We start from the raw sequence: 71,530 nt of genomic DNA, 5'->3' as shown, positions 1-71,530 counted from the left end.
GATGTTATTGTCGACCATCTTCCAATGCGCCACCTGGTGGCCCCCGGCATCTTAGTGTATTTTTGGTCTTGTTGGAAGCCGCCCAGAGTGGCTGGGGAAACCCAGCCAGATGGGCGGGGTATAAATAAAAAATTACAGCGGTGCCTCGGGTTACATACGCTTCAGGTTACATAGGCTTCAGGTTACAGACTCCGCTAACCCAGAAATAGTACCTCAGGTTAATAACTTTGCTTCAGGATGAGAACAGAAATCGTGCTCTGGCGGCGCAGCGGCAGCAGGAGGCCCCATTAGCTAAAGTGGTGCTTCAGGTTAAGAACTGTTTCAGGTTAAGACGGACCTCCAGAACGAATTAACTACTTAACCCGAGGTACTACTGTATTATTATTATTATTATTATTATTATTATTATTATTATTATTATACAGTTTTTGGTCCTCGCTCCATCTGCTGTCAAAGGCTAAGGTCAGAACCAGGAGGCTGCATGAATTTCAGTTGCAGCTACACTGGAAGCAAAGAAAGCAACTGAGGCTCCTCTCCAAGGTTACTCATCAATGTCATCATCACTCCTGCCGATAAATTTAGCCTTGACTTGCTTATAAATTAATATAAGCTGCAGCTGTAGGAGGGGCAGAGACAGTCTCGGAGGCTTGTTTCTCCAGAGTGTAAGAAGAGGAAGACGTGCCCTTTCCCTGCACATGCTGTCCTAGTGAAAACTGCTACTCCCAGCTGCTTCTAGACCATCGCCAAAAAGGCTGGGATTACAAGGAGATTTGATCAACATCATACAAACGAGGTTGATCCAATCACCTGCCTCAAAGAGCATCTTGCAGAAAGAGGTCTTTATGTGCCACGGCTTCATTCAGGTGGACTGGTTGCGTAGGTACCAACTGTCTCTGTTTACCAGGAACGGTGCCTGTTTCCTGGCCTTTGTCCCTTGAGGTACGTCTCTAGTTGCTGTATTTCTCCCTTTTCGGACTGCCTTGCTCAAAGGAATTTTCCTCACTCGCTACCATTCCCCATCACTGGGTACATGTTGTCACTAGTTCATGTGCATATATGTGCCTGCCAGTTGTGTTGTGGCACATTCAGGAGTGCGGGGGACCTTCAGCAGATTCTTCTACAGAGAGTCATTTAGTCGTGTCCGACTCTTCATGACCCCCTGGACCAGAGCACGCCAGGCACTCCTGTCTTCCACTGCCTCCCGCAGTTTGGTCAAACTCATGCTGGTAGCTTCGAGAACACTGTCCAACCCTCTCGTCCTCTGTCGTCCCCTTCTCCTTCTGCCCTCCATCTTTCCCAACATCAGGGTCTTTTCCAGGGAGTCTTCTCTTCTCATGAGGTGGCCAAAGTATTGGAGCCTCAGCTTCAGGATCTGTCCTTCCAGTGAGCACTCAGGGCTGATTTCCTTCAGAATGGATAAGTTTGATCTTCTTGCAGTCCATGGGACTCTCAAGAGTCTCCTCCAGCACCAGAATTCAAAAGCATCCATTCTTCGGTGATCAGCCTTCTTTATGGTCCAGCTCTCACTTCCATACATCACTACTGGGAAAACCAGAGCTTGAACTATACGGACCTTAGTTGGCAAGGTGATGTCTCTGCTTTTGAAGACACTGTCTAGGTTTGTCATTGCTTTCCTCCCAAGAAGCAGGCGTCTTTTGTTACTTCTCGTTATAACTGAAAACTTAATATCTACAATACATTTTCCAAGGTTGTTTGTTGGAATGTATTTGGATACCTTGTACCCAATTTTGCACAACCGTTTCAGAAATAAAGGAGTGGGCTTCCATCTACGCTTGGATACAATTGGAGGCTATTTTGAATGAGGATGGCAGACTGAACCTTTCAAAACTACCGGTTTTGTTTTGGTTTCATGGAATTCCACAGCAGTGCTGGGCACGAGGCTGCTGTTATCTAATAGAGTGTGTTGCTACATTTGGTGGCCGTTGAATATTTTAAATATCTAATGTGGTCTCTGCTTTCATTTTACAAAAGCTTTATTTCAGAGCGATCACATGCAAAAGTCAGTCCTGCCTTTGTAGCAAAACTAACAACATCTCTTATCTATTGTCTACATCTTTGCAATTTCCCATGTGAAAATATACCATTTTATTGCCATTTTAAAGCTTTTTAAAAGTGGGCTTTTAAAAAAAACTAATGTTCAAATGAATAAAAAATAGAGGCTCCCCCCCCCAATATACCATTTTCCTGGAAGAGTTGATGTCGCAGGTCTTTCTCCCATTTTTGATATAAACTTTAGTTTCTTTACAGTCAATATTTAATAAGACATGATGGATATACTCTCAGAGTTGATAGTCAAGTTTTTCAAATTCAGCTCTTGGATAAGATGTTAAGTTCCCTCCTCTGCAGATACAAAAGAAACCCTAATTTGAAAGTACTGTTAAAACAGGATAAATGTCCCCACCAGCCTATATAAGGAATGACGTTATGATTGAGGAAAAGATCTTCATAATGATATAAATAACAATTTCCCAACATAGTGTTGAGACTGCTTTTCCTCCTAGCTTGTCTTTCTGTTTTCCTACCCAGTGCAAGCAACTTAATAGCCAAGACAGAGTCTTAGGACATCAAAGAATCCATGTCACTTTTATGGTTCAAGCCTGTCAGGACTGGAGTGTTTTATCCCTGCGCTGTGCTTGCAAGGAATCTCCTACTCCAGGGGTCAGCAAAAATTTTCAGCAGGGGGCCGGTCCACTGTCCCTCAGACCTTGTTTGGGGGGGGGGGCTGGACTATACTTTGAAAAAAAGAGAGAGAATGAATTCCTATGCCCCACAAATAACCCAGAGATGCATTTTAAATAAAAGGACACATTCTACTCACGTAAAAACACCAGGGAAGCCCCACCAAAAACCCAGAGATGCATTTTAAATAAAAGGACACATTCTACTCATGGAAAAACACACTGATTCCCAGACCGTCCGCGGGCCGGATTTAGAAGGCGATTGAGCCGGATCCGGCCCCCGGGCCTTAGTTTGCCTACCCACGTCCTATTCCCACAATCCTGATGATTGCTGGCAACAGGTTTTCTTCCTTTCTTCCTGAGATTTTTCTTCTTCTGGATCTGCACGAAGTACCCCTGTTCTCCAAACATCTGGCTCCCACGAACCCATCCTGGAAGGATCTTGAAAGCCACGCACCACTCTATAAATATAATGAGATTTTCCATGGAACATCTTGACCTGGCAGATTTGCTGATGGGGGGATTGCAGGCGCTGTATTGCTTGCACCCGGGACCAGTTTATAATCAACTGCAGATGTCACGGAGTGAATATGAAGTGCCCAGAAGCAGAATGCTTAAGACTGGCAGTGGAGAACGTAATAGAAGATCCTAAATAAAGGGAAAGAGGAATAACTGTTAGGCTGTTGTAGCAAAAAGGAAAGAAAGAAATCAAAGAGACTTGCCTTGCACCATCCAAAAGTGGCCCACCAGTATAGTTGGACTCCTCCCATCAGCTTCAATCAGCATCACCAACGGTCAAGGATGATGGGAGTTGTAGTCCAACAACACCAGGAAGGAAGCAGGATCTCCACCCTTGCTTTATTATGAATTGTGCATTTGTCACAGACAATGTTTCATTGCATTTCATGGTCATTTTGCCCAATTTTCTTTCTGTGCACCTATAGATATAAACCTATAGATCAATATGCCTGCCAGCTGAGAATAACCAGAGTTATTGTTGTAAACTTCCTTTTTTAAAAAATGATATTTATTGGAAATTTAAAAATTACAGAAAAAAGAAAAAAGGAAAACGATAAAAAATTTAACAGAACATACATTACAATACATAAAAAGAAAAACATAAAAAACAATACAACAAAAAGAAACAGAAACACTAAAACACACATCCAATATTCCATATCTTTACCTTTCATTTACTTATTTCATCGACCTCCTCACACCTCCCTTTTTTGTATTCTAGTTCAATTAACTATTTCAGCAAATTCTTTCCATCTTTCTCAATTTTTGTTCTATAATTTATCTTAACGGTCTAACCTTAAATTTTTTCATTTTGGCCCATTATCAACCAGCTTTTACTTAATTCTTTATTACATTTCTGCTAAAACCATATAACTTCATTCCAGCAACCTTCTATAGAAGGATATTGTTGTAAACTTCCCAGGACGCTCTTTGGAATCTTTTAAGTTAAATGAAATATAAATAAGCAAAACACTTAATGTAGCTGATGGAGTGCCCTCTAGCTCTCAAAAGCAGGTGCCACAATAAATCTGTTAGTCTTTAAGGAGCCGCAAGACTTCTCATGCTCTTGTGTTTTTTTTGCAAGGGTTTTTTTTATTGCTAATGTAGAGTCAAAAGTACAAACACAATCGCAAAATGTGGGAGCTGTGCAAAAGTTGTAAATTCAAGATAATACAGAGCAGGTAATCTGTTAATAATAATAATAATAATAATAATAATAATAATAATAATAATAATAATAATAATAATAATAATAATAATAATTTATTATTTATACCCCGCCCATCTGGCTGAGTTTCCCCAGCCACTCTGGGCGGCTCCCAATCAAATGTTAAAAACAGTGCAGCATTAAATATTAAAAACTTCCCTGAACAGGGCTGCCTTCAGATGTCTTTTAAAGATAGGATAGCTGCTTATTTCCTTCACATCTGAAGGGAGGGCGTTCCACAGGGTGGGTGCCACTACCGAGAAGGCCCTCTGTCTGGTTCCCTGTAACCTCATTTCTCGCAATGAGGGAACCACCAGAAGGCCTTCGGCGTTGGATCTCAGTGTCCGGGCTGAACGATGGGGGTGGAGACGCTCCTTCAGGTATACAGGACCGAGGCCGTTTAGGGCTTTAAAGGTCAGCACCAACACTGAATTGTGCTCAGAAACGTACTGCAAAACACATCATGCAAAACGTACTGCAAAACACATTATGAGAGCCAAATTTTGCGATTTGGCATGGGAAGAGAGTTTTGCCTATCTGAACTTGACACATAAGAAAGAAAATTACACCAAACAACACAGAAATGTTCCAGGCCTTCCTTTTTTGAGCAATTTTCTCTGCAATAGCCAAAGTTTGTATATGGCTTTTAAATGTTTTTAATGACGGCTAAGATGTCTGGTGGGATGTGGGTGGCGCTGTGGGTTAAACCACAGAGCCTAGGACTTGCTGATCAGAAGGTTGGAGGTTTGAATCCCCGCGACGGGGTGAGCTCCCATTGCTCGGTCCCTGCTCCTGCCAACCTAGCAGTTCAAAAGCACGTCAAAGTGCAAGAAGATAAGTAGGTACCACTCCGGTGGGAAGGTAAACAGCATTTCCGTGCACTGCTCTGGCTCGCCAGAAGTGGCTTAGTTATGCTGGCCACATGACCCGGAAGCTGTACACCGACTCCCTCGGCCAATAAAGTGAGATGAGCGCCGCAACCCCAGAGTTGGTCATGACTGGGGTCACTACCTTTAAGATGTCTGGTAGATTAGTTTCCATTGTTTGCAGTCTATGACAAAACTGCACACAATTGCATTTGGATGTTGCTTTCATATTTTGCAGTTGCCTGTTTTAGATGTATGAATCACCTGTGGTTTTGTTGTTGTTTTAATGGTGCTTTCATTCAGGATACAGAAAAGTTGCTAAGGAATACTTTTTGGACAAGGCGTGTTGGACGTCAAGCTGAAGGTATTTCACACAATGCTAAGTCATTTGTGGCGGGGGAGCCTGCGCCTTGAATTTTCACATGGATTTTTCCCGAGCACAGATATGATGTGGAGGGCATGGAATCTTACTTAACAGCCTTTTTCGCCGCAGTGCGCACGCACGCGCGCACAGACGCACACTGCCACCCAACAAAGGGGCCCGTGTTCTGGTCCAGCCAGCCGGGGGTGGATTGTATAACAAGGCAAAAGCACAAAAGGAGACTGATGCGCCGGGAACTCTGACAGCGCCCTTGCAAGGAGGCCCTTGTCTTTGGAGTGACCAAGGATTTCCTAAACCCACACGGCCAAAAACGTGTGGCATCTAGGCCTGGAAAAAAAGAACAGCCTGGGATTCCATCCCTGCCTTTACGTCAGATTCCCTTTTACTATTGTACGGCTCTGGAAATTAGCGATCAATACGGAACAGAAAGGCCGTTGTTCCAGAGAGGGCGGGGAGCCAGCTGTTTATCTCGGGCCATGTCAATGCCCCTCTTGTTAGCATAGCTATTGCCAGCCCCCCCCCGGGGCCCCCACCCTTACTCTCAAGAACCACATGCAAGGCAGAAGACAAAGAACGGCCAAGTTTCTGCTGGTGGCAGGGAATATTTCCTCTAGAGATTATGGAACTAGAACCGACAAAGCTGGCCGAAGCCGGGTCGACTGATGGCAAGCGTAGCTGCAGCTAGAACAACAGACGGATAAGAGGGGCTCAGGAAATGGAGCGCTGGGTGGGCCAAGAGATGGGGTCTGACCCTTCCCCATCTGTGGGTAAGGAGGGAGAGCAAGCATACAGTGGTACCTTGGTTTACCTAAAGCCCTAAACGGCCTCGGCCCAGTATACCTGAAGGAGCGTCTCCACCCCCATTATTCTGCCCGGACGCTGAGGTCCAGTGCCGAGGGCCTTCTGGCAGTTCCCTCACTGTGAGAAGCCAAGTTACAGGGAAACAGGCAGAGGGCCTTCTCAGTAGTGGCACCCGCCTTGTGGAATGCCCTCCCATCAGATGTCAAAGGGATAAACAACTACCTGACATTTAGAAAACATCTGAAGGCAGCCCTGTTCAGGGAAGTTTCTAATGTGTGACATTTTGATGTACAGTGGTGCCTCGCAAGACAAAATTAATTCGTTCCGCGAGTTTTTTCGTCTGGCGAATTTTTCGTCTTGCGAAGCACGGTGTCGGAAAAGTTTTGGAAAAGCTTCAAAAATCACCAAAAACCTCAAAAAAGGCTACCACACCGCGTTCTATGAATTGCTCCTCGAAGTCAAGTCGCATCTGTATTAACGGTGTTAAGAAAAAGGAAACAAACTTGCAAGACGTTTTCGTCTTGCGAAGCAAGCCCATAGGGAAATTCGTCTTGCGAAGCAGCTCAAAAACCGCAAAACCCTTTCGTCTAGCGAGTTTTTCGTCTTGCGAGGCATTCGTCTTGCGGGGCACCACTGTATTTTTAATCCTTGTTGGAAGCCGCCTGGAGTGGCTGGGGAGACCCAGCCAGATGGGCGGGGTACAAATAATATGTTGTTGTTGTTGAACAGTCCTGTTAATGAACTATTCAGTTTATGAACTCCACAAAACCAGAAGCTGTGTTCCAGTTTGTGAACTTTACCTCGGTCTACAAACGGAAGCCAAACAGTGGAAGGGCACTGGAAGCGGGAGGCCTCATTTGGGAAAGCGCTCCTCGGTTTAAGAATGGATTTTGTTTAAGAACGGACTTCCGGAACAGATTAAGTTCGTAAACCGAGGTACCACTCTATTGAGTTGGGATCCAGATTACCTGATGCACAGAGAAAAGGGCCCTGTCTGCATCCTTCATTAAGGATCACCCTAGTGGTTGCAATAGTCAGAGGCTGAGTATGCCACAGGAGGCAACCAAATCTGAATGGATGTGAGAGAAAACTTATCAGCAAGATATGGTGTCACAGCAGGAGATGGAACAATCATTATTGTTCAGAGTGGGGGAAAACAAGGACCAATTGGAACCCAAGAAGATCCATCACCCATAGAGGACAGGCCACCACCACCAGAGGTTTGGGCTGGATGACCCAATCTTACGGTAGTGTGGCTGGGCTACATGTTACACACTTTGATGTTAAAGTCATTCAATCCATTACCAGGCTATTGTTTTGGGGCAGGTACTGATCTCAGGCAAAGCAATGTCTGGCGCAGGTCCAGACAGGGCTCAGGCTATGCTATAGGAGAGCAGAACTCTGAGGCTGCTTCAGCAAGCATCACATTGAGACCGGACCTAATAGAGCAGAAGCAAGTAGAATCATAGAATCATAGAGTTGGAAGAGACCACAAGGGCCATCGAGTCCAACCCCCTGCCAAGCAGGAAACACCATCAGAGCACTCCTGACATATGGATGTCAAGCCTCTGCTTAAAGACCTCCAAAGAAAGAGACTCCACCACACTCCTTGGCAGCAAATTCCACTGTCAAACAGCTCTTACTGTCAGGAAGTTCTTCCTAATGTTTAGGTGGAATCTTCTTTCTTGTAGTTTGGATCCATTGCTCCGTGTCCGCTTCTCTGGAGCAGCAGAAAACAACCTTTCTCCCTCCTCTATGTGACATCCTTTTATATATTTGAACATGGCTATCATATCACCCCTTAACCTCCTCTTCTCCAGGCTAAACATGCCCAGCTCCCTTAGCCGTTCCTCATAAGGCATCGTTTCCAGGCCTTTGACCATTTTGATTGCCCTCCTCTGGACACGTTCCAGTTTGTCAGTGTCCTTCTTGAATTGTGGTGCCCAGAACTGGACACAGTACTCCAGGTGAGGTCTGACCAGAGCAGAATACAGTAGCACCATTACTTCCCTTGATCTAGATGCTATACTCCTATTGATGCAGCCCAGAATTGCATTGGCTTTTTTAGCTGCCGCGTCACACTGTTGGCTCATGTCAAGTTTGTGTTTGAGTGAAGTACATCTTCACTCTCTGCTGAACATCACTTTTCAGTTCCTACATCCTAGTCCACTCCAGTCAGCCTCTGTGATGGAGTCTGAGGATAGAAACACAGTATCCTCAGGCCAGAGGGGGCACTTGTACCACAAGCTCCACCAGTGGAAGCACTTCTGGGGTTGGTCCTGCATGTGTTCTTCCACTTCTGCTCCTCCTCCTCCTCCCCTGAAGACGAGGAATCTGGCTCCAGGCATCTATAGGTTTACTTTGGCGTCATGCAGACACAATACTTAGCATAATTCATAATGCTTAACGTAATACATAACCATGATTTGTTTTCCTCGACCATGGTTAAGCCTCCATTGAACTTTGAATACCTAAACCATGATTTAGACCAGGGGTTCAGAAACCTGGGTCTCCAGTTGTTTTTGGACTACAGCTCCCATCATCCCTGACCACTACTCCTGGTAGCTAGAGATGATTGGAGTTGTAGTCCAAAAACAGCTGGAGATCCAAGTTTGGGAACCCCTGACCATAAAACCAGGATGTGAAACCATGAGCTGGTTTGCAAACCATTACATCTCTATGAGCAAACAGATCTACACTGAGCAAACAAGTTTCCCCACCTCTCTAACTTCTGAGAGCCAGTGTGGTGTAGTGGTTAAGAGCGGTAGACTCGTAATCTGGTGAACTGTGTTCGCGTCCCCGCTCCTCCACATGCAGCTGCTGGGTGACCTTGGGCCAGTCACACTTCTCTGAAGTCTCTCAGCCTCACTCACCTCACAGAGTGTTTGTTGTGGGGGAGGAAGGGAAAGGAGAATGTTAGCCGCTTTGAGACTCCTTCAGGTAGTGATAAAGCGGGATATCAAATCCAAACTCCTCCTCCCCATAGGCAAGGACCCAAACCAATGGCTTCAAGTTACGAGAAAGGAGATTCCACCTAAATATCAGGAAGATCTTTCTGACAGCAAGAGCTGTTCAACAGTGGAACAGACTCCCATGAGAGGTGGTGGACTCTCCTTCCATGGAGGTTTTTAAGCAGAGGTTGGATGGTCTAGTTGAGATTCCTTCATTGCAGGGATTTGAACTAGTTGTCCCTCGGGGTGGGGTCCCTTCCAACTCTACAGTTCCATGATTCTATGAAATTCTGGGACCCGGGTGGCAGTGTGGGTTAAACCATAGAGCCTAGGACTTGCCGATCAGAAGGTCGGCGGTTCAAATCCCCGCGACGGGGTGAGCTCCCGTTGCTCGGTCCCTGCTCCTGCCAACCTAGCAGTTCGAAAGCACATCAAAGTGCAAGTAGATAAATAGGTACCGCTGCGACGGGAAGGTAAACGGCATTTCTGTGCGCTGCTCTGGTTTGCCAGAAGCGGCTTAGTCATGCTGGTCACATGACACGGAAGCTGTACGCCGGCTCCCTCGGCCAATAAAGCGAGATGAGCACCGCAACCCCAGAGTCGGCCACGACTGGACCTAATGGTCAGGGGTCCCTTTACCTTTATGAAATTCTGAGGCTGAATGGAGCTCCCATGGAGCTAACCTGACCTCCTCCTGCTGGAGGGGAGCCCCCTTTCAGAGGGTCAGGGGGAGGGAAGGGAAACAGTTGCCTGAGCATGCTCTGAGTGGGAATGGGATTTATTCTGCCACAGATGTTCTCATTAAGATCAGGTTTCCTCCAAGTACAGTATGTACAGTCTTTGCCGGTCACACCCTTCACAGAAAAGCGTTTTGGCACGACCCGGGCTCATCTTTCATTATCTCTCCCCCCCCCGCCCCGCTTGGAGAGGGCGCACGGTCTGGAGAGAGGCAGCCCATCTCACTGCCAGGGCCTCAAATTCGCGGAAATATGCAGGCATGCCCTCTCCAAGAATCTCCCCACTCTGCTTTAACTGGAAGGAAGACAATAAGATTGCCAAAAGCCTATAGAATTTGAATCCGCAGCACAGCGCTGGGGAGAGTAGAGAAAGGGGCGGGTGGGTTGGGGGGGGGAGAAAATCCTATTTTGGGATGTGTTAACTTAACAGGAGCATTGTGCCCAAGTCATGAGATGCAGCAGCAGTTCCGCTTGGCTCAGGATTCCTCATACTTTGGCTATGGAGCGGCATGCAGTCAATACCCCTGTATTGGGGTGGAAACAAAGGGGAGTGGTCCCGGGTCGTCCTCCCCACCAATGTTTCAAGGCTTCACACACACCATACATTCAAAGTATTTTTAAGTTACGTCCCACCCCCCAAAAAAGAATCATGCGAACAGCAGTTTACCCCATACAGAGCTGTAGTTCCTAGAACCTTTAAAAGACTTACAGTGGTACCTCGGGTTACATACGCTTCAGGTTACAGACTCCGCTAACCCAGAAATAGTGCTTCAGGTTAAGAACTTTGCTTCAGGATGAGAACAGAAATCGGGCTCCGGCGGCAGCAGGAGTCGCTATTAGCTAAAGTGGTGCTTCAGGTTAAGAACAGTTTCAGGTTAAGAACGGACCTCCGGAACGAATTAAGTACTTAACCCGAGGTACCACTGTACAGTTCCCAGGATTCTTTTGAGTGAGGAATGTGCTTTAAATGTACAGTGGTACCTCGGGTTACATACGCTTCAGGTTACAGACTCCGCTAACCCAGAAATAATGCTTCAGGTTAAGAACTTTGCTTCAGGATAAGAACAGAAATCGTGCGGCAGCGGCACAGCAGCAATGGGACGCACCATTAGCTAAAGTGGTGCTTCAGGTTAAGAACAGTTTCAGGTTAAGAACGGACCTCCGGAACAAATTAAGTACGTAACCAGAGGTACCACTGTACTTCAAGCATATGGTGTGTACACAGCCTCACCGTTCGCAAAGGACCCAGAACTTTGCTTTCTAGGGGCTTCCCTCTGTAGCCAGGCCAGGGATTGACAAATCTGTCAGTGCTGTTTCTCTCAGTTTCTCATTTTTCCAATCTTAAATTCAGCTGTCCACGTTTCCTCACAATATGGTTTTTAATCCTCATTCACCAGCAGCTTAGTGCAAAATTGTCTCCCGATAAACACACTTTTGGTTTCGACTAACGCACACATTTTTGGGAACTGCTTCCCTCTACACAATGCATTTCTGGATGTTATTTGCACTAAATATACATGTCTCTGCAGATATGCATCCTTTAAGTGCCTTGTTTTGATTGGAGAACGGCATTCGCAGTGCGAATTTCGAAGAGTCAAAGGGTACTTTCTGATTCAAAGGCGAACAAAATCGATTTCCTCCCCCATCCCTGAGCCAGGAGCAACTTTGTGCCTCCCAAGTCTGCCGTCAAAACAGAGGAGAGATGCCATTGTGTCTGGTTTTTGGCAAGAACTTGCCTTACCCATGTAGACCCAACCTTTCTGGCTGCATGAGCTCTGTGCGTGCATCTCAATTTATGGCCCTTCCCGCCCACGCATTGTTCCACCGAGCCCTCAATGCTGCCACTGTGCAGGGAGCAGATACCCACGACCGGCCAGCATGCAAAATGCTCCCCCCCCAAGTCCCCTTCCTGCCTCGCCCGCTGTGAATTGAGATGGAATGGAACATTCCACACCCACAAAGCTGAACACCCTATATTATTCAGGGTCCTGTCTCAGAACACACACACACACACGTCCTGAAAGGAACTGGTTCGATTTCTTGCCAGCAGGGGGACGAAGCCACTCCTGTCTTTTCCTGGTACTAATCTGCCTCCATCGTAATGCTTCTCATGCTCTTGATGTGGTTGAGATCCTAGGAAACATGCTCCATATACCATTGCGATGTGTCACCTCTGAACGCACCCCCTTGATTTACAGTAGGGCCTTTTAGGGCAGCTCTCAATGACAAACCTAGACAGCATCTTAAAAAGTAGAAACATCACCTTGCCAACAAAGGTTCGTATAGTAAAAGCTATGGTTTTCCCAGTAGTGATGTATGGAAGTGAGAGCTGGACCATAAAGAAGGCTGATCGCCGAAGAATTGATGCTTTTGAATTCTGGTGCTGGAGGAGACTCTTGAGAGTCCCATGGACTGCAAGAAGATCAAACCTCTCCATTCTGAAGGAAATCAGCCCTGAGTGCTCACTGGAAGGACAGATCCTGAAGCTGAGGCTCCAATACTTTGGCCACCTCATGAGAAGATAAGGATCCCTGGAAAAGACCCTGATGTTGGGGAAGATGGAGGGCACAAGGAGAAGGGGACGATAAAGGACGAGATGGTTGGACAGTGTTCCAGAAGCTACAAACATGAGTTTGACCAAACTGCGGGAGGCAGTGGAAGACAGAAGTGCCTGGCGTGCTCTGGTCCATGGGGTCACGAAGAGTCAGACACGACTAAACGACTAAACAACAACAACATTTGTTGTATTGAATTGTAGATTTCAACAGAAGGAGCTCATAAAGTTCAATGAAAAAAGTAGAAGACCCAGTGGATCAGTTCATTCTCTAATCAGTTTATGCATAAAGTCCATATATGTGAAAGTGTCTATTCCACCTGTCTGTTCATAGAGTCCAACAATCCACACGAAAGGTTGTTGCAGTTCCACAGAATCCACAGCTACTGCTATGCTATAAGATCCACTGTCCTGTGATATCATATATGAGTTTGCACTACTGATGAAGCCCAGGACGGCGAAACAAGGCTAATATTTTGGAAATCCTTGTCTTAGTCTCTGTGAAAGGATTCTGTGCAACTGCAACAACCTTTTGTGTGGATTGTTGGACTCTATATAAGAATGCAATACCACCTCTGTCAAAGGGGCTGCTTTCATGGAAGCATGAACCAACCCCCAGAGCTGTAAACCTCTTGTCTCCACGATTCAAAGTGTTGGTGCTGACCTTTAAAGCCCAAAACGGCCTTGGCCCTGTATACCTGAAGGAGCATCTCCACTCCCATCATTCAGCCCAGACACTGGTCTTCCAAAGGCCTTCTGGTGGTTCCCTCACTGCAAGAAGTGAGGTTACAGGGAACAAGGCAGAGGGCCTTCTTAGTAGTGGCACCAACCCTGTGGAATGCCCTCCCATCAGATGTCAAGGAGATAAATAACTATACAACCTTTAGAAGACATCTGAAGGCAGCCCTGTTATCGGGAAGTTTTTGTGTTTAATGTTCTGTTATGTTTTTGTATATGCTGGAAGCCTCCCAAAGTGGCTGGGGCAACCCAATCAGATGGGCGGGGTACAAATAATAACATTAGTATTACTATTAAAGATTGCCACTGGATTTTTACTTTTTGGGTAGGGTATCCCCAGCTGCACTCTACCAAGGTGTATGGTTTCATCATGGAGGCACCATGATTGGCAGTGCTACATCTGTTGAACATCTGCCTGTCACCCGAGTCTCATAATAATAATAATAATAATAATAATAATAATAATAATAATAATAATAATAATAATTTATTATTTATACCCCGCCCATCTGGCTGGGCCTCCCCAGCCACTCTGGGCGGCTTCCATAAAAACCAAAAATACAGTAAATATCACACGTTAAAAACTTCCCTGAACAGGGCTGCCTTAAGATGTCTTCTGAATGTCAGGTAGTTGTTTATCGCTTTGACATCTGCTGGAAGGGCGTTCCACAGGGCGGGCGCCACTACCGAGAAGGCCCTCTGCCTGGTTCCCTGTCGCTTTGCTTCTCGCAATGAGGGAACCGCCAGAAGGCCCTTGGCGCTGGACCTCAGCGTCCGGGCAGAATGATGGGGGTGGAGACGCTCCTTCAGGTATACTGGACTGAGGCCATTTAGGGCTTTGAGTTACTTTTGTAAAAAAAAGAAAGAAAACAACTAATAAGTTTAATAAATATATAAAAACTCTTGCTTTTTTAAACAGATGATCTAATGAGGCACAGTGACCACTGTATTACTAAGAATAATATCTGTGCTGGTTATGTGTAGGTGTGAGACAGGCACACACACATTCTTTCAGCGTGGGCATCATGCCAACAGGTCACCACACTGTACAAGTAGTTCCATGCCATGGCTTCAAGGCAGGGGACCCGCTGAGAAGCTTAAGGTATATCACTGCAGCAGGGTGTTTTGCTGTGGCTTCGTCTCATTGGCTACATCCGACCGCCAACCCATCACTCCTGATTTTCAAGATAACCGAGATGTTTCGCATAGGCAGGCCGCCTATTAACTGGCTCTGGCCAGAGGAGCTGCCGCCTCGCCTGGCATTGATCCTTGGAGGAAAGTTTTGTGTTGGCTCTTGGGTGACAGATTGAACTTCATGTTCTCCTGGCTCATCATAACTTTAAAGGGCAACTTGGGATTCGAAAGTAGCCTCAAAGATTTGGAGGCCCATGTTTTTCTCCAAGGAGGGCGGGCAGTGCCAACAGAGTTGAAAGAACATGGCCATGAGTTGGGCCTTCCCCAACTCAGACCGATAGCTATAATTGTTGGCCAGTGTGGCTCAGAGACCTGGGTTGAAATCCACATACTATGTCCCGCTTTTCCTTAGGACATCCTATTTTCATTGGAGAAATGTTGGAGGGTATGTCAGCAGGTTCTTCTTATGTTCTTATCTACAACACAAAATTATATTGGTTTCATATTTATGATAATAATAATAATAATAATAATAATAATAATAATAATAATAATAATAATAATAATAATTTATACCTCCCATCTGGCTGGGCTCCCCCAGCCACTCTGGGTGGCTTCAACAAAATATTAAAATACAGTAATGCATCAAACATTAAAAGCTTCCCTAAACAGGGCTGCCTTCAGATGCCTTCAGATGGTAGTTGTTTTTCTCTTTGACATTTGGTGGGAGGGCGTTCCACAGGGCGGGTGCCACTACCGAGAAGGCCCTCTGCCTGGTTCCCTGTAACTTGGCTTCTCGCAGTGAGGGAATAGTTATCACAGCAAAGAAACCTGCTATTTCTTCATTGGAGGTTTTAAAGCAAGTTGCCATAGATGCTTTAGTTGAAATTCTTGCATTGCAACGAGTTGGACTAGATCAGTGTTTCCCAACCTTTTTTGGGCAAAGGCACACTTGTTTGATGAAAAAAATCTCGAGGCACACCACCATTACAGCCCCGTGACGTCAGCGCGCAGCGTCACGCCGGGAGGGACGCACGAAAGTGTAAGTTTCAATTTTTTTCCCTCCCCCTTGCCGGGGAACCTCCAAGCTTTGGGGGTGGGGGGGGGAGGAGGCAGCAAAGCGAGGCAGGAAGGAGAGCGCGGCTTGGCTGGGTGAGCTTTGGCAGAGGCAGGGAATGAGAGCCGCGAGGCGGGCGCTGCGGACGGAGGCGCTGCCCGCCAAGCTCGCAGGCAGCCAGGCAGGCAGACGGCGAGAGCCCCGCGCTGGGCGGCCTCTCCTCGCCGTCGCCGCCCCGCCTCTCACCGCCCGACTCGCCCGCCTCCCTCCAGGCAACATCTCGCGGCACACCAGGCAACATCTCACGGCACACTAGTGTGCCACGGAACAGTGGTTGGGAAACACTGGACTAGATCACCCTTGGGGTCCCTTCCAACTCTACGATTCTACAATTTGTAGTTTGGTACAGTGGCGTAGTGTGGGTTGCCAGGGCTGCGTGGAGGGAGGGAAACGGACAGAGTTCACACGTGCATTTAACTGCCTAACAGTGTCCGCGTCACCCAGACGATCACAGCGACAATGATAAGAAAAGAAGAGTCATTTCATTGTCTGGAGAGATCACTTCCTGGTTTGCATGGTGAAGCCGTTTTCAATGGAGCCCAACGATGGAAGCGCACAGGTATATTGAAAGAGCACTGGGTGTTGAAATTTTGCGCCTGCCGGGGTGAGCTCCCGTTGCTCGGTCCCTGCTCCTGCCAACCTAGCAGTTTGAAAGCACGTCAAAGTGCAAGTACTGTAGATAAATAGGTACCACTCTGGCGGGAAGGTAAACGGTGTTTCCGTGCGCTGCTCTGGTTCGCCAGAAACGGCTTAGTCATGCTGGCCACATGACCTGGAAGCTGTATGCCGGCTTCCTCGGCCAGTAAAGCGAGATGAGCGCCGCAACCCTAGAGTCGGTCACAACTGGTCAGGGGTCCTTTAACAACTTGGCACCCGGGGCAACTGCCCCTGTGGCCTCCTGCACGCTGTGCCATTGGGGTTACAGTTTCTGCCCCTCTGAGCTCTGGACTGAAATATTCACATTGCTATTCTTCCAGCCCCCAGTGCTCTGTGCAAAGCAACCTTTCCCATAGTTGATTCAATCTCTCCCTCGTGGATTGCATAGGATATAGCTGGTGAGTCACATATTCCTCAGGAGGAGACGGGACTCTCTTTGCTTCCTCTCTGTATTTAAACACCATTCTTTCAGCGACCTGATGAAACCCTTACCCAAAGGAGAGTGCCACTACAGGCAGGGACACTGGGCAGCCTTTGATTTGGTGCCAGGTAGAGAATTATTCCAGCCAGTGGGGGAGAGCAGAGAGATCATGATTCCTGGCCTATTTTGGGGAGAACAAATCAACAGCGCAACAGGTGGTGAGCCTTACAGCTGCTGCCTGGGGGATATTACTTACTGTTCAAGGGCATCAGAGTTTCCACATGGGCTCACCGTCCTGTGATCCCACCCACCTCTTGGCAATGAGCTACTGTCCCATCATAAAGCCACTCCTCGCACCCAGCTCTCTGTGAGCCTCAATTCCCATGGAAAGAGCGTGCCTGGCAAAAGATCCGGCTAGGTAGCTGGTCAAGCTCTGCAAGAGATGCTTCTCTCTTTCATGTCCATCTTGAAGGAGGTATCCTGTGCTGAAATGTTATTCATGCCTCAGCAAGGATCCTTCCATTTGGAGAAAAGTGTGTGTGTATTGGCAACCTCCAGATGAACAGTTTATCAAGCATTCATTCTTATTTGCTCACACCATGATTAATACATCATTTGGATTATATCCAGGGAGCCTCCAGATTGTCGCTGTTTTCGGGTGGGTTATAATCACATTCTGGCAAACTCGGGGTGTACAATTCTAGCTGATAAGGAGGTCTTGCACAGCAAAACATTGCAAAACATTGGGGATTTTCCCACCCAACTAAGGAAAGTGATGGGAAGTGGGAGGTCACATTTGTTTTGATGCAGCAGCGTCTGACATCCTCTCAAACAAAGCAGAATGAAAGCTCATTAAATAGCCAATGGTCATCAAGGTAAAAGGTAAAGGGACCCCTGACCGTTGAGTCCAGTCGTGGCCGACTCTGGGGTTGCGGCGCTCATCTCGCTTTACTGGCCGAGGGAGCCGGCGTACAGCTTCCGGGTCATGTGGCCAGCATGACTAAGCCGCTTCTGGCAAAGCAGAGCAGTGCACGGAAACGCTGTTTACCTTCCCACCGGAGTGGTACCTATTTATCTACTTGCACTTTGACGTGCTTTTGAACTGCTAGGTTGGCAGGAGCAGGGACCAAGCAACGGGAGCTCACCCCGTCGCGGGGATTCAAACCGCTGACCTTCTGATCTGCAGGCCCTAGGCTCTGTGGTTTAAACCACAGCACCACCCACGTCCCAATGGTATCAAATCTCCCTTCAAATAGGGGCAATGCTCCATAATCAATGTGCCTGAGAAGACCCAAAGTCTTTGTTGAGCATTCATTCTGATTTGCTTATGGGGTGGTTATATGACAATAAGCACCCACTCCAGTTTGCTTGCAGGGTGTCTCCTTGTCTTCTGTCTCACTGTTTGTTCACCTCATCACTTTATAAATGGCAAGAAGTTGGTTTAAAGGACAAAGGTGAATTTGTTGTGCGGTGCTTAGCGTGACCGAGCCACTTTCATAGAATCATAGTGTTATGTACTAAGCTTGGATCCTAGAACAATAGGCAAGTAGGATCCTAGAATGCAACAGCTTGCAGGAAAAGACCAATCAGGCTCCAGGAGGAAGTTAACCAGCCTATTAGGCTGGTAGGATCGTAGAATGCAACAGCTGATTAGCCTGCAGGAGAAGACCAATCAGGCTGCAGGAGGGAAGCAGAATCAGCCAATCAGACGGGACTCATTGTGTAAATAATGTATATAAAAGCTTGAGGTTTGGGGGCAATTGAATTACTGTTTTACAAGCTGCAATAAAGAGCATGAAATCACTATAAGACTCCGAGTATATTTCACATAGAGTCAGAAGGGACCCCGAGAATCATCTAGTCCAACCCCTTCCAATTGCACAAACAATATTGACAGTGCAGCACAACCTGGGAGAGACTGAAGAGCATGGGTGCAAACTGATTCCTGAAATTAAGAGAAAATCCAGGGACTGTGGGCAAGAGGGTCAGGAGGTAAGCATAACTCTAATCTCCCGGCTGCCTGTTCAGATCCAAGCTCAGCTGCTTGCTCCTATCATTTACCTTACCTGAGACATGCCCATGAGGCTCCTCTAAGAGGAGCAGGGAATGTTACCGTGGCAACCAGATGCCTCCCCACCACAGTGGGGTTCTAGCATCTGAGAGGGGATTCCTTGCATTGGCACAACTCCCTGCGGTCTAATTATTTGCTTAGAGTCTTGATCGGGAACCGGCTCTATTGGAGGAGCAGAGGGGCAAGGCGGTAATTTAATAGCCTTTTTGGATGGTAGTGTGTATTACTTCACTGGCTTCAAAATGCAGCCCTGTTGTGTGGCTCGTTCTGCCAAGGGGGTCCCTTTGCCTTCTGACCACAGCTACTGCAGCTGCTTTTGAGAAGATACAAGGCAGGAGGGTGTTCAGGTCAAGGAGAGCAGTTCTCCTGACAAAACCGTCAACCCCTGAGGAAATTGCTAGGGCTGCCTCTCCTGCAACTTCCCTGGGGCTGTGTAAGGAAGGCCTATGTGCCTCAGTGACATCAGCTGATGGGCAGGTGGGCGTGGTTTGGGGGAAAGGGTCTCCTAGGGGCTAGAGAGGCTCCCCACTCCTGGCCCAGAGTCCCAACAACACACTTGTCAATTTCAGTTCTGACCTCACTCATTGGCTAAAAAAGCTGAAAGGTGGGAGGAGGCATCTTGCCATTTCTAGTGACTTGGCCCTCCAGTTGTTTTTGGCCTACAACTCCCATGATCCTTAGCTAGCAGGACCAGCGGTCAGGGATGGTGGGAATTGTAGTCTCAAAACATCTGGAGGGTTGAGGTTGAAGAAGCCTGTTTTAAGACATCTGTTGAAGACTTTACCTTTTCAGCATCTTTTAAGTGGATATTTTTATTCCAGTTTGTGGACACTTCCAAACTCTTTTTGGGTGGGATTCAGTCATGTACAGTGGTACCTCGGGTTACAGACACTTCAGGTTACAAACGCTTCAGGTTACAGACTAACCCAGAAATAGTACCTCAGGTTAAGAACTTTGCTTCAGGATGAGAACAGAAATTGTGTGGTGGCGGCGTGGCGTCAGCGGGAGGCCCCATTAGCTAAAGTGGTACCTCAGGTTAAGAACAGTTTCAGGTTAAGAACAGTCCTCCAGAACGAATTAAGTTCTTAACCCGAGGTACAACTGTACCAGCAAATTTAGGTTGTGCAATTATAAACTGATTTGGGAATCTTGCAAAGCAAACCCGCTTTCTGAATAGGTTGGACTTTTTGCAGCATGGAAAGTAAAAGGAAAATGCATGGGGAAAATAAATAAATAAATAAATAAAAATAATAATAATAATTTTGTTAGTCATCTTATCTTGCCCAAGGCAAGCTCAAGTGGCTTACAACCAGCCAAGCAAGCAAGCAAGCAAGCAAGCAAACAAACAAACAAACAGATGAACAAACACACTGGAAAGTGTGAGATAATATTTTCTTTGGTGCAATGTCACCTAAGCTTCCCACAAGCGAATCAGAATAGAATCATAGAATCATAGAGTTGGAAGAGACCACAAGGGCCATCGAGTCCAACCCCCTGCCAAGCAGGAAACACCATCAGAGCACTCCTGACATATGGTTGTCAAGCCTCTGCTTAAAGACCTCCAAAGTAGGAGACTCCACCACACTCCTTGGCAGCAAATTCCACTGTCGAACAACTCTTACTGTCAGGAAGTTCTTCCTAATGTTTAGGTGGAATCTTCTTTCTTGTAGTTTGGATCCATTGCTCCGTGTCCGCTTCTCTGGAGCAGCAGAAAACAACCTTTCTCCCTCCTCTATGTGACATCCTTTTATATATTTGAACATGGCTATCATATCACCCCTTAACCTCCTCTTCTCCAGGCTAAACATGCCCAGCTCCCTTAGCCGTTCCTCATAAGGCATCGTTTCCAGGCCTTTGACCATTTTGGTTGCCCTCCTCTGGACACGTTCCAGTTTGTCAGTGTCCTTCTTGAATAAATGCTCATTAAACAGCCAACATTGTCTAGTCTCCCTGCAAACAAATGATACTCAACAAACAGGTCATCCAGAAATGCCTGCTATCTGTATTGGATTTGAAATGGTTTATATATATGTTTTATTGTTGGGATGTTTCATGGGAAGTGATTCGTAAATGAAACGAAATATTATCAAGCTTTCCACCTGCGTTTGGCTAAAACCATTCTCACCTGTTCTCCATTTCAAAAAGCTGCATGGGCCAAGAATTATAAACTGGCAACAACAGCAGCAATAACTGTGTAATGCCAAGATGAAAGGATGTTGTTGAGGCATGAGAGGAACAACGGAGATATTGGGAAGCCCTTACAAGAAGATAAATTTGAGAAGTCGGAGAATAGTAGTGGTAGCTTCTGTTAATTCACTGCAAGTTAATTTGCTTGTAACAAAGGACTGGCCCAGACTTGTCATATAATGGCTTCTCGCAGCGAGGAAACTGCCGGAAGGCCCTCAGCACTGGACCTCAAGGTTGCAGGTTCGATCCCTGTGTGGGACAGCTGAATAGTCTTGCATAGCCATGGGATTGGGCTGGATGATTCACAGGGGGCTTCCAACTCTACAATTCTATTATTCTAAGACATAAAACACACTGATTTCAGGATCATTTGATGCAATCCCTTTGACACTTTGTAAGGAATAATTTTGAAACAAGTCAAAACAACCCCTCCTTCCTTCCTTCCTTCCTTCCTTCCTTCCTTCCTTCCTTCCTTCCTTCCTTCCTTCCTTCTTGTTTAAGCAAAGGAATTTCTACCCTATGGTCAAACTGAACTAGGTATACATGCTGATTTTTAATTGTTTATATCAGCATGCAGATCAAATGCAGACCTATGGGATGCTTCAAGCCTCGTTCCACTTTTTCCTCAAGAGTTTTTGCCTAGTTCAAATCTTCCTGTCAGGGCAAGTGGCTGGAACAGGTCAGCAGTAACTCACAGGGTGTTAGGTAAGGTTAACTCTTTATTCAAAGAAACAAAACGGATCAGGCCTATTGAACACAGCACGTCTTCCTAGATCTTGCCCCAATTAGGCCGTTGTGAGGCCCAAATGTCCCCACCTTCCCAAAGCTTTCTAAGACTTCTCCACTCCTGGGTCCAGCAGACTGTTAATCGAAAACGCTTTCTTGCATAAATTTCTGGGCAGGTTGAAATTTGACAAGAAAAATAAGCTGGCACGTTAAAAAATATAAAGAGATCCTAGGATTCTCTGAGCATCTGCTTTCGTTCTTAAGTTGTCCTTAATATCTGAAGCTGCCAGATGGGCGTGGGTAGCAGGAAGCAGCAAGTTCTGATTATTGCTACTCTGTGCTGTGCTAAATATTGTTTTCTGTTGTATAAGTCTTAATTTAAGATTCAGTAAATACCTTAGTTGCAGTGGTACCTCGGTTTACGAACAGCCCTGTTTGCGAACTATTCGGTTTATGAACTCTGCAAAACCGGAAGCAGTGTCCCAGCTTGCGAACTTTACCTTGGTCTAAGAACGGAATCCGAACGGTGGAAGGGCACCGGTGGTGGGAGACCTCATTAGGGAAAGTGTGCCTCGGTTTAAGAATGGTTTCAGTTTAAGAACGGACTTTCGGAATGGATTAGGTTCGTAAACCGAGGTACCACTGTACTTGGAATCTTTTCTCCTTTAAGGTTGTATAAAAAAGGACTAGCTAAGATAACTCTGTGTTGGATATGTGGCAGGGACAATACCTCCCTGAAACATATGTTTGTATTGTGTTCTACACTTAACCAAATTCTGGGAGATAATGCTGGGCTGTGCAACTATGACTGCAAAAAAAGTCAAATCTTTCAGAGGAGTGTATTCTTTTGAACTATATACCTATTGTATGGAAATTAACAATGGGGCAACCAGAATTGATTCCACGTGCCCTAATGGTGGCCAAGAGAGACTGATGAACTGGAAGAATTAAAGATATGATCCCCTTTAATCAATGGGCCGACAATATGACAACTTATGAACCGAGTGCTTACAGGCATAGACTTTGTTTGGATAAAGTTGACAATGTTTGGAATGAGTTTGTGCCGAATGTAGTAGGCTATTAACATCTACATACGCATTAGGGAAGACTATATCAATTTACAGTGGTACCTCGGGTTAAGAACTTAATTCGTTCTGGCGGTCCGTTCTTAACCTGAAACTGTTCTTAACCTGAAGCACCACTTTAGCTAATGGGGCCTCCCGCTGCCGCCGCACCACGATTTCTGTTCTCATCCTGAAGCAAAGTTCTTAACCCGAGGTACTATTTCTGGGTTTCTGTAACCTGAACCGTCTGTAACCCGAGGTACCACTGTATTTAAGAATTTATGGGAGTATATTACATTGCATTTTTGCATATTGTTTCTCTCTCTCTTCCTTATATACATATTTGTTCACCTCGCATATTTTTTCTCTGTATCACGTTATTTCTTTATAATTATTATTTTTTCAATAAAAATATTAATTAAAAAAAATTATCTGTGTTATGCTACTGCTTTCTGAAGCCAGATCCCTCTTTGCAGGCTGGGTCCTGGGCATGGGTTCACCATTGGTGTGATCCAGAACAGCTGTTTAGATGCATCTTGTAGGCTAAACATTCCAGTTGGTGGAACACAGGCATTGCCTAAAGGGAGGGGGACCCTACTGTGTCAGATCTGTTGCTATCAACGGGCTGATGGGAGGTGGGGTGGGGGAGCCCCCACTGAGCTGACAAATGCCAGGCTTATCTCTGCCACCCAAATAGCCCCTTCTTAATCTGCACCACAGGTGGTGCCGAGTGGGGCTTGGCAGGGAACACTGGGCAAGCCACATCGGTGCCAGGCCTTGAACCCCACCCGTGACATAGGAGGAGCGGGCTTGGAGGAGACACTTGGAAGGGTGGTTCCTCAGAACTACTCTGAGAATGCAGTGGCATCCCTACACAGAAATCATTCTGCCTTAGAAACAGCCTGCAGTCGAGATTGTATGGCCAAACAATAATAGTAATAATACAGTGGAAACTTGGTTCTTAAACACCTTGGCACTTGAACATTTCAGCTCCTGAACGCTGAAAACCTGGAACAAAATAAAAAAATTACTTCCAGTAGCACCTTAGAGACCAACTAAGTTAGTTATTAGGTGCTGTGGGTTAAACCACAGAGCCTAGAAGTTGCCGATCAGAAGGTCGGCGGTTCGAATCCCCGCGACGGGGTGAGCTCCCATTGCTCGGTCCCTGCTCCTGCCAACCAAGCAGTTCGAAAGCACGTCAAAGTGCAAGTAGATGAATAGGTACCACTCTGGCAGGAAGGTAAACGGCGTTTCCGTACGCTGCTCTGGTTCGCCAGAAGCGGCTTAGTCATGCTGGCCACATGACCCAGAAGCTGTACGCCGGCTCCTTTGGTCAGTAAAATGAGATGAGCGCCGCAACCCCAGAGTCGGCCACGACTGGACCTGATGGTCAAGGGTCCCTTTACCTTTACCTTTTAGTTATTGGTATGAGCTTTTGTGTGCATGCACACTTCTTCAGAATGCACATGAAAGCTCATACCAATAACTAACTTAGTTGGTCTCTAAAGTGCTACTGGAAGGAATTTTTTAATTTTGTTTCGACTACGGCAGACCAATACAGCTACCTACCTGTAACGAAAACCTGGAAGCGTGTGTTCCGGTTTTTCAACGTTTTTTGGAAGCTGAACATTCAATGTGGTTGTTGGCTATTGTTTCCAGGGCGCCTGTAACAATCAGAAGCCGCACCTTGGTTTTCAAATGTTTCGGAAGTTGAACGGACTTTTGGAATGGATTACGTTCGAGAACCAAGGTACCACTGTAGTTTTATTATGTATACTCTGCATATCCGCCACTCTGGGCGGCTTCCAGCACAAATAAAAACAGGATCAAAAACGTCAAATGTTCATAACCTCCTGATACAGAGCTGCCTTCAGATAACTTCTAAAAGTGAAATAATTGTTTATCTGTTTGACATGTGACAGGAGGGCATTCCATAATAAAGGCGCCACTGCCGAAAAGGCCCTGTGCCTGGTTTCCTGTAACCTCAGTTCTCGCAATGAGGGAACCGGCAGAAGACCCTCAGAGCTGGACCTCAGTGTCCTGGCAGAACGATGGGGGTGGAGATGCTCCTTCAGGTATACTGGGCCGAGGCCGTTTAGTGCTTTAAAGGTCAGACCACTTTGAATTGTGCTCGGAAACATACTGGGAGCCAGTGAAGATCCTTTAGGGCTTGCTTACATGTGAGGTAATTGAGGTGAATATCTACACATGGGTTGCTTCCCAGCTGCACACAGTTGATGGCATTATTATTATTTATTAAATTTGTAGGGGTCGTCTTGTGGTGTTTGAAACTGCCCTCTGGCCGGAATGAAAAAGAGGCAACGCAGAGAGAGAGAAAAACTGGTGGATAAGGGCTGTCTTCTGTGGCAGCTTGTGGTTGCATCCTGCAATATTTAACCAGGGAATGCAGAAAACTGTCATATCCAAATAGGGCATGAATCCCTCTCTCCCTTTCTCTCAAATGTTTCTTTCAAGAGAACTTATCCGTGAGGAGTGAGTTTCCAGGTCACCGATCTCCAGGCCCCATTCTCTTCTTACAGTATACGCAATGTTGTCTCCCATTTTCTTTTCTTTTTTATAAGATATTTATAAAGATTTTTTTCACACATTACAATAAAAATGGAAAAAGAAAAAGAAAAATGCAAAATAAAAACAGTTAAAAACACATTAATTTTCCGTTTCTTATTTTCCTTAAGCTTATTTCCCCGGACCTCCTCATACCTCCCTTTTTTGTATTCCACTTAAATTTATTAGTTCAGCAAATCCTTACCATTAAGCTTTTACCCATTTATAGACCTTTGTTTCGTATTCTCTTAAAGCATTACAGCTAGAAACCACTTAATTTCTATCCAACATCATTCTAACATTCGTTAATTTTACAATATTTCTGTAAGTAATCTTTAAATTTCTTCCAATCTTCTTCCACTGACTCTTCTTCCTGGTCCCGGATTCTGCCAGTCATTTCTGCCAGTGTTGTCTCCCATTTTCAGCACTGTTTCTACTTCAGGACAGAAAGCTTGTCACATACCAATGGCTCCCATTAGCCGGTGGAACTTTGCGTCTCAATTCACAGGATAGATACATGAACAATATGAAATAAATTCCCTCTGTGCTTTTTTGATTGCCTTTTCAAGCTGGAACGTGTGCAGAGGAGGGCAAGCAAGATGATCAATGGCCTGGAAACCAAGACGTATGAGGGAGCTGGGTATCTTTATCCTGGAAAAGAGGAGACTAAGAGGAGACATGATAGCAATCTTCAAAATATCTCAAGGGCTGCCACGTGGAAGATGGCGGAAGCTTGTTTTCTCCTGCTCTGGAGGGTAGGAGTCAAACCAATGGCTTCAAGTTACAAGATTCTGACTCAACATCAGGAAGAACTTTCTGACAGCAAGAGCTGTTTGACAGTGGAATGGACTCCCTTGTGGGGGCTTTTAAGCAGAGATTGGGAGGCCATCTGTCATGGATGTTTGGATGCCAGGGATTGGACAAGATGACTTGTCCCTTCCAACTCTCCGATTCTATGATTTTCAAAACCTCTTAAGCAGAATGTGTACAGTGTTACTTCTCAAAGTGATCAAAGTTTGCTTGCCTAAGGATGGAGATATCAGCCACCTCAAAGTTGGCAAGTTCTATCATTTTATCAGATTTGTTCTTAATGAGCGAATACCCCTTTTTAAAGTAATGCTATTTATATTTTCATTAAGAGCAGCTGCTTAGGCTGAAGACAGCGAGAGATTCCTGCTTGGGGGAGTGAACGCACCTGGCATTTTTACTGTTGGTGCACCGACTTTGGGGTCATAGTCAAAATAAAAAAATTCCTTCCAGTAGCACCTTAAAGACCAACTAAGTTAGTTCTAGGTATGAGCTTTCGTGTGCATGCACAGCACCTTAAAGACCAACTAAGTTAGTTCTAGGTATGAGCTTTCGTGTGCATGCACACTTCAGATAAGAAGTGTGCATGCACACGAAAGCTCATACCTAGAACTAACTTAGTTGGTCTTTAAGGTGCTACTGGAAGGAATTTTTTTATTTTGACTATGGCAGACCAACACGGCTACCTATCTGTATTTGGGGTCATAGCTCAGGGATAGGGGCACATAGGTTTACATACCGTATTTTTCACTCTATAGGATGCACCCGACCATAGGATGTACCTTGTTTTAGAGGGGGAGAACAAGAAAAAAAAATTCTCCCCCTCTCTGCTTAGCGCCCTTTCAGCGAAGCGGCAGGAGAAACGGAGCCCCTTCCATTTCTTCTCCCGCTTGGCTGAGGGGGTGCTGCATAGCTCTCCCTCTCTGCTGAAGCCGGGAGAGTCTTGCTCTCCCGGCTTCAGAAAAAGGAACCCGAAGCCTCTGGAGGCTTCAGGCAGCTATCCCTGAAGCCTTCGGAGTGCAGCGTGAGTTCCCGCAGCACGAGAGTCTTGCTCTGCCGGCTTCAGTGAAAGGAACCTGAAGCCTGCGGAGCGTAGCGAGAACTCGCGCTGCGCTCTGCAAGCTTCAGACGGCTATCTCTGAAGCCTGGAGAGCGAGAGGGGTCGGTGCACACTGACCCCTCTTGCTTTCCAGGCTTCAGCGAAAGCAACGCGAAGCCTCCGGAGCACGGAGGGAACGCTCCCTCTGCGCTTCGGAGGCTTCGCATTGCTATCGCTGAAGCCAAGGAGCCTGCATTCGCTCCACAGGACACACACACATTTCCCCTTAATTTTTGGAGGGGGAAAAGTGCGTCCTATAGAGTAAAAAATACGGTACATGAAGTCTCCAGGTTCGATCCTGGCCATCTTCTCTGAGAGAGAGAAGCTGCAGATCTGTTGGGCTAAGTGGACAATCGTCTTAACGCTTTGTGAAAAGCAGCAGCTTATGTTTCACAAAACCTGTTTGACCAGGAAAGACGGCGACACAAAAGTGCCCACATGTCATAGGGAGGCAGTGCCTGACTCCCGCTTTAACCTTTCAAGTTAAGGTAAGCTAGGACAGGAGACCCAGAAAGAGACTGTCTCATTTTAAAAGGAAACTCCTGTTTCAAACAGCTCAGTTTACACCGACACGCACGTCTCGCGATCAAGCAAAGAAACCAAGTCGCATTTAAAGTACATCTACTCAGGTGTTTTTTTTTAATTCAATATATTAAATATATATTAATAATTGGAAAAAAGTCACATACTGGAAATTGGAAAGGAGGGATAGACAAATATAAATGTCAAAAAAAAAGTTTGGCAGACTTTACAATACAAAGTTATATACACAGAAAGGCAGAAGGTGTCCTGCAAATTTAGGGCGAAGCACATTTCTCAGCGGCTCATACAGAAGAGCCCGCCACCCCCCCCCGCTTTCCCTCCTCTGCCATTCATTCAATCATCCATTCATCTGTATTTACAAAGCCAACGTGCCCATCCTCTTATATACAACTTTTACACACACAAAAAAGAACACAAAAACACCATCCGACAAAACTTGGCCGCCCCTGACGAAGCGGCAGGTGGGAAGAACAAGCTATCTGAGGGATATGTGCCTGCTTACGGCGAAAACTGGACCGCCACTTCCCCCAAGTTGCACCGAGTTCGAGATTGCAAGCAGCTTTTACGGAAGGGAGTTGGAAAAACTAAAAACAAAAAACCTCATCCAGTTCCCATACTTGAGAGGGAATTCTTTGCCAGGGCCAGGAACATGGATAAAGTAAGAGAAGGCAATTCTTTTTTTTTTTTTTTTAATCCCTAACCAGCCTTTGACTATTAAAAAAACAACAAAAAACACAAAACACCAACATATTCCACATGTATTACACAAAGCTGATCTGTGCAACTGTATGGAATTTAGGCGTCGCATTGCACGTGTGGAGCCGTTGGCAAGTTACATGGGAAAGGCAGCATTATTTAGGGATATTGTGCATGTAACCCTAGAAGGCACACCGGGATATTCCCCCCTCCCTCCCCACAAGGTTAAAAAAAGAACACAAACTCCCAAAAAAAGTTGTCCGACGTTCAGAGAGAGGAAGAGGAGGCGAGAGAAGGAGAGCAATGTCCCACTAAACTCCAAGATCAAAAAGGGTGGGCGAAAGGAGAAAGGGGTGTGTGGAGACATGATAACGCTAGTGGCCTTCATCTTCCGACCACTAGGCTTAAAATTTTTAAACATCCTCTGTAATGTCTCTGGGGGAGAAAAATGTCCCTGCAAAGTCCCCTCCAGGTGATGGGGTGGCAAGGAAATCCCCTCTGCCAGTTTCTGTCCATCTGCCACCCCCCCAAATATATATATATATATATAAAGCCACCCTCCCCCCAAACAGGAAGAACCACTGATTCACGGCAACTTCCTTCCTTCCTTCGGAGTCCTCAGAAAGGCAGTGTGTCCATGAATATTTTGTCCACAATGGGCGGCGGGGGGACCAGATCTTCGAGCTTCAGGTAGAAGATGCGCTGGAGCCCTTGAGTGCAAAGGGTGCGGAGTTCGGGGAGCTTGCCCAGCAGCTTGGAGAGGCAGTTCGGGTGGAGCTGCTCGTTGGTGGTGGAAGTCACATGGTCTTTAAGGCAGCTGACAATGCGGTTCTGGAGGTCTTCAACTTTCTTTGGCTCTTTTAACCCATGGCGGTCTGGTTTGGAGACGGCGAAGAGAAGGAGGAGATGGCGGCGGCAGCAAGAAAATAATAGGGAAGCAGCTGTTAAACATGAGAGCGAACCAAGGACTTCTCCTCCCCGCAGAGGACCTTAAATAACCATAGAGGTCCCGGGCCCTAAGGAAGTCAGATTATCCTCCACCAGGGCCAGGCCTTCTTAGTGATGGCTCCGACCTGGTGGAATGCTCTGTCCCATGAGACCAGGGTCCTGCAGGATTTAACTTCCTTCCGCAGGGCCTGTAAGACAGAGCTATTCCACCTGGCTTTCAATTTGAACTCAGCCTGATCTTTCCTTCCCTCCCTCTCCCCTTTTTATTAAGATTACCCGCTCCGGGATCCTACAGCTAATTCTCCCCTGGTCTCCTCGCTGGCCCAAATAGGACTAATTTAGCCAGCTAGCCCTGGTAATCACCTAATGTTTATTGGATGGATTTTCCCCCTAATTTGATTTTTGAATTTATTGCTATTCACGTTTTATACTGTATTTTAGGCTGTTTTTTGTTGCATCAATAAGTGTTTTAAATTTGTTGTTAGCTGCCCTGAGCCCGGTTTTCTGAACCGGGAAGGGCGGGGTGTAAATAAAAAATTATTCTTATTTATTATTCTCCCTGATGCAGTGAGACATGTTGGACTCCCTAAGGTCCCATAAGTATCTCATGGTGTTCCATGCTACTCAGGTGTTGGGATGTAGTGTAGGAAGGACCCGGAGGACTGTGTCCCTGGGTGCAGATTTTTGAAAGGGCGCAAGGGGGCACAACCGGGTGCCCCCACGACAGGCTCCCTCCCTTGCCAAGCCACGCCTTGGCTGGGCCATACGGACTGGAGCGGTGGTGCCTTCCAGATATTGCTGGACCCCTCCCTCCCAGAGCAAGTAAAGGTAACGGTAAAGGGACCCCCTGACCATTAGGTCCAGTCATAACCAACTCTGGGGTTGTGGTGCCCATCTCGCTTTATTGGCCAAGGGAGCCAGCGTACAGCTTCTGGGTCATGTGGCCAGCATGACTAAGCCGCTTCTGGAGAACCAGAGCAGCGCATGGAAACACCGTTTACCTTCCCGCCACAGCGGTACCTATTTATCTACTTGCACTGGTGTGCTTTCGAACTGCTAGGTTGGCAGGAGCAGGGACTGAGCAATGGGAGCTCACCCTGTCGCGGGGATTCAAACCGCCAACCTTCTGATCGGTAAGTCCTAGGCTCTGTGGTTTAACCCACAGCGCCACCCGCTTCCCTCCCAGAGCAAGTAGATCTGATCTATCCCTTTCCCTGAAGGCACCTAGAGATGTCACAAACTGATTGGGAGCCTTAAGCACCTCCCTTCCAGAGATCCGGGGTTCCTCGATCCTGCCTCTCAACCTGCACTTTCTGCAGCCTCGCCTGTGCACCCCGGAGTACCACCCCAGTGATGTGGGCGCCGGGCCTACCTGTGATGATGACAAGCGCCGCGAGGCAGGAGAAGGAGGGCACATCGATGTTCATGCGGTGGAGGCTCTGGGAGAACTCGATGATGGAGTCGATCCACTCTCCAAAGCCTCGGACACACTGCATCCGATGGAGCACCACCCCGTTGCAGAATATCAGCTTGCCTTCTTCTGGCTTGGACCTGCAAGAGAGAGAGAGAGAGAGCACGGTTTAAGTTGAAACTTGGACAGTGTGTGTCGGCCACTGGAGGGAAGGGCATAGAGCCAGCAGGGCAAGCCATGGGAGTTTGCCGGGCAATGTTGGCTTGGACTGGGCAGTTGGAGCTCATTGCCAAATGCTGCTGCTTCACTGGAACTTGGAATCCCAGGGTCACAGGAAGGCACAGCATTTGTTCCAGACAGAGGTCTTGAGTCGAGGAGCCTCCTGAACTGGCTGTGAAAGCCATGTCTGCTCCCACTGGGCTCTCCTACCCACCCACTTTGGGGCAAAACCAGCACCTGTGGTCTTCTCTCTCCCACAATTCCCTTGTCCCAGCATGACACGCGGAAGCCCTTCCCTTCCAGAGTAAGGAAGGAGAGACTGTAAACAAAGACTCCCTTTGCTCACAGCGTCCCCTATCAGATGTCTAAAAAGGTAAAGGGACCCCTGACCATTAGGTCCAGTCGCGGATGACTTTGGGGTTGCGGTGCTCATCTTGCTTTATTGGCTGAGGGAGCCGGCGTACAGCTTCCGGGTCATGTGGCCAGCATGACTAAGCCGCTTCTGGCGAACCAGAGCAGCGCACGGAAATGCTGTTTACCTTCCCGCCAGAGCGGTACCTATTTATTTACTTATACTTTGTGCTTTCAAACTGCTAGGTTGGCAGGAGCAGGGACCGAGCAGCGGGAGCTCACCCCATCACGGGGATTCAAACCACCAACCTTCTGATGGCAAGTCCTAGGCTCTGTGGTTTAACCCACAGCGCCACCCGCGTTCCTATCAGATGTTTAGAGGGCCCATAATGCAATAATGTTCAATTCAAGGGCCCTGGGTCTATATATGGAGGATTCCCTTCTCCTCTTGCATCTGCTTGTTTTATTTTGCCGTACTGCCACCGTCCCTGCAACCCGATACGAGGTGACCTACTGAGCTTGCCCCAAATTTAGAGGCTAAGCGGATCACTGTGGGTTTCGTACGGCAGCCTTGCTGCTGCACGTTTACCTGTACGCTAGCCGGAGAATGAAGAGCTCCAAAAATGCAGATTCCAAAAGCAGGTCTTGATCCTCTTTCGGAAGCTCTAGGAAGCCCTGGATCTTCTCCGCCCATTTCCGGATGACGTCCATCGAGCCTGTCAACAGGTCGTAGAACTGCTGGACGTCGACACAGTCCTCCTTCTCAAACTGGTAGGAGACAGATTCCTGGAACTGGGGAGGGGAGGAAACAAGCAAAAAGGTTGAAGAGCAGGCACAACCCAGCTCATGGCCCCCATCCCTGATAACACACTCATTTTATTTTGGGAGGGGGTGGAGAGACAGGCAGGAGTGTAGACACTACCACCAGCACAATGACATTCTCCTTGCTAGCGCTGATAGAGAGGAATCAAGATTGATGAACTCAAGACTCTCATTTGAATGGCCAAATAATGCATCTCAAGCCAGAGATTACTAATAATGGCATAGGAGAGCTGAAAATAATGCCAATGTATTTCACATCTGGCAACCATTGCGCCCCTCGGGTTTCAGATAGCACATGGGTAGACGAATGCCCGCGACGGGGTTGGCTCCCGTTGCTCGGTCCCTGCTCCTGCCAACCTAGCAGTTCGAAAGCACCTCAAAGTGCAAGTAGATAAATTGGTACTGCTCCGGCGGGAAGGTGAATGGCGTTTACATGCACTGCTCTGTTTGCCAGAAGCGGCTTAGTCATGCTGGTCCCATGACCCGGAATCTGTACACCGGCTCCCTCAGCCAATAAAGCGAGATGAGTGCCGCAACCCCAGAGTTGGCCACGACTGGACCTAATGGTTAGGGGTCCCTTTACCCTTTCCCACATTCTATCTGAAACCCAAGGGATTGCATTGTTTGCTAGGTGTGATTCCCCCCTCCCCCCAGCTGTCCTACCCCAATATATTGTATTCTCTGCTCACGAGCCATTTCAAGCCATTTCTAATGTCTTTTCCAGCCATTTCAAGTGTCACGAGCCATTTCAAGTGTCTAGGCTGCTGATTTGGGGTTGGAAGGTGTATCCAAAGACAACCCCCCCCCTTCAGCTCAGGAATATTCCACTAACAGGACCTGCGGCATCTGTTGGGAAGGGCTTCGCCCTGCTGAATTCCCTAGCCCTTTGCTCCAAGTCATTCCATGGCATGTTAGACTACCTAGGCACTTAAAATGGCACCATTATTTCAGGGCATTTCAGCCTGCCACGGGACCATTTGGGACATCCCACAAGGAACAAAGTACAAATGTGTTTAGTTTATCTGCCTGGCACATTCTCCTCCCGCCGCCCCCACCCCAAGTCAGCCACGAGTGCCACAGACGGTAGGAACGCAGATCAGTAAGTACCTTGGAATAATCAAGCTTTGTTGCGCTGGGTATGGAATCTATGTGCGCTCTCACAAGAGAGGAGATGAGGCTGACTGGAGAAGTGTCTTGAGTTTGCTTGGGTTTGGAGGGCAAACGACCACGCCGGCCTTTCAAGCTGTCCGTCCGCACCACTGAGGGAAGGAGGAAGTGAAAAAAGACACACATTCAGAGAGGTGGGGAGCAGAGATGTGCGGGAACTATCCACAGGATTAACCGTGGGGCTTAGGAAGGTTTTAATCGCAGAATGGAATTTGGATCCCGGCCAAAGTGGAGTAGGCATTGGTCTAATTGCTGTATGCTAGGTACGTTTCGCAAGATGGCGGGTTGGGGTATTCTGTACAGTGGTACCTCTGGTTACGAACGTAATTCGTTCCAGAGGTCTGTTAATAACCTGAAACCGTTCTTAACCTGAGGGACCACTTTAGCTAATGGGGCCTCCCACCGCTGCGTGATTTCTGTTCTCATCCTGAGGTAAAGTTCTTAACCCGAGGTACTACAGTGGTACCTCGGGTTACATACGCTTCAGGTTACATACGCTTCAGGTTACACACTCCGCTAACCCAGAAATAGTACCTCGGGTTAAGAACTTTGCTTCAGGATAAGAACAGAAATCGGGCTCCGGCGACGTGGCGGCAGCAGGAGGCCCCATTACCTAAAGTGGTGCTTCAGGTTAAGAACAGTTTCAGGTTAAGAACGGACCTCCGGAACGAATTAAGTACTTAACCCAAGGTACCACTGTATTTCCAGGTTAGCGAAGTCTGTAACCCAAAGTGTTTGCAACCCGAGGTGCTTGTAACCTGAGGTACCACTGTATTTCACAACTGCACAACAGAAGTGCGGAATGCGATACTTGTATTAAGTGGGAGACCTCTCTCGATGCTACTGAACTACAACTCCCATCACCTCTGACCATTGGCCAAGCTGGCTGGGGGCTGATGGGAGTTGGAGTCCCACGGCATCTGGAGGGCTGCAGGTTCCACATGCCCGTTTGACATCTCAAGTGCTGGTCTTGGACAGTCAAAGGAAGCTTGCGACAAGAGTTGCTTCTCCTCCCCTCATGCTAAGTCATTTACATGTCCTCTCTCATTGGCTCTTTGCTCTGAATAATTCTGCTCCTGACCCCACACTTAAAAAGCCCCAAACCCCTTTATGTAGATCTCTCTGGCCAGAGCGAGGCAATGACACTAGCAGACTGTTGTTAACTAGTGCACCCAGTCAAAATATGGCACAGATCACATCAGCGCAGAACCTAATCACTCCTTAATCCTTCTGACAATTCACGGCTGAAGAGCAGATATTCCTGACTGCTTCAATGGACATTGATGACTGTAAAATGAGATTTAAATCTGCCAGTGATTGCAAGGACCAAACGCATTAAGGTGCTTGCCTTGGGCAAATAACACAGGCCACAAGCCGATTAAACCCCTGATCTTATTAACACTTTAACCTGCACATCAAACTCAACAAACAGGGACGTCTCTTACCTTCTTTGACCATTCCCACAGCAAGGCACTTCTGGAAACGACAAAACTGGCACCGGTTTCTCCTCCGCTTGTCCACAGGGCAGTCTTTATTGGCTAAGCAGATGTATTTGGCGTTCTTCTGTACAGTGCGCTGCGGGAGACAGAAGAGCAGCGGGGACATTTAGGACTCATCACACGCATATGCGCAAAAACACACGGGGCATCTCCAAGCTCGGTGTCGAGAAAAGACAAAAGGCCGGTTTATTTATTGCAGTGTTCCTACAACCCTGCCGTTTCCAGTTTCACAAGGGTACGACAGAAATCGTATGCCACCTGAGGGCGGCCGCACCTTCAAGACACAGCTGTGCCTTCACATTTCCACATCTTGAAAGACCTACATTGGCTCCCAGTACGTTTCCGAGCACAATTCAAAGTGCTGGTGTTGACCTTTAAAGCCCTAAACGGCCTCGGCCCAGTATATCTGAAGGAGCGTCTCCACCCGCATCATTCAGCCCGGACACTGAGGTCCAACGCCAAGGGCCTTCTGGCGGTTCCCTCATTGCGAGAAGCAAAGCTACAGGGAACCAGGCAGAGGGCCTTCTCGGTAGTGGCACCCGCCCTGTGGAACGCCCTCCCACCAGATGTCAAAGAGAAAAACAACTACCTGACATTCAGAAGTCATCTTAAGTTCAGGGAAGTTTTTAATGTGTGATATTTTAGTGTATTTTTGGTTTCTGTGGAAGCTGCCCAGAGTGGCTGGGGAAACCCAGCCAGATGGGCGGGGTACAAATAATAAATAATAAAATTATTATTATTATTACTGTTACCATAATGCCACAGAAATGGGGTGATGAAAAATGGAAACGGCACTGAGAAGGTCTGACGTCAGAGAAACCGAAGCGTCCCTCTCTCCAAGATCTGCGATTGGCTCACCTCAACCACTAAAAGTCTGAAAGGTCTTTGTGTGGTATGCATAAGATCTGGGTCTTTCTGCATTCATGCAACTGGAGAACAGTTTAATGCAATATGCATTAAAAAGGGGGCAGGTCTGAGCAGCCGCATCCCTTACCTTTCCTGCCCCGACCTGGCCACAGTGATCCATGCGACGGTCACCTCCAGGCTTGACTACTGTAATTCGCTCTACGCGGGGCTGCCCTTGAAGCTGTCCCAGAAACTCCAGCGGGTGCAGAATGCTGCAGCGAGGCTCCTCACGGGGTCTCTGCCATGGGAGCATATTCACCCAGTGCTTTTCCAGCTGCACTGGCTCCCGGTGGAGTACAGGGTCAGATTTAAGGTGCTGGTTTTGACCTTTAAAGCCCTTCACGACCTAGGACACTCATACCTACGGGACCGCCTCTCCCGGTATGCCCCACGGAGAGCCTCCAGGTCCATTAATAGCAACACCCTAGTGGTCCCGGGCCCTAAGGAAGTTAGATTAGCCTCAATCAGAGCCAGGGCCTTTTCAACTCTGGCTCCGGCCTGGTGGAACGCTCTGCCTCAGGAGACCAGGGCCCAGCAGGATCCGATTTCTTTCCACAGGGCCCGTAAGACAGAGTTGTTCCACCTGGCCTTTGGCTTGGAGCCAATTTGATTCCCTCCCTCTCTTTCTTTCTTTTTTCTTTCTCCTCCTGTGATGAGGCTGCATTTTAATATTGTATTTTAATCTTGTTTTTAAGTCGTATTCATTCAACTTGTTTTTATTATTGCTTGTTAGCCGCCCTGAGGCTGCCCTTGGCTGGGGAGGGCGGGGTATAAATAAAAATTAATAATAATAATAATAATAATAATAATAATAATAATAATAATAATAATAATAATATTTGGAGCTCCCGGTCGTGGGACAAGTTAGAAAGTCACACATCCCAAATGGGGCCGTTCAAAATGCAAATCAAACAACTCTGGGTAGAAATCTGAGCATTTTGAAGCAGCTGAATGTTGGGTCTGCTGCACGCCCAGCCAAAAATTATATAAATCTTGTAAGTAAACAAGCATTTACTATGCCGCCACCTCCTCCTCCCGGCTATTTTACAGGAGTAAAGTACCTGAATTACAAGCAACGGGTCACATGGCTGCTTCAAAGCGACAGGGACAACATGGATCCCCGCCATTCAAGTTTGGCCAAGAGAATTAGCTCAGAAAGTTTCAGGATTCAAAATGTCCCCAGCCACCCACCCAGAGCTTTGCAAATTCGGAGATCTGGCCGTTTGACAATTGGCATGAGGCCACGTCTACCCACAAACAAGTTGGTATCACAGCTATTCCGTCGCTTTGGCTGCAATGGGGAGGCAAGCTAAGAATCTCATAGGGAATTTCTTCCTCTCCACTGCCCAGTAAGAACATTGTGATCAGCAAATGGAACCCGGTTAAGTTTTGCCACGGCCAGATGATTATTAGCTTGTGGTAACATGGAGACGGGCTTTATCCTTGTGGCACCAGCGTTGCGGAATACCCTCCTTGCCGAGATGTGAGAGACCCCATCAGTATTGGCGTTCCGACGGATCCTGCAGACCCATTTGCTCAGGGACACATTTCCCTGAACTTGAACGTCTGACCTTATTGTTTCAGCTGTGTTTTGATTACCATGCTTTTTAACTGCCTTGATTTATTGTACATTTTAATAACAGATGCTGCAATGCTCTGTGTAATTTAATTATGCATAGATTTTGTAACGGATTCCATAGTTGTAAAAGGACTTAGAAGCCATTTTGGCATATAAGGGTTAAACAAACAAACAAAATGACTTTGCAGCATCTTCACAAAGCTACGGGTCCCATGGAAGGAGTCACGAGACTTCAAGTGGTACTAAACAAAACAGGTTTGTAGTACAGATATACCCTTAGACACATCTGCTGCTTTTAAGTACCTAGACTTACAGGAGGGTGCTCAGGCACTGCCTCTCTTGTAGAAATGCCAGGGTCCAAATTTATTATTTATACCCCACCCATCTGGCCGGGTATCCCTAGCAACTCTGGGCGGCCTCCAACAAAATATTAAAATATAGTGGTCTGTTAAACATTAAAAGCTTCCCTAAACAGGGCTACCTTCAGAAGTCTTCTAAAAATCTGGTAGTTGTTTTTCTCTTTGACATCTGACATCTGATGGGAGGGCATTCCACAGTGCGGGTGCCACTACCGAGAAGGCCCTCTGCCTGGTTCCCTGTAACTTGGCTTCTCACTGTGAGGGACCCGCCAGAAGGCCCTCTTGGTTTGGTTTGCAAGATCTGCTTATGTTCACTAACTCCCTCCCTACTCCTCTGTCACTGAGGTTTTGTGTCCTGAAGTTTATCACCTCCAAGCTTCTAAATGTATATGTTTATAATTTTCCAAAACCACAGTAGAAGTGGGAACTTTAGGAAATGGGGAGGAGGGTTGTGCTGTTAGCAGATCAGCCTCCTCCTGGCCACAGGCCAGTGACTCCAGAGTCACTACAGTTAATCCAATTAAATTGTTTTCATTAATTTGTTGTTGCTTGGTCTATCCCACTGTTTCCCAACCTTGGGTCTCCAGCTGCTTTTGGACTACAGTTCCCATCATTCCTGACCACTGGTCTTGCTAGCTAGGGATGATGGGAGTTGTAGTGCAAAAACAGCTGGAGACCCAAGGTTGGGAAACAGTGGTCTATACGCTACTGTGTTTGATTAATTTGTTCTTGTTGTTTAGAGATCGCAGTGTTTGTTGTTAGAGCATGGTGCTGATAACGCCAAGGCTGCAGGTTCGAACCCTGTATGGGACAGCTACATAGCAGGGGGTCAGACTTGATGTTCCTAAGGGTCCCTTCCAAATCTATGGTTCTACTGTCTATTATAAGCAGAATACATATATTAAATCAACTTGACTCCAGAGAGAAGATTTGCAGGGAGGAGGAAGTTCTCAGAATTCCCCTGCTGAATTCTCAGAACCAGAATCAGGGTAGGTCTTTCTTGGCCAGGAGATCAATAAAGGTAAAGGGACCCCCTGACCATTAGGTCCAGTCATGACCGACTCTAGGGTTGCGGCGCTCATCTCGCTTTAGTGGCCGAGGGAGCCGGCGTACAGCTTCCAGGTCATGTGGCCAGCATGACTAAGCTGCTTCTGGCGAACCAGAGCAGCGCATGGAAACGCCGTTTACCTTCTCGCCGGAGCAGTACCTATTTATCTACTTGCACTTTGACGTGCTTTCGAACTGCTAGGTTGGAAGCAGCAGGGACCGAGCAACGGGAGCTCACCCCGTCACGGGGATTCGAACCGCTGACCTTCTGATTGGCAAGTCCTAGGCTCTGTGGTTTAACCCACAGCGCCACCCACGTCCCAGGAGATCAATACCGAGGGCTTAATACATAGAGACTGCTTGGCTACTTAAGCATCTCCCTGAACTTTCAGCTAAGAGCCAGGGCCTAGTCTAGGGACAAGTAGCATATGGCCCTCAAGATATTGTTGGACTACAACTCCCATCATCCCTTTGACCATTGAGCCAGGCTGGCTGGGGCCGATCAAAGTTGGAGTCTCACAGGTCCCCTTCTGGAGGGCCACAGGTCCCCTTCCCACCCATGCCTACTCTGGTCTATTTACTTGTGGAGATGTGTGCAGGCTGTTGCTTGCAGCAGAAAGGAATTCTGCACTCCAGGAAACAACTCCATTCCTAACTTTTGTGGGTTTAATTGTGGAAAGTTACTAGATGGAACAAATGCGAACTTTTCAGCCTCTGAGAGATGGAGGGCTTCCTAAAGGTCCCGTAGCCTGCAGAAAGCTCATCTCCAACCTTCCAAAAATGCTCTTGCCACCTACCCCTGTGAGGGGACAGAGAGCTCTCACAAAGACCTCCTTTATTTGGAGAGGCCAGGGAAAGGTCCGATGACTCATCCCTGTAGCAGTCAACAGAAGAGGCTTCCTCCCTCTCTCCTCCTCCTCCTCCAAAAAGTCCCAGCATGCTTTGCACTGCCTCTAGAGACACATGGAGGACTGGAATGCCTTGCCTAGCAGCATCCAGCACACAGAAGCACGCCCCATACATTTAAAACACATGACTCTCCCTTTTTTAAAAGAAAGAGTATCATGGGAACTATAGTTTACTCTTTCACAGAGCTATTCCCAGCACCCATAGCAAGCTACAATTCCCAGAATCCTCTGGGGAGGGGGAGTTAAGTGCATTAAACATAGATATAGCTTGAAAAACGCCACCACCAGCACATGAGAACGTTCTCAGTTTTGAGGGCGAGCCAGAAAGTTGTTCTTCTTACCTTGAAAAACCCCTTGCAGCCTTCGCAGGTCCGGACACCATAGTGTTGGCACGAGGCGTTGTCTCCGCACACGGCACAGCGCCCCTCGTTGGACCCCGGGCTGCGCGCCTTGCTTGGCGAGAGCGAACTGTCCATTAAGCCGGAGCCGTCCAGGACCGGCGAGGCCTGGCTGAGCGGCAAAGGGGAAAAGCTGACCGACGAGGAAGGTTGTGGAAGAGAGAAGACGTCTCCGTCCACCAAGTGTTGGTGGGTGGGCGGCTGCATCTTCAGGGGGCTCTGCGGAGGGACCCCGGGGCTGTGAGCCGAGGGGCCGAAGGAGAAGTAGGAGGGCTGGGAGGAACTACTTTTGGGAGGCTCCGTTGCCGCCGACGCCCAAGGCCTCATGCCCTCGTAGGCATGCGTGGGGGAATAGGCCCCAAAGGAGTTCTCCCAAGATGGCGCCTGGGAAGTCTGGTAGCTTGGCGTGGAAGGGGAAGGGACGGAGCAGGGGCTGCCGTAATAGTCCGAGCCGCTGGAGGACATCGTCTCGTCCAGCTGGCTGCTGAAGGAGCCGGGGTAGCAGCCGTACACTTGGAAATCCTCCAGCTTGAAGGAGGCGGCTGTGGGGTTGGCGGCTGGGATCTGGTAGAGGAAAGCGTCGAATTCGCCGGTGTAATTGTCCATGAAGGTGCTGAAGCTGGGCAGAGAGGTGGCGGCGGCAGTGATCTCTGTGTTAACCAGGTCCATGGTGGGTTTGCCAAGCTCAGGGGTCAAGAGGTCCGCTGGGTAGCGCTCACAGGGGCCTCCGCTCTGAAGCAAGGTCCCATATTGGGTTTGGATACAGGGCATCTCTAGGAGCAAAGGGGAGAGGGAAAAGAGAAGAGAGTCGGCTGTCAGTTATGGGATAGTCGGTCGTATAATGTCCTCTGAGAGGGAGCAGCTGGCCTGTTAGGGAAACTGGGGCACTGCCCCACCAATCTCAGTGTAACCTCGGCCAGCCCCTTGCCTTATGCACAGCCCAGGCGAGTGGTATTGCCTGTTGTCGTCTTCCTCTTTAATTTCAGTGTTGCCCCTTGTAGGATGGGGGCAAAATTGGTTGGCTCTGCCTGTCATTAGCCCCGCCTGCACCTGCTGTTGACTCACTAGCTCCACCTGCTGTTGGCCTCCCTACCTCCCACCCACCCAGTCTCAAAGGGCGCCAGCCAACAGCTGGCAGGGTGGGTGTTCCTAGTCTAAAGACACATCCATTAGCTGGTTAGCACGAGAGGTTGGTGGCTAAATGGCTGCTATGAAAGCGGAAGGGGAAAAGGGAGCCCTGCCTAACAGAGGTTGCTGCTGGCGAGCACCCTTACAAACAGGGCTGGCCCAGGACGTTTTTGCTACCTGAAGCAAGGGACAAGATGCCACCCCCTGTCCCCAACACCAGGGGGATGCTAACAGGACCAGCAGCTGAATCCTGCATCCTGACAATATAGGTGAAGCATCTGAGGGTAGCAGGAGGGTTGCTGAGGGGTGTCACACGACACACAAGAGCCTGGTTCTCCAACACCTTGCTGCTGCCCCAGTGATTGCTGACTTGTTATGCCCAATGATAGGGCCTGCCCAATGATAGGGCCTGCCCTAGGAGGCTCATCTCATCAAAATCTTGGCCCCCATTCATGCAAACAGTTTTTTCAGTTTCCCATACATGTAGGCATGCCAGCCTATTTCATTCATGCAAAGGAGTCCTCTGCTCAAAGGAGGCCTTTACAGATTTGTGGGGCACCTTTTGTTCATGGGAGGAAGGAAATCTGTAGGAAATTTTATCCTGTATTTTCATCTTGTGAACCATTCTGGGATCTTTGAATGAAGGGCGGTATATAAATTTAATAAACAAATCAGCAGGAAACAGAGCCAAGCACAAACTCTGGGCATTCCTAGAGATACGCATCTCCTTGGGGTAATAACAGCACTTTGGGTTAAATGAAAACACCTCCATTTGCCTTTGTAAAATGCACGGCACCAGCATTTTACTGGCTGCCACTGTCGACTAGAGGCAGATGCAACATGCAGCCAACTATCCAACTTAAAAGAGACTGCCAGGGATCGCTCTTTTGCAACATCTAGTCTCTGACACCCCTGGCTAACAGCAAGAACAAGGTCTGTAGATCTAGCTGGTTATGGGGCATTGTGCATGGCGATGGTCATTTTTGTTGAAAAGGCACCATTATTTTTAAAGGATTTATTTCCTAGCCGTCTGATCTGATATCCAACAGGTGCACGATCACTGGGTGGAAAGACACAATAGGAAAGACCCTCCTGTTGTCTGCATCATGACTGTTGTGCGTGGGCGATGTTTATTGTTCCTTGCCTAATAGGAGGCATGCAGCTGGGTGAGCTCATTTCCACTCTTATTCTTCCACCTCGCACAAATTTGCTGGGAACCTGCTGTGGGCACAAGCCTTAGGCAACAGTTTCCTTGGTAATGCGGAGAATGCAACCGACAGCACAACTGGGCAACCAACCAACACAAGACCCTTTTAACTTTGAAGCTGAGACGATGATCCTGGCTTGTGCCAACAGAGGATGAGCTTCAAAGGCAAGGAGGAAAGCAAAATTCACATCGCCCCACCTCCAGCAAAGCCACCCCCAAACAGCCAGCTTATATAGGACCCATGAGGCAAGCCTAGCAGCTTGCAGGAGAAAACACATGCTCCTTAAGGGAATGGGTATGCTTGTTCACACTATTTACTTCCTTGAGGAGGGCCATGTGGACTGCCTGAAGCTGGCTCACCAGTGCAGACATTTGGATAGGGATCATAGATTGGAGAGTCGGAAGGGACCCCGGGGGTCATCTAGTCCAACCCTCTGCAAAGCAGGAACCTCAGTTTAAGTATCCATGACAGATGGCCATCCAACCTCTGCTTAAAAGCCTCCAAGGAAGGAGAACCCACAACCTCCTGAGGGAGAACGTTCCACAGATGGATGAGTGAGGGGAGAGAGAGGGGATGAAATATAAATAAATAGGAGGAGGAGGAGAAGAAGAAGAGTTTGGATTTGATATCCCGCTTTATCACTACCCGAAGGAGTCTCCAAGCGACTAACATTCTCCTTTCCCTTCCTCCCCCACAACAAACACTCTGTGAGGGGAGTGGGGCTGAGAGACTTCGGAGAAGTGTGACTGGCCCAAGGTCACCCAGCAGCTGCATGTGGAGGAGCGGAGACGCGAACCCGGTTCCCCAGATTACGAGTCCACCGCTCTTAACCTCTACACCGCGTCACTCCTGCTGGTTGAGGACAAAATGGAGATGCCAAAAGGCATTTGTGCAAGGAGCCATATTCTGGAAGTGAAGAGACAGCAAAGGAGCCTGGGGAGAAGTTTTAAGGACTTTTAATTCCAAACACAAAATGTAATTATCCAAATGGGTTTGTGCCAGGGCTGGGGAAACTGTGACCCTACAGATGTTGCTGGCGCACAACTCCCATAATCCAGGAATTACTGGGCCAGGGCTGGTGGGGAGGGATACTGGGAGGGACACAGAGCCCACAGCTTTGGTTTTAAACAGGCAAGACCACCAAGGCTGGACTCAAGTCCTCGACTGGTGTTGTTTCAAGATGACGCAATGCTTGGGACTTCCCAAGTCCACCTCCAGACCTTCAGCTTTTCCTTTCGTCCTCATCTTCCCCTCATCTCCCAATATTCCCACAATCCAAAGTGTGGAACGTAACAACAGTGTGGACTTAAGTGCTCTCGGATATTAGGCCGTTTCCTTCCTAACAAGAAAAGAGTAGGGCTTGGAAACTATAATCCATAGTCAGACATCACTAACAGTAAGTAGCTCACATGCATTTTTCTTTTCGCTTCCTACCCCCTTAAAGATGGACAGCACACCTACAAAACTGAGAAGAGAATGCTGTTGTTTTGCAAAACTTACTTATTTCGTAAGATTTACGGCTGGCTGATTCTAGGAGGGGGAAAGCGTGAGAGACATTCTTGCTCCATGCATCTCTCATGCACGTAATGAAGAGGAAGATTGTAAAAAAAGAAAGAAAAAAAGGATTATCTGTTGAGTCACATCTCTGCCTGATCACTGCTCACATTGACCTTTAAAAAGTGCTTCTTCTGAAGGGCTGTCCTGGCACAAACAAGATACAATAAATCAGGGTGGGGGAACTGCCTTTACCCCCCAAGAGGCACCCTCATGCTGAAAGTACGCTCTGTGGGGGTTTAGCAGCAAATGTCCCCCCGCCTTATGGAAGAGGAGACGTAACAGGAGTTTTTGGCCCAGGCAAAAACCAAGACAGTAAGCAAGTTGCGGCAAGTTGATAATGTCATTCATATCGCAGACCTTTAAAGGTTAGATTCTGTTTGGTGAAGGAGCTTCTGCTTTAATGGGCAGTAAAGGATCACGGAATGCAGAGATACGCAGAGTTCCAAGGACAAGGTTAAGGAGCTCTCCTTGGCGGGAAACAAACTCCTCTTTGGTTGCAGTGGTACTGGGACAACTGCGGCTACGGACCACAATCCCTCTGTTAAGCTGCTGTTGGTTCAGCCGGCCTCTGGAAAAGAAGGTTCTCCCACTGAACTGAACCAGGATGCCCTCCCTCCTTGCCCAGTTTAGAAAGAGTGCCAGGAAGCACACGCCAGATCCCTGTGGCAGAGCAGAGAACCACGTGGGCAGAGGAAGCCGATGGAATGGCAGGTGCTTCGGCTGTAGTGAGAACAGGTCACAAATAAGGGTCCGTTTCAGTTACCTGAATGGGCACCCAAATGTCGACCTTCGCAACACACTTCCTTCCAGGGCAGGAAGTGGCAGAAGCAGCCCCCAGGGTTTCTAACAGTTTGCCACTCCAGTGGCATCTGCAAGGGAGTTGCCATCACCAGTGTTAGAAATTCAGGTCTATAAACTAGGCTCTCTTAATCCAAGATTACAGCCACCAAAGCAGAATGTCTAGTTGCCATTTTGGGGCAAGACAGCTCTAAAGTCTTATTTTTCAAACGATGGACTGACCATGATGGATTGTCAGCTAAACATCTGGCTAGATCAGAAGACAACCTTGAGATAGCTGAAGAACTTTTGAGAAGGTAAAGAAGGAAAGTCACTTGATCCAGGGACAGCCCACATATATACTGGCCTATTCCGACCTCTTTTTCTGAATGGTGACACAGACCATTCATAATATAAGAATATTCTCCGTAACTGTGAGCAAGGCAGTGGGGTGGGGTAACTGAAGACAAGCCACAGCGTTTAACTACAACATTGTTCACTACTCCAGCTCAGGCTGCATAGAAGAAGCATTTCAGCTCCTGAAATTCATTCCGATTGTGCAGATAAAATATAACTGATAGAAATCTACAGGATGTGGTATTAGTGTGTAAAAACAGTCAAGATCCAGTGATCCCCAGCAGTGGCGTAGCGTGGGGGGTGCAGGGGGGGCCGGCCGCACCGGGCGCAACATCTGGGGGTTAGGGTTAGGGGGCGCAAATCCACGGGTTAGGGGGCGCAAATCTACTGGTTAGGGGGCGCAAATTACTTGCCTTGCCCCGGGTGCTGACAACCCACGCTATGCCACTGATCCCCAGGCACGAACCTCCAGATGATGGAAATGTCAGGCGCCTTCCTGGCACCCAGGCATCTTCAATTGGTTGCAAGTGGCCGTTAGCCAGGTGCAAAATGCGCCTGGCTAATTTCGAACACTGATCAGGGCCAAAGGTTCCATTTGCCCAACGAGTGGGTGGGCAAGCCCCAATCCATTGCTTTCTAAAGAAGAACCTTCGCTGCTTGATACCAGTGTGCTGCCACACTCCCAGCTTCCTTGCTGCCACATAGGCTCGTTAATCTGCTGCCCTAAAAATAGAACCCTGGTACTTAATTGTTAAAGCTTGTTAGGATTTACAGTGCTCTAACACAGCAACAGATGCTACCCTGGGCTCTTCCTTGTGACATAGTATTTATTAGCTCTCTTCCCCCCCAGAGGAAGGCCTGACGTCTGCAAATGCAAGAGGGCCATCTCCCTTGGTAGTACAAATCGAGATAGTTCCATTACACTCGCTGGAGATCAAATCTCAGGGATTGCGGCTGGGATGGCAGAGCACAAGATGACAGCCAATACCACTGGGGCTTCTCAAACAAGGGGGCCTCTTAGCAAAAGGAGGAACGGGGAAAGAAGGCTGCAAGGTGAGAGCATCAGTTGAATGGTGTGACAGATAATGCTAACTTTCTATTGATATTTCTGTCTATAGACTGAAGGAGTCCCATGGAGGAGGGATAGGCAATGTGGTCCCCTCCTAATGTTGCTGGACTCCAATTCCCATCATGCCTGGCCCTTGCCTATGCTGGCTGGGGCTGATGTTGCTGGTGTCTAACATCACCAAGAAGTTAGTACACCTTGGTTACCCCAGGTCCAGAGGTTGATCTACTCAGGTGAGACAAGCAGCCGTCACAGGTCCAGGAAAAGGGAACGCATCATTGACAATGCTCTGAAAACACACTAAATTTGGACAATTCAGGGGTCAGGAAATACTCCCTGCAACTCCTGCCCTGCCCCATAGACTCTAAAGGAATCTCACAGCTCTACACTTGCCTTCTGTAGAGATTCCATACATTTGCTTACTATCTTCTCTGTATGAAGAGCTTTCGAAAGGTAGCACAGGAGATTTTCTGGATGCAAACAGGGCTGCTAGCTTGTGCAATGGGTTTTGTCCCCTTTATTCGCTCTAGCAGCCCTTCCAACCAGCCACCATAGCCGTACCTTCCAGCAGTGTTGATGTATAAATACTGAGCAGGTGACATGCTCGATGCTAGTGTATGATTTTTGCTCAAGGCAGAAAAGCAGGGCAGCAAGGGCTTTCCTGGCCCGGTGGCATGCAAAACATGCCGGCAATACCACACCCACAGTCATCCCCTTTATGACTGTTACCAGCATGACACGGGGTAGATAGTCACGGGTTTTAACAACGAAGACTATTCTCACAACCTTCTTTATGTCAGGGCAGATTGCTATCCTGCTGCCAAAACGTAGGGCTGGATTCAGCTAAGTTGCACTCAGAGCAGACCTATTTAAATGAATGTGCATGGCTGCATTAGGTTCAATAATTTCTAGGGTTCTACTTTTATGTTTCTACGGAGCGGTTTGGATACACCAGCAGAGGTTCTGCAACTCTTTCCCAGAGTAGGATTTCACCTTGCTCTTTGGGATGCTGCAGAAAGACACCTTTTGTGTTCATGCAAACTCTGGACCAAAACTCTTCCCCCAAAGCCTCAGGGACCGGCCAACTGAACTACAGTGGTACCTCTGGTTACGTACTTAATTCGTTCTGGAGGTCCGTTCTTAACATGAAACTGTTCTTAACCTGAAGACCACTTTAGCTAATGGGGCCTCCTGCTGCCGCTGTGCCACCAGAGCACGATTTCTGTTCTCATCCTGAAGCAAAGTTCTTAACCCGAGGTACTATTTCTGGGTTAGCAGAGTCTGTAACCTGAAGCGTATGTAACCCGAGGTACCACTGTATGGGAAAACCGGGCATTTGTGTGTTGCACTAAGGGACTCACAGCATCCAATGGGGGCTTGTAAGTTGCACATTTGCCTCCAACAGAGGCTCCAAATGCCAGGCGCTTGCTTTGCCTGTGTGCAACGGCACCCTGTGTACTGCTTCTCGCACATGGTCCTCCCCAGCCATCCGAACAGTTAATGGGTGCAGTCTTTCCATAACAACGCATTCACCTTTCCAGCTCAGCCAGCCCTTTCCAGAGCCTTGTTGTTTTCCCAAACACAAATGGCTTCTGTGGCACATCACAAACAAGCAAGGGAGGCACGGCTACCTCTTGTACATTCGTGGGCTTGTTTGCTTTTAAATTTTTTTTATGGACGGACCTATCTTGGTAGAAGTTGGCTTCTCTTGCATTTCACAGCTGGGGCATTCAGGTGCCGTGCCTCCACATTCCTTGTTTTAGAGAAAGACAGACACCAGGAAGCATAAACTACCTTGAAGCACATCTGGATAAATCTCATTAGTTTGGAGTTATTCCAGAGTTAGCCTGAGGATTAATGCTTGTGTGTGTGTGTGTGTGTGTGTGTATACACAAATCTACATTGGTGTAGTTGTTCTGGCTTAGACAGATCATCGCTCAAGCCCAGCAAACTTTCCCCAACAGTGGTCAGAAAATCTGAATGCTCACAGCATTGGCTATGCTGGCTAGTGTATGGAGGGGGCGAAAGATTTCATACCCCTAGTTTAGAGAAATCAACTGGGCACTAACAATATGACCTAATAGCTCCTTGCTTAAAATACTCCCTGCGTTTACAGACCAGACTGCTCAAGAGCACCCCCTGCCGGAAAGCCAAAACAGTAAGGATAGATCACTGTCTCTGCACATGATTATGTTGGTGCAAATTAACCATGGAAGGGTTCCTAACTTCAGAACCGAAAACAGTAGCTGCTGATGCACATGCATGTTTTAGAGCTAAGATGGCTTACAGATATCAAGGGGGCTTGGAACAACAAGTGCAATTTTACTGTTGGTTTGGAACATATGCGTGAGGTTATCATCCCACTCTATGGAAGAAACCCCCACTGTTTATTGGCCAAGACGTTCCAGCGATAACTGCTGGAAATAATTGCTTGTGCTCAAGCCCACCTGAAGGAGGTGGGTCTAGGATGAGTCCATCCCAGATGTACAACTGTCTAGTGGTATTATAGATGGTGGCCACACACTCCCCTCCCCCTGCCTTTCACAGCTATGCAGAAGGCAGAAATCAAACAGGTGAAGCTTCATACAGTTACATGGATGGCATGATGAGGAAAGCTACGCCTGAAAGACTTCTGAAGAAGTCAACATGGCAATCAACTCTGTACTCCACGCTGTCAACAACACACAAAAACAAGCTTCCAATAATTAGAAACCAGGCACAAAGTTATTGAGCTGTCAACATCAGATTTCAAGAAGCCCAGATCAGCCACCTGGGATTTTCCCTAGTTCTGATTGTCAGACAATTTGCCCCTTGCTTTAGCCTGCCAACAGCAAGTTCTCCTAATGGAGGGTATTTGGGTGAGATGTAATGAAAAGTAGCAGGTCCCTTTTGTAACTGGGGCTACACGCATCTTTACCACTGAATCCAAAGGGACTTTTTTTTCTTTTTTTAGTAAACCACATTCTTTGTTGTTTTAATTCCAGTAAAACAAAACAGACCAAGTAGACATCTTCGGGATGGCATCCTCGTTATTGAACACCACTTCCACAGGATGAGCTCATATTAAACTACGATGAAATCCCCCATTTTATAATGATAGACTCAACTGATTCACGCACCTAGGTTTTTCACCTTACGTGCAGAAAGTTGATGTGGCCCGGAAAAGAAGGTGCCCGTGATGAATTTGGAACCGTGACAAAAAACGAAACCCGCTGTGATCTGGCTCCTCAGCCTTTGAAGTCTAGCGCACCAACTTAGAAACAGGAGGAGACCCTGGTAGCTGTGGAAAAAACAGGCTGCCAGGTGCTTGAATTTGATGCTGCACCTGTTGCTCAGAACATGCCAGGAACTGCAAGCCCCTGAGAAGCCACATGAAAGAGGCCATGGCGAAAGGAGCCCTCCCTGATTTACGCTCCACACCACCTGTGCTGACAGCAAGCTGCTTTGCAAATCAAAACTTACAATTACCATTATTATTGAAAGAAGAGCATCTCTTTTTGAGAAGGAGGGGGAAGAAATTAGGCGGATAAGAGGGTGCTTCAAAATCTTCCCTCTGCACACTTTGCATGCAAACAGGTCCCCCCACCCCACCCTTTTCCATCTTGAAGAGGGGTTTCTGCGTTCAGGAAACAAGGATAGGGCCAGCAATTGGCTTTACAAAAAAATTCTCCAACCCGATTAGGATCAAATGTCCCCGGGGACACTCTGCAAAGGCTTTACCTCACGCAGACAAGAATCTGGCACAAAGAGCTCTTCCTTGGTGGCCTCAGAATAAGGAAACAAACTTGAAGTCATGGAGAAACCTGTAGGGGGGGGGCAGGGCACATTCAGCCTGATAAAGGAAACTTCTGCCTCACTGGAGAGCTGCAGGTGTCTAACAAATCAGTGGCTAACAAATCAACAAAGATGGAACTCGTTATTTATTTCCCCCTCTCCAAAATATGGAGTATTACAAAAACCAAACCACGTTACCAGCCTTGCAAGGGAACTTTGCAAGGGAACAGTCTTCATTATTCAGAGCCCACTGAGGCTGGCTGCACATTGTATTTTTGGCTATCAAACGTCCACCAGGTTGCCTTCCAGTAATGCAAACTCGCTTTCCTTCCAAATCAGACACCATTAAACTTTTGCCCCAAAAGACCCCCCCCCCGTCAGATTACACGGCTGTCACAATCGAGGTTTAAATATACATATATAAAGCAAAACCCACCGCTTAAAACTCACCAGCACACACCTGCCAAAACTCCCAGAAGCTCAGGTTACTGCAACTTCATCCTTTAAAATGCAAATGTGGGCTCCCTGAACACTTGAAACAAGTGCATCATTATAGTTTCCTTAGCCCAAACCCAGTCCACCACCCCCCAACCCTGCAAATCCAATCCCCTTGCACTTTTCCAGTACAAAAAAGCCAACATCTCCTTCGATACATACCACGGGGGGGGGGGGCAGGGACATGCCCCAATACTGTACATCATTTCACACCTTCCTCATTGGATCATATATATTTTTGCAGTTTGATTGAAATTCAGAAATAATTCTCCTGCGTCTATTTCATTTCAATATTTGCTTGCATCACTTTTATCCCACTCAGTTAACGACGTCCTCAGAGTCAATTATACCTAGGAGCCATATGCGGGACAGCTTTCAGAAGCTGCCAACGTAACGTCAGGTTTAATGTTTGCACTATGAAAATGAGCAGCCCTGCAGATCCTGGTAACGCACTGACTCCACCTTAGAGCAACTTTTCGAAGGCTGCAAGCCTAGACACACCTACTTAGGAGCCAGTCACTGAGAAACTCCGTGGGGCTTAAATCTAAGGACCGAGTTCTGTTCACCCCCTAAGATGCACCAAGATAAACGAGTTAGATCTGCAAGGGTCCGCTGCACCTCAAGTCCTGGATTTAGAATGCATACATTAAGCAGTGGCTATACCTAGCCTTCGCATTTTGCAGAAAAAACTTTCCGGAGTAGAAGCTTCCCCAGCCCAAAAGATATAACCGCCCCCGCCCCGATCTCCTGCACAGCCAACTTTTCACCGTGCAAGAGCACCCCGGACACAAAGCAACGCGCTACAATCCGTGCACTACAAAGTTCTTTTTTCCGCCTTCCAAAACAAAACGCACCCCGCATCTCTCCGCACCCCTCCCCATGCAACCCCCCCTACATCTGCCAAAAAGTCGACCCTCGGGCGCGCATCTTAAGCACTTTCCGGGAGAGGGGAAAAAAAGCAGAGTTTTAAGAAAATCCACGTACCCAAGTCAGCTCAGAGATCGTTTTGCTGCAGTTCCTTCCACTTTTGGGTTTTCTTTTCGAAATGGGTTCTTTTTGGTGGTGGGGGAGCCTTCCCCCCCTCCAAAAAAAATAAATAAATAAGTCAAGCTTGCATCGAGGGCTTGGCGGCAGCGATTGCCTTCCTCCTGGTCCGCGGCAGCCCAGGGATGCGCGAGAGAGAGAGATCTGCACGCCGTCTAGACGCCGAGTAAGCCACTGGGGCTCACCAGCCCGTGGCCAGGAGATTCTCTTAAGCTCTCTGTGACGCACAGGCGGAGGGGTGGGCAGGGAAGGAGGGGGGATCCTCTGACGCACGCGCCGGGCTGCAGGCTTCACCATACAAGGCAAAAAGGGGCGGAATGTTCCGGCGCCCGCGGAGCGAGGGGAGGGGTTGGAATGTCTGCGCGGGTGACGCACGCGGGGTTCCATTGACGCACGCCTTGGAATTGTTTGATCTAAAAATAGAACGAGCTGCCCCCGGCTAAAAATAGAGCCCTTTCCCTAAGCCGGGGAGACGAGAGAAAGTGTCATAGGAAAAACCAAAAGGGGGAACGGGAGGATCCAGGGAACGGAAATGAAGGGGCGACGGCAAAATAATAGTAATAAAAAAAGACCGGGCGATGCAAGAGGCGAGCGCGGTCTTGCAAGGCGAGCTCCTAGCAGCGCTCGGAACCGCGGCTTAGGCAGCTCTCGCAGCGGTGCAGACACGCCGGCAACCCCCCAGCCGGGCGGTGGTTGCACCCCTCCCTTCTTCCGTCCCTCCTTGCCAGCCACGAGGTTCTCAGGACAACCCCAAGCTCCTCTCGCGTCTGTGCTTCCAGGGCCCTCCCCTCCTATAGTCGTCCGAAGCAGCGGCTCCTCCCCTTTCCTGGGAGCAGGGGCCGGCGGAACGCCCCGAGACTTGATTTAGAAGATGCCCACCGGAGAGGGAGCGGAACGGGGCCAAGCGGCACGCGGGGGGCGGGCGATGCTCTCTGCTCAGATCGTTGCAAAAGCCACGACGCCACCACCATGAATACAAAGAGCTGCTGCCCCCCTCTCAGGAGTATTTGGGGATATTGCGAGCTTTACAAACATGCGGGATTTGGGTTGCAACATTTTGAGCGTTATTTTGCTTGCAAGCGTCGTCCACTCCCTTCTTCAATAACAGCGCACGGTGAATTCAGACGAGACACCCCCCCCCCACACTTTCTTGGCCTGGAGATGGGAAAACAGGATTTCTGCATCCCCCGCTGCTGTGAAAGGCACAGGGGCAAAAGCCACTACAGAGAAATAAACAAAAGTTGCAATCCTATGGTGAGAGTCAATTTCAGCGAGGGCATGACTTTCGCTTTTCTAACCCCATTTAACCAAGGCTGGGATGTTTTCCAGGTTTTTGCCTTCTTGCAATGCAATTAATTGGCCCCTGCGGCATGGTTTTAAAAGGCACATGACTGAGCTGAAGCTAAGCAGGTCTGGCTACTGTATTGATGAGAGATGGCCTGGGAACCTAAGGCCTTAAGTCCCTATCTTTGGGCGGGGTGGGGGTTAGCTTGGTTATAAAATTAAACAATTACATAAGTAGAATTTTTAAAATATTTAAAATATTTTCCCCCATGCTTTGAAAATGCACTACCACTAAGCCTACAACCCGATTGAAGAAATGTTAAAAATCAAGAGTTTCAATTCATTTAACCAAGAATAATATTCATTTCTGTCAATTAAACAACTTTTCTAAAAAAATATTATGCACCCAAATCAACTATGTACTGTGTTTTCAGATGATGCACACATCCTTTGTAGTACATGTCCTTACTTCTCTCCCATACAACCCAACTAGGGGCAGGATATTTGTTAATTATTCACAAATGTTCAGTACTACTGGCAGCACTAAAAAGTTAGAAACAATAAATACCGTATTTTTCGCTCTATAAGACGCACCAGACCACAAGACGCACCTAGTTTTTGGAGGAGGAAAACAAGAAAAAAAAATATTCTGAATCTCAGAAGCCAGAACAGCAAGAGGGATCGCTGCGCAGTGAAAGCAGCAATTCCTCTTGCTGTTCTAGCTTCTGGGATAGCTGCGCAGCCTGCATTCGCTCCATAAGACGCACAGACATTTCCCCTTACTTTTTAGGAGGGAAAAGGTGAGTCTTGTAGAGCAAAAAATACGGTAAATAAAAAAACCAAGAAAACCATACTCTGCACATTTATAACACTGGTGCTGGGGGAAAAAGCTGCAGCGAATCTGAAGCTCACTAGATCTCCAAAGTGGATAATAAATTAGGCTAGGGAAATGAGTGTAAAGACGAGGGCAGAGCCTTGCCAGCTTGCATCAAACATTTGCCCTTTATCACCATCTCTAGTTGGCTGGCTCTGTTTTGGGAAAAAGCCTGGTGGAAACCCCTCCCCCCCCCCGCCCTGCGCATGTTTTGCTCAATCAAACAAGGGAAACTAGAGACAAGGGTGACTCAGGAGTCCAGAAAACTAGGTCAGTCTTTCTGCACGTGCCCCAGTGCACCTGTTGCTGGCTGGGTGGCTTTCCTTGCATGCCCCAACCATAAATAATTTTTAAAGAAGTACAGGGGTACCTCGGGTTACAGACGCTTCAGGTTACAGACTCCGCTAACTCAGAAATAGTGCTTCAGGTTCAGAACTTTGCTTCAGGATGCGAACAGAAATCGTGCTCCGGCGGCACGGCAGAAGCAGGAGGCTCCATTAGCTAAAGTGGTGCTTCAGGTTAAGAACAGTTTCAGGTTAAGAACGGACCTCCGGAACGAATTAAGTACTTAATCCGAGGTACCACTGTAGTTCTCAAAGCCTGGAACTCTGCCACAAACAAGGCACTGGCAGTCATCCCTGCCTCCACAACCTCAGAGAAGCCTCTTTCTCTTTACCTTCCCAGCCAGCTTTCTAAGCCCACTTCCAAATCCTGATTATTCTCTCTGCAATTTTGTTTACAAGACCATAACAGCCCGCCCGTCCCCCCCCCCCCCAGCTTTTAAGGCAAGTTCTGGTAAAACTCTGGAAAAATGGAACTCTGGAACCACTCCTGTATTTTTTTAGAAACAAACAGGGGGGCGTGGAAATAAGAAAAACTTGGGGGGGCACACTGCCCCTCCTAATTCCCCTCCCCCACCTTCACATCTCCACAAGCTAAACTTAACGCAATAAAACCTAAATATATTCTATATGAACATCAGTAATATCAGATAAAACGCAACAATGAAAAATTTTGCTCTGAGCGAGAGAGAGAAGAGGCGGTAACAGCTTTTGTTAAATAAAGATGTTGTCTGTTCCAGTCTAAAAAAAAATTGGGTAAAAAAAAATCAATGTTTATTTTTTTGCAAGAACCTTACGGAAACTGCTTTGGGAGGTTTGCCTGAAAAGCGCCAAACCAATAAATATTCAAAAACCTTAGCCTCCACCATCACAGCCTCCTCAAATCAAAACAGTCAAAGTACCCATTAGGTGCTACTGCCAGTCCTAAATTGTCCACAAAAATTTCCAGGCTATAGTTCAGGTAAGATAACCTGGGAGACAAGTCATTGGAGCAAGCATGCCTTTAAAATACACTTTCTCTTTTCTTTACTTTTCATAGTTTGCATAGCCTGTTCTATTGGGTTGTAATAACCAAGAGTCATAAGAGGAAGCCAGCAAACATGTGTGAAGACTTTTCAGGGTTTGGCTCTAGTGGGATTAACAGATTTCATTCAGGTTCATTCACTGAGTCCTGGATTTTGGAATGAACAGGCAGCACAAGAAATCAGAGGGTACTACAATTAACTCTAGACTAGCTGAAAAGCATATTATCTTCAGTGCGGGATCTTGCGGTCCTTTGCCAGTAAGAGAAAAATATTTGGGCTGATTTGCCTCTATGGTTCCCCACTACTTAAGTCCCAAATGAGGGTTCTCAATCTGTACCCACTTTCTTTGACCTACTACAGCGGTGCTATTGCTCCATAATGATGATGATGATGATGACGACAATAATTTTATTATTTATACGCCATCCATCTGACTGGGTTGCCCCAGCCACTCTGGGCAGCTTCCAACATATATAAAAACATAAAACATTATTACAGTGGTACCTCAGGTTACATACGCTTTAGGTTACATACGCTTCAGGTTAAGAACTTTGCTTCAGGATAAGAACAGAAATCGGGCTTTGGCAGCAGCAGGAGGCCCCATTAGCTAAAGTGGTGCTTCAGGTTAAGAACAGTTTCAGGTTAAGAATGGACCTCCAGAACGAATTAAGTACTTAACCTGAGATACCACTGTATTATTATTATTATTATTATTATTATTATTATTATTATTATTATTAAAAAACTTCCCTAAACAGGGCTGCCTCCAGATGTCTTCTAAAGATGGTAGAGTTAATTATCTCCTTGGCTTGGGGGTTGGATAACTCTGTACCCTCCAACATTTATCCAGTGAAAATAGGGGTGCCCTAAGGAAAAGCGGGACATTCCAGGATGAAATCAGGAACCGGGGCAGCTTCTGTAAATCCGGGACTGTCCCTGGAAAATAGGGACACTTGGAAGGTCTGCCACTTTAGCTAATAATCATGACCAACTTGCGTTCATTAACTTCAATGGGTCTGCGATGAGTAGGCCTTCACTGAATACAACCTCTCTGCTTTGTCAGAATACAGAAGCTGCTGTGGACTAGATTCCTGGGCTTAAATTTACTTGTTGTTGCTGTTTAGTCGTGTCCGACTCTTCGTGACCCCCTGGACCAGAGCACGCCAGGCACTCCTGTCTTCCACTGCCTCCTGCAGTTTGGTCAAACTCATGCTGGTAGCTTCGAGAACACTATCCAACCATCTCGTCCTCTGTCGTCCCCTTCTCCTTGTGCCCTCCATCTTTCCCAACATCAGGGTCTTTTCCAGGGAGTCTTCCCTTCTCATGAGGTGGCCAAAGTATTGGAGCCTCAGCTTCACGATCTGTCCTTCCAGTGAGCACTCAGGGCTGATTTCCTTCAGAATGGAGAGGTTTGATCTTCTTGCAGTCCATGGGACTCTCAACAGTCTCCTCCAGGACCAGAATTCAAAAGCATCAATTCTTCGGCAATCAGCCTTTTTTATGGTCCGGCTCTCACTTCCATATTTACTTCCAAATTTACTTGAGAATAGTACAAGTTCAGGAAAGGTTAAGTGAGTAGCCCAGGGCATGTCAGTATCTCTGCTGCAGGGCTCTTGCGAAGCTAAAATGATATTCTGAGTTGCTTATTCACAAGGAAATGAAGACGGGTGGGGAGAAAGATCACTTCACAGTGTGCCAGGCATTACTTGGTAAAGCTGCAGTGGCTATACAGAACCTCCATGTTTAGAGCAAGTTAGGCTGCTGAACAACAGCTGCTGGGGAGCAGAAGCGGGAAAGGTCTATTGCCTACAGGCCTCGTTCGGTGAACTTCCCAAAAGGCATGTAACTACCGGCCACTGCAGAAGACAAGAGCCCAGGGCTAGATGGAGCTGTGATCCAATTCAGCAGAGCTGCTCTTATGTTAACCCGCAGCACAAAGAACAGCACCAAGGGCACCTGCCTCCTAAAAAGCAGTGCCAAAAAAATGGCAATTCAATAAAATATGGCCTTTCCCCTCCTAGAAGCCATTCCCTCCTTTTCTTTTAAAGGTCACATACTGCATGGCAAAGACTACTTTGAGGGCAAATGAGTTACAAGCAGGTAAATTAGTTGCAAGTAGGGATGTGGGTGGCGCTGTGGTCTAAACCAGCATTTCCCAACCTTGGGCCTCCAGCTGTTTTTGGACTACAACTCCCATAATCCTCAGCTAGCAAGACCAGTGGTCACGGATGATGGGAATTGTAGTTCGAAAACAGCTGGTCTAAACCACAGAACCTAGGGCTTGCCGATCAGAAGTTCGGCGGTTTGAATCCCCGCAACAGGGTGAGCTCCCGTTGCTTGGTCCCTCCTCCTGCCAACCTAGCAGTTCAAAAGCATACCAGTGCAAGTAGATAAATAGGTACTGCTCCGGTGGGAAGGTAAACGGCGTTTCCGTGCGCTGCTCTGGTTCGCCAGAAGCGGCTTAGTCATGCTGGCCACATGATTTGGAAGCTGCCTGTGGACAAACGCCGGCTCCCTCGGCCTATAGAGCGAGATGAGCGCCGCAACCCCAGAGTCGTCCGCGACTGGACCTAATAGTCCGGGTTCCCTTTACTTTTACAGGCCCCTACTCGTATAGCCAATGCAAAGGCTGTCGTGCTAACATCATCATCATTATTAAAATTTGTACATCACCCTATACCCGCAGGTCTCAGGGCAGTTCACAAGATAAAATCACAATATAAAAACATAAATAGCAAAAGTAAAAACAACCCAATAATCCCCTCCCCAACACATTTTCAAAGGGCAAGAGATGTCCATCAGCCCAAGGCCTGGTTAAAGAGGAACGTTTTTGCCTGGCACCTAAAGATGTATAATGAAGGTGCCAGGCGAACTTCCCTGGGGAGAGCATTCCACAAACGGGGAGCCACTGCAGATAAGGCCCCGTTCTTGTGTTGCCACCCTCAGGACCCCTGCTGAACTCAGCGTGGGGTACTGTTGAGTAAACATGCATATAAGATCAGGCTGTGTGTATGTGTTTATAAAGCTTTGCCTTAAAGATCCTTGCCCCAGCGGTCAAACCCCAGAGGCCCCAAACACTTTGCCGGGAGTTTAGTGTCACAAAAACAAAGTCAGCCCAGGGCGGAAGGAGTTTTTCCTCTGCCTGGTCTATTCCCCCTCCCCCCCCCCCATTTTCCAACTTGGCGATACATCAGGGGCTGCAACCTCCAAGTGGAATTTTGTAGGCCAAGCATAAAAGACGCCGATAACTCGGCAGCCGGAAAGATTGATGTATTTTCCTATTGTTAAAAATATTTTTAGCCTCGGCAGCCTCTGGGTTTGCTTAAAGGCCTCGCGCCTGTTAAGACCGACTGCGTAACAAGATGCGTTTTTCTTGCATGTTTGAGCCGAAGACTTGGCCGGAATCCCAGAGCAGCTGCTGAGGAGAGGAATGTCATTGTCAATTGGTTGGTTACCCCAGCACTCTCGAATGCTGGGTTTTTTTGCGGGGTGGGGTGGGGGGGACAAACCCTAAAATTTCAGGAATTAAAACCAACGGTGCCTTGTTGGTTTGTTTTTAAAATGTTGGGTTGGTAAATAGATGATAGAGGGATACTACTAAAATCCAAGTCACAGAATCCTGGCGCTACTGGAAATCTGAAGATGACTCTAGCTCAGGGATGCGAACCTGACATCCGCCAGCTGTTGTTGGTACCAACTCTCATCGACCTCGGCCAGGGACGACCGAGTCCAGCAACATCTGGAGTACCATGCCTTCTCCATCTCTGATCTAGCCAATCCTCTGTCCTCAGAGGGGCTCAATTTCTCTGTATCAGGTTCCCCACAGAACACTGTGTTTTCAATATTTTTTTGGGGGGAAGAATCATGAATCCAGGACTGGACTCTGAGCATAAAAAGAGCTTAGCCCCCCCACCCAAAAAACCCTCTTCTTAGATCAGTCACTGATTTCCTTGGCCTAGCTCCCCTCACAGGTTTTTCGCAAGGATAAAAAATAGAATAACCTCCTCTATGGCATCTTGAGCTCTTTGGGAGAATGAGAGAATCCTGATGTGACCAATGAATTTGGAAATGATTGAGAAGGAATTTTTAAAAATAAAAATAAAATAAAACATTAACTTTCAGTAAAAAAATTCTACATATACATGCCAATACATCATATTTTTTATTTTTTTCGACTTCCCATTTTGTTTTCCATGAATCCCGCCCCCTGTTTTCTATCTCTTATGTCCTAACAATATTACAATAAGTCCTAATTCTTTCTTTACTCGTTATTCAAATCCTTCCCGCAAATTCATCAAACTGTAACATTTCTTTAAATAGTCCGAAATCATTCTGTTGCTTTCAGCTGGCCAGTAAAAATGTACGGTAGTTGACGGCTACTCTAGAAGAAGAGCAGAAAATGAGAGGAGCACCCCCAAAAAGGCAAAAACCAGACTGCTAGGCAGGAGACCTCAGAGTTTAAAAAGCTATTGGAAAGGCATGTATATGTAGACGACAACCAGTCCTCACATTAATTCAATGGAAAGTTCCACTCTGAAACAATTTAAGGGCACTTCGAAGTGGTTTGAGGTCTGCAGCCGTACTGAAGTCTCAGAGCGAGGCAAGCCCTTCTCTTGAAAGCATGGAAATGTGGCTTGCCAGTGGGGGTGGAGACCAGGGGAAAACCTACTCAGATCTCTCTGTGCTTCTAGTAAAGCCTTTGTGCCTCTCCTACACTCAAAATAATCTCTAAAACCATCAAGCAAGGAACCTGCTATGTACACATGGAAAACGCCGCACACTGGGTTTCCACTCTTGAACAAACGTGTTAAAACAGTAATTATGTAATTCGAAATTCAGAAGGCAGATTGGTTTTTTATCATCCGATCTGGTCTAGAAGTCAGAATCATCTAGGTAGAAAGCCTGAATTAATCAAGTACGTTTGGCATATATAAAGCAATGCTGCAGGGCGGAACAAACTGATTTTCAGGATTCCAGGCACCCCATTCCCGTTCTCTGCCACTACCCATCCAGTTTTCAGCTTTCCCCAGCAGTCAATCAGTATTCCATGTGACTGGTTCTCTTTGGTTGCTCTGAGCTTTTTAAAGATTCCCCCACCCTCCCAAATATTTCTTGTACTTTTGCAAATCTATTGGGTTTCCCCAAAGCCTGCTGGTACCTTACGCAGGTGTCGGTTACATAAGGATCAGCACTCTGAGAATGGATATCACTATTGAAGAGGACAAAATTCTGTTTATATCATTATTAATATATATAAAGGGAGAAACACCATCCCTGGCTCAATAATTTAAAAAGAGACTGGAGAGAAGGAGGGAGAAGTCTTTGTATTCACGACCCCCCCCCCAACTACAAGATCAGTGCACAACTTGATCACTGCTGGATACTACTGGATGCTGGATCACTGCTTGATCACTGCTGGATACTACTGGATGCCGGATACTTAGCCCTACAGATCTTGCTAGATTAAAGGCAACTACTGGATGCTGGATACTTAGCCCTACAGATCTTGCTAGATTAAAGGCAAAGGTAAAGGGACCCCTGAACATTAGGTCCAGTCGTGACCAACTCTGGGGTTGCCTCTGGGGTTGCAGCGCTCATCTTGCTTTATTGGCCGAGGGAGCTTCCGGGTCATGTGGCCAGCATGACTAAGCCACTTCTGGCGAAACAGACCAACACACGTAAACGCCGTTTACCTTCCCGCCAGAGTGGTACCTATTTATCTACTTGCACTTTGACGTGCTTTCGAACTGCTAGTTGGGCAGGAGCAGGGACCGAGCAACGGGAGCTCACCCTGCCGCAGGGATTCGAACCGCCGACCTTCTGATCGGCAAGTCCTAGGCTCTGTGGTTTAACCCACAGCGCCACCCGCGTCTTGCTGGATTACAACGCCCATAATCTCTCGTACCAATTGATTTGAAAAATAGTTCAGTTCCAAACTCATGCTAATAACAGGGGAGGGGGGAAAACCAACCCAAACTCTTGTTGTTATGGTTCTAGTGCAACAAAACAAGACTTTTTATTTATTTTTTACCCATCAGACAAGCAGCCAGCCCTACATCCGCTGCCAAGTTGGACCCTGCTTTAACACCCAGCAACACCATGTACCGCCAGCTGCATCCAAGTCATCCCATAGAGAAGATAGATTAACTACACAAACTGTTCCGGCACAGTCTGGTTCTAAAGAAAAGATGGCTTGCGAGCCTGGTACTCGGGGTATGTTCCCAAGGCAACCCTTGCGTTTCAGAGTGTTCCCAACTTATGCGTCAGACTTCAGAGCTTGGAACTGGGTGCCAGGAAGGGTAGCAAGCCGCTTGCTGAGTTATTAAAAGTGTTTCCGTACCAGATGTCTTTTCTCGGAGGCGTCTCAGTGTTCTTCCACCAATCTCTCACTTACACACCTCCTTTAGAGACTTTGGAGTACCATTGTCCAAAAGGAGGCGGGGAGGGGAAAACGATGTGGCAGTCGCAGGGCCTTTTCGCAGTGGCCCCCAAATCCTTGTATGAACTTCCACACGAAGAATACAGAGAGGCATCAAACCGTGCAACAACATTATAGAAAACTTCATCAATGTTTCCCCTTGTGAGGCAGGATTTGGGTCGATTCATAAGTCTGCCAAATGGATCTTTTACAATATGGACTTTGTTACTGGTTGCTTATGTCCTCATCTGGCAAATGTTTTTTTTTGCAGAGGATCACTGTGAATGGGTAGTCAAAGGCTGGGTGAATTCTGATTACCACCACCACTGTCTTGCCTGTTTCCCTCTCTGCCATTGATGGGATGTGCTACTCGTTCCATTCCCCCCCCCCCGCCGAGACACAGCAAATGAAGAAACAGCAGTCAGAAGGAAGTCAGACGCAAGAACCTTTGGTGCTGCCACAAAGGACTCTGGGCATTGCCACCCTTTGTGCAAGGCAGCCAGGCAGCATTCAAAATCTGCCAGCTGCCCACACTCCAAGATGGAGATGCGCTGTGCAATTCCTGGATTCTAATGCACAAAAGCTACTCTGTCCCCAGGCAGAACAGGGTCCCTGGCATTCTGTTCTGCCCAGTGGCATCTCATTTTACAGAAACCCTGACTAGGCGCGATCCGATATTGCGCATTGTGCTTCGGGACTGAAGAGAACAGCTGGAAAGTGGGAGATTGTGCCCCCTCCCCGCAGCCCAGGTGCAAACCGGATTAACGAAAGGTACAAAGTCCTCCTAGCCTGCTAACTGAGTGTTCTAGACAAGAATGTTGCAAGAGGCTCCGAGTTCCTGGCTGGTGTTGCAGGATATTCGAGAGGGTACAGAAACTTCTAAGGAGGGAAACATTCCCAGTATTGTAGGTGGTGCCTCTCTCTGATGAAGACCTCAAAGCTGGGTAACTAAACAAGCTGAGGCCCTAGGCCAGCGGTTCTCAACCTGTGGGTCCCCAGATGTTGTTGGACTACAACTCCCATCATCCCTGAGCTCCGGCCTTGCTAGCTAGGGGTGATGGGAGTTGTAGTTCAACAACATCTGGGGACCCACAGGTTGAGAAAGGCTGACGTAGGCCTTTTACCTCCTCAAGACAGGCGTAGCAGGCAGATTTGAAGATACAAAAGTCCTGTGGGCAAGGTGTGTCACAGGAACACCGCAAGGACTCGGGGCAGCCTGGCTCGGAACCCCATTCAGCAACAAAGTGGATTTCATAATCTCGGGCCAATCATGGTCTTTCAGCTTGGTCTACTTTGCAAAGCTGGTTTTTAGGATGCAACAAGCACAGTGGTACCTCAGGTTACATTCGCTTCAGGTTACAGACTCCGCTAACCCAGAAATAGTGCTTTAGGTTAAGAACTTTGCTTCAGGATGAGAACATAAATTGTGCTCTGGTGGCGCGGCAGCAGCGGGAGGCCCCATTAGCTAAAGTGGTGCTTCAGGTTAAGAACAGTTTCAGGTTAAGTACGGACCTCCGGAACGAATTAAGTACTTAACCTGAGGTACCACTGTACATCCTTCATTTGCCACCCCAAGGCCCTTGGAAGAAAGTTGGGATACAAATGCGATAAATAAATGAATGCTGGCAAGTTAAGCAAAATAGCTGGATCCTAGATTTTAGGCTCATGTTATCTAAGGAGGAATTTACCTGTATCCTGGTTTTTTACAGGTGGCACCCAGCGCTTCTCCTTTCTAGTACACGTTTGTGATGTGCTTTGTTTCAGCAATTGTGCTTTATCTAACTTTCCCTCTCTGATCAGTCACTGGGCCTGTATATCTGTTAGATTCAATCCAGGCCAGTGAATCTTGAATCGCCCAGCCCACCGCTTCCACTGATTCATGAGAAAACTCTGGTAAAGTCTCTCCAGGAAGCAAAATTATTTTGACGTTGGCGGTTCTGTGCTCACGGGGAAAATTTGTGGCGGAGTCAGAACTGAAGTCAGTATGTAAAGCCCATCATTGAAGAAGAGGAGACTCTTAAACCTGTCTGGGGAGAAGCAGGAGATTCTGTAGATTCTCTCCGCTTCTACAGAAGGAAAAACTAAAAAAGAGAGGCCTTCTCCAAAGCGTCCTGACCCCAAATGACTTCTTTATTGTTCAGGAAGTTCCCTTCCCTTAGGCAATGTACACCTGCGGCACATGTATCCAGGGAGTCCTGCCATAAGCATTTTGATTGGCAGAAAGTAAATGTATCTTTCCTGGCACAGGAACACAGGTAGAGGACAAAGTGTACGAACATGTCAAACTGGGTTTTGCAGAGAACTTCCAAGAAAAGCAACACCGTTAAGAGGAAGAGTCCGGATTTGCAATAAAGGCTGTCTTGTGTTTAGGAAACCATACATCCTTTGCCGTAATTGTACCCATCCCCTCTCACATAATCAGGGCGGCTAAACTGTTGATCTTTCCTATTTGCTCAGGTCTGGTTGAAGGGTGGGTGGGGGGAATATTCTCATAGTCTAATGTTGATATCTGGATTGCTGGTGGACTCCAACTCCAATCAGCCCTGGCCAGATGGTCAGGGATAATGGGAACTGTAGTCCAACCACATTTGGAGAGCTGCAAGTTCTTCACTCCTTCTTTAAGCGGGTGGCGCTGTGGGTTAAACCACAGAGCCTAGGACTTGCCGATCAGAAGGTCGGTGGTTCGAATCCCCGCGACGGGGTGAGCTCCCATTGCTCGGTCCCTGCTCCTGCCAACCTAGCAGTTCGAAAGCACGTCAAAGTGCAAGTAGATAAATAGGTACCACTCTGGCGGGAAGGTAAACGGCGTTTCCGTGTGCTGCTCTGGTTCACCAGAAGCGGCTTAGTCATGCTGGCCACATGACCCAGAAGCTGTACTCGGCCAATAAAGCGAGATGAGCGCCGCAACCCCAGAGTCGGCCACGACTGGACCTAATGGTCAGGGGTCCCTTTACCTCAGATCAGGGCAACCACCACCAATGACCCAAACTTACATCTTTGCTCCTTGGGCATCCCTTGGCAGAGTGGAGAATGGACCCTTTAATACCGCTGCGCTGGATAAAAAAACCAGTTAGCATAATTATTTATTCCAGGGTAAATAGTTCTCCTGCACACTCCCCGCAGCTCATTTTAATTGGCCGAACTGTTTAAGGCAGTTTCTATTTGCAAAAAACACCCGTGACTCACAACCAAACAAAAAAGTAGCAATGTAGCTCGATAAAATCGTGGATGGAACCATCAGCTCCTTTCCAGGCAGAAGCTCAGCCCTTCTATCTAAAGAGCATCGGTCTTATTTCGATCAGAAGGCTTGTAGCCACAATTAGTTCCTGGGTCCCCCCCCCCGGGCAAAAGGAATCCTTGCTTCGAAGTGTGACTCACCCGTAACAGAAAGTTCCATAGGTTAGGTTATTTGCTGTCTGAAAGGAGTGTTGCCTTTGATCGCACGGGAGCCGGACTGGTGTTCCTCGCTCTGTTCCCTCGCTCTCTCCCTCTTTCATCTCAAGCAAAGCTGCAGGTGTAGCGAACACCTTGGCCAAGAGGAGCCATCTGGCAGGCGGCCAGCGGCGGTGGCGGCGGAGGGCAGCAGCCCGCAGCTGGTTTCAATCATCAGGGGCCGGGCCGGGAACTGCTTCGTGGGGTTTGGCAGGCAGAGCGCTGAATGCACGCATGTTTGTGTTTCAGAGGAAGCCAAGCCCACAGCGGCGTCAGAGAAAGCGTAAGGGGTGTCCCACCCACCGCTGGACGTCAGCAGCTGGACAGGCAGCGGCTCGCGTCAGCAGGTCTTGGAAGAACACGCCAAGAGCCATATATAGGCCATGTGGGGAATCCCTTCTAAACCAGGAATCTTTCCCTTCCCCTCCCGAGTTGACCTCCTAAAAACGTCACTTTCTAGCCAAAGCTGGGGGAAAGCATTTGGGAGTCCCAGAATGGCTGGCTGGTGCCGGAATAAAAAAACACACACAACAACCCTGATGCAATTGAGCGGGCTGGTGACTGTTTTAGCACGGTTATGAAAGAGCTTGTTTCGCCAGAACTGAAGGCCAAACGTTGCAGCGTTGCCCTGATCCACACACTATTTTCAGCACCCCTCAAAAGTGCTGCTGGTCTCAAACTGACCAAACTCAAATCACATTAAAACTGAATTCCAAGTACTGTATTTTTCGCTCTACACCAGACCACAAGACGCACCTAGTTTTTGGAGGAGGAAAACAAGAAAAATAATATTCTGAATCTCAGAAGCCAGAACAGCAAGAGGGATCACTGCGCAGTGAAAGCAGCAATCCCTCTTGCTGTTCTGGCTTCTGGGATAGCTGCACAGCCTGCATTCGCTCCATAAGACGCACACACATTTCCCCTTACTTTTTAGGAGGGGAAAAGTGAGTCCTATAGAGCAAAAAATACGGTACATACATGCACAGTTAAGGCACACTCCCAGACCCTTTGATCCCAGAATATCCCACTTTTCCTTAGGCCGTCCCTATTTTCACCAGAGGGCATGGAATTATGCAACCCCCAAGACAAGGAGATAAGGAACTGTGCAACCTTTAGAAGACATCTGAAGGCAGCCTTGCACAAGGAAGTTTGTTTAATGTTTTATTATGCTTTTATGTATGTTGGAAGACGCCCAGAGTGGCTGGGGCAACCCAGTCAGATGGGTGGGGTATAAATAATAAAATCATCATTATCATCATCATCGTTATTATCGTTATGCAACAGGACATCCCTATTTTCATCGGAGAAATGTTGATCATCATCAACAATGGGGGGTGATCTGAAACAATGCTACTTGAGTCAGTTACCCAGGGGTGCCAAATCAATCACGAGGCCCAAATTCCTACTTGGAGTTGTGCAAGTGGAATTGTCATGCGCACAATGTCTCCCTTTGTTGAACAGAGCAGGGAGGCTGCTCTGCCGTATGCCAACACCTTTCATTGCTATCTGCACTGAAACACCAAATGTAGGGCTGCCATACCTCTGGAATTTCTGGACATTTATGGGAAAAGCTCAACAACTTTGCCAAAAAAAAAGATCTCAACAACTTTTGCACCCAGATTTTCACTTTTTGAAATATGGCAACCCTAACCAAATGAAAAGGCAATGCTCCATCGCAACCCAGGAGGAGGTCAGGTACTACCAGACATTCAAGATGCAGGGCAGGGGACCTCCTAAGTACCGTATCTTTTGCTCTATAAGACTCACTTTTCCCCTTCTAAAAAGTAAGGGGAAAATGTGTGTGCATCTTATGGAGCGAATGCAGGCTGTGCAGCTATCCCAGAAGCCAGAACAGCAAGAGGGCTTGCTGCTTTCACTGCGCAGCGATCCCTCTTGTTCTGGCTTCTGAGATTCAGAATATTTTTTTCTTGTTTTCCTCCTCCAAAAACTAGGTGCGTCTTGTGGTCTGGTGCGTCTTATAGAGCGAAAAATACGGTAGCTGAAGTTCCATTTTCATGACCTGCGGGCAAGGATCAAACACCAATTGGACTACAACCCCCATCATCGCCAACCATGGGCCATCCTGGCTGGAGCTGATGGGAACTGGAGTTTAGCAACATCGATAAGCCTACAGACCTGCTATCCCTGGCCTACCAAGAGGAAGCATGCCACAGGAAGAGCCAGCCACAGAGTGGGCACTGGGGCAGCCAGATCAAGGTATTTTACACAAGTCCAATATTAAATTGTAAGCCTTTAAATCAGCAAAAGCTATTTTGAAATTCACTGCTTGTAAAGGTGGAAATCTGGTCAACCCAGCTCTATCTGTGTATAAAACAAAAACAATGGGCCAGATTTTATATGGTGCAGAGGTTTGGGGTACCTCAAAGGTCTCTGGTTTGGAACCCCTATAGAATTATTTTTTAAGAGTCCTTGTAGGTTTACCCAAAGACGTGCAATCTGCCATGGTCATGTTGGAAACTCGCATGTTGAGCATAGAGCGCCAAAAAGATAAAAGAATCCTCTGCTATTGGTTTAGAATTCAACAGATGGACAACACTAGGCTACCCAAAAAATGCCTGATTGAGCTCTCGAATGGATTACCCCTTAAAAACTGGGTACATCACGGTGCCCAACTGATGGGCAAATATGACCGAGATCACAAGTCACCCAAAGGGGTGTTTGCACATCTGACATCCAGGAAAGGGTTCCCTGCGGTGCAGTCGCAAAGGAGAAGCACATCAATAACAACACTTGCTCTGAGCCAAGTCACTATCCTATCCAGACAAAAGATGTGCTCTCTAGGCCTTCCTCAGTGCTTCAGCGAGTTTCAAAAAGTGAGAGGCGTGCGAGAGAGGAAAAGAAAGAGAAAGGGAGAAACACAGAGACACACACAGAGAGGAATCTCATAACTTTCTGAAGCCCATATCTAGGGCAGTGTGTACAGTGGTGCCTCGCAAGACGAAAAGAATCCGTTCTGTGATTCTCTTCGTCTAGCGGTTTTTTCGTCTTGCGAAGCAAGCCCATTGAAGGATTAGCGGATTAGCGCTATTAGCGGCTTATCTGCTGATCGGATCAGCTGATAAGCGGCTTAGCAGCTTAGAAAAAGGGGGGGGGGAGGAAAAAAACCAGCAGGAACTCGCAAGACATTGTCGTCTTGCGAAGCAAGCCCATAGGAGATTCGTTTTGCGAAGCACCTCCAAAACGGCAAACTCTTTCGTCTAGCGAGTTTTCCGTCTTGCGAGGCATTCGTCTTGCGGGGCACCACTGTACTTGCACCAAGTGGCAAGCGGCAGTATTTGGGTTACCGGTATTTATTTCTTAAACTTATGCCCCACCTTGGATAAAAATATCCAAGGCAGCTAGAAGTTAACCAGTTAACAAAGTGAGTTCAGACAGCATTTCCACAGGAAGGAGCTACACTAAACACTAAATGCCCACTGCCCAACACACACACACACACACGACCGTGCTCATGCAATTTCTGGCTTAACTTCGCATCAGCAAGTACTAGGGGCTTGGTTTGTTTTTTAATAACTAAATTTATTCTATGAGAAAAACCACATTTCGTGCTTAGCCAGCGTGATTACAGATACGCAAACACTTACAGTCCATCTTAATTCTCAAGGAAATCTGTATGACGGAGGGAAAAAATATAGCACGAAATGGTTTATCCTGCTGGGGACAACCACATTTTTTAAAAAATATTTTTTTTGAAGCATTGTCAAGGCTTTGTTAGGCTGTCCATGTAGCAATCAGCACTGAGGCTCTAGCAAGAGGAAGAAGCAACAGGAAAAAAAATACTTCATTTGCCAGCCAAGCAAATATTCCCCCCCCCCCACACCCACCCACTGAAGCATATACAATGATGTTCAAGGGCTTAAATCCTAAACATGAATGCTTTGGCATATATGCTACTGAACTCAGTGGGACCTACTTTCAAGTAAACATACTGAAGATTATAGTGTTAGGTTCGCTCCTATGCAAATGTATTTGAGAGGGACCACTCCTCTGTGAAGCAGCACGTTCACCAATACAAAATCTGTAGTAGCCCAGGAAATTTCCATTATGCAAACAAAATTAGCATCTTCATTTCACTCCAAACACAAGTCTAGACACCCACACTACTATCCAGTGGAATGCAGAGTATGCAGGCCACTCCGACATATGTGCCCAGCTCCAGAAGAGGGGTTGTGTTTTGTTATGCCAAGGTGGGATACAGAGTGCCAAACTGCATGAAGGAGATCTACGCTGCCTGAAAGCATCTCAATTTGCAATTCAGCTCACTTACTGGAATGGGGGGATTCCCCCCCCTTAATTGGAATAATCTTGTAGAAAGGCAAGACCAGAATGAGCCTGGCCTTTGCCAACTCCAAAGAGAAAGAAAAATGATACAGAAGTAGTCAGGTGGCCAGAACCCTTCTAATATCCCATATATTGTTATTCAAGTGAGAACGGTTGGGCTCTTAGCTGCCAACTTTTCCCTTTTCTTGCGAGGAATTCTATTCGGAATAAGGGAATTTCCCTTAAAAAAAGGGAAACGTTGACAGCTATGGTTGGGCTGCCCTACAATAATACCTGCTCACTGTAGGAAAGAATGGCAGCTTTATGCAGGAGATATTTCAGTAGAACCCAGAGATATTAAAAACTATGATCAACTAAACCAGTCCTTGTGTAGGTTTTCTAAAACGCCATTGCAGGTACCTAGGAGTAAACCCCACAGAAAACAGTGGGATTTACTTCTATGTAGCCAGGCATTGCTTTGCCTTCCCAGCAGGGCTGCCACCCATAGGTGTAGCCAGAATTTATGTTGGGGGGGGCAGGATTTATGTTGGGGGAGCCGAACCAAGCTACCTGCGAGGCAATTGCTCAGTTAGTTAAGTATTTTATGTATCTACTTGATTTAGGGGAGGGGCAGCTGTCGTCCCCCCCCCGCCTCCCTAGATACGCCCATGGTGCCAACTTGAACAAAATATTGAGTGGGGGGCAGGTGAGCCCTGCCCCACATAATCGATCACAAGGGACTATTTTAATGTCAATGCCCATCAACTTTTTGGGGAGGTGGCCCCCTCAAATATTTTATTGCGGGGAGGGCCGAAGGGATGTCCTCCCCTAGGAGTTGGTTCCTATGCTTCCGAGAGAGAAAGGAAAATCGATCTTCCCCACCACCGACGCGCCTCTTCCCCACATCTCACCTGGCTGTCGCTGGCGGTCCTCCATTCGCACCCCTGCTTCCCCCGCTCTCCGCGCTCTTCCCCAGGCGGGCAGTCCGGTGCTGGGATCTGCGCCGCGGCCTCCGGAGCCATGCCGAGCCCCCAGCCCGCCCCCCGCCCACGCGATGGGTCCCTGACCCCCTTCTTCTCCGCCGCCGCCTCCCGCCCCCTGCGCGCTCGCCCCGGCTGCTCGCTCTCCATCCGTGCGCCGCTTGACTTTCTGCAAACCCCGCCTCCCCGCCCCGGCTTGGAAGGAGCCTCCGTGACGTCAAGGCCGGGCTCCGTTGACGTCGTCGGAATCCCAGCCATCAATGGGGCTAAAAATAGACGCCTCCGAACCCAAAATACTACACGCCCAAGGACGCGCGAGGCTCCCCCGCACCGCGCGCCGAAGCAATGCGCGGCGTTGCTACGGAGCAGGGTGGGGCTGCCAGGGGCTGCCAGGGGAGGGGAGCAGCGCCGCGGCCTTTGTCCCCAGTGGGAAAAGAGGGGCAGGGAGCGCAGCCTTGCAACGCCGCCGGCCCGCCTGTGTGATAGGAATTTTATGGCCTTAGATATATGGTAAGGTTCATAATGTATGGAAGTGAGAGCTGGACCATAAGGAAGGCTGATCGCCGAAGAATGGATGCTTTTGAATTATGGTGCTGGAGGAGACTCTTGAGAGTCCCATGGACTGCAAGAAGATCAAACCTATCCATTCTGAAGGAAATCAGCCCTGAGTGCTCACTGGAAGGACAGATCCTGAAGCTGAGGCTCCAATACTTTGGCACACCAGGCACTCCTGTCTTCCACTGCCTCCCACAGTTTGGTCAAACTCATGCTGGTAGCTTCGAGAACACTGTCCAACCATCTCGTCTTCTGTCGTCCCCTTCTCCTTGGGCCCTCCATCTTTCCCAGCATCAGGGTCTTTTCCAGGGAGTCTTCTCTTCTCATGAGGTGGCCAAAGTATTGGAGTCTCACCATAATTCAAAAGCACCAATTCTTTGGCGATCAGCCTTCTTTATGGTCCAGCTCTCACTTCCATACATCACTCCTGGGAAAACCATAGCTTTTACTATACGGACCTTTGTTGGCAAGGTGATGTCTCTGCTTTTTAAGATGCTGTCCAGGTTTTTCCCACCCCCAAATAAATTCTGGCTATGCCCATAATTGGTTGGTCCCTTACCTTTCCCGCCCCGACCTGGCCACAGTGATCCATGCGACAGTCATTTCCAGGCTTGACTACTGTAACTCGCTCTACGCGGGGCTGCCCTTGAAGCTGTCCCAGAAACTCCAGCGGGTACAGAATGCTGCAGCGAGGCTCCTCACAGGGTCTCTGCCATGGGAGCATATTCATCCAGTGCTTTTCAAGCTGCACTGGCTCCCGGTGGAGTACAGGGTCAGAT

At 47.7% G+C, this 71,530-nt stretch overlaps 1 protein-coding gene across 3 annotated transcripts; it reads right to left on the bottom strand.

The window, feature by feature from the left end:
• Positions 1–27,915: 27,915 nt before the first annotated feature.
• NR4A1 (nuclear receptor subfamily 4 group A member 1) lies at positions 27,916–70,279 on the bottom strand. 3 transcript variants are annotated; one of them, XM_081181397.1, is made up of 7 exons: positions 70,128–70,279; positions 40,099–40,928; positions 34,905–35,034; positions 33,400–33,551; positions 32,060–32,262; positions 30,862–31,040; positions 27,916–29,416 (listed from the first exon to the last, which is right to left on the bottom strand). In XM_081181397.1, exons 1-7 carry the CDS (start codon positions 70,150–70,152, stop codon positions 29,160–29,162), a joined length of 1,776 nt encoding a protein of 591 aa, XP_081037523.1. In that variant the 5' UTR covers positions 70,153–70,279; the 3' UTR covers positions 27,916–29,159. The 3 variants fall into 3 exon arrangements, with proteins under 3 accessions (XP_081037523.1, XP_081037524.1, XP_081037525.1); XM_081181398.1 differs by lacking the exon at positions 70,128–70,279 and adding an exon at positions 64,882–65,063; XM_081181399.1 differs by lacking the exon at positions 70,128–70,279 and adding an exon at positions 51,502–51,751.
• Positions 70,280–71,530: the final 1,251 nt, after the last annotated feature.

The sequence above is a fragment of the Podarcis bocagei genome, assembly GCF_964188305.1.
Source record: "Podarcis bocagei genome assembly, chromosome: 2".
Taxonomy (NCBI): domain Eukaryota; kingdom Metazoa; phylum Chordata; class Lepidosauria; order Squamata; family Lacertidae; genus Podarcis; species Podarcis bocagei.
Note: the sequence above shows the minus strand (reverse complement) of the source record. Positions and strands in the feature narration are given on the sequence as shown.

What these genes read in the sequence shown, in the direction of transcription:
- NR4A1 (XM_081181397.1), bottom strand. Translation starts at nt 70,152, where the DNA reads ATGGAGGACCGCCAGCGACAGCCAG. An exon ending in GCTGCAAGGGGTTTTTCAAG is followed by an intron (nt 35,035 to 40,098) that starts GTAAGAAGAACA and finishes TGTCTCCCGCAG; the next exon opens with CGCACTGTACAGAAGAACGC. An exon ending in GGCGCTTGTCATCATCACAG is followed by an intron (nt 29,417 to 30,861) that starts GTAGGCCCGGCG and finishes TCTCCAAACCAG; the next exon opens with ACCGCCATGGGTTAAAAGAG.